The following is a 72,089-nucleotide window of genomic DNA, read 5'->3' on the forward strand; positions in this document are numbered from 1 at the left end:
TTACCTCAATCATGGATGAAGGGGGAATTGTCTCACATATATCTTCTATGGGAGGTAGATTCTTCACATTTTCGGATTTAATACCTTTCTCCTTGAGAGACTTCTTAGCTTCCCTCATATCTTCATCATTCAATTCAATTAAACCCCTCTTCTTCAATATTGGCGTTGGAGTTGGTTCAGGTATATTCCAATCATCATGATTCCGAATTATTCTAGCCAATAATTCTTCAGCTTCGTCTGGAGTTCTTTTCCTGAAAACACAACCAGCACAACTATCCAAATATGCTCTAGACTTAATGGTTAGTCCACTATAAAATATATCAAGTAGATCATTCTTTTCTAAATCATGTCCAGGTCGAGCTCTGATAAGAGAACAAAATCTTGTCCAAGCCTCAGGCAATTTCTCTTCATCTCCCTGGTCAAACCTATAAATTCTCTGTAAAGCAATATGTTGAGCACTAGCAGGAAAGTATTTTCGAAAGAAAACATCACGCAAATCAGTTGGACTTTTAATAGAACCAGGAGGCAAATTATTATACCAAGTTTTAGCATCATCCTTTAATGAGAAAGGAAAAAATTTAGCGACAAAGTAAGTACGCATCTTGTCATCATCAGAAAATAAGCTACTCATAGAAGAAAGCTCAATCATGTGTTCTACAGCACTTTCTTTTTCAGTACCACAAAAGGGTGTTTTCTCTACAATAGCTATATGAGATAGATCAAGAGAAAAATCATAATCTTTATCCTTAATGCATATAGGAGATGTGGCAAATTCAGGATCAGGAGATAACTTATGTCTAACAGTATATTGTGCTAGAAACTTTTTAATTTTTCTTGCATCAGCAGTAGCATTGCATCTATTAATAAAATCATTATTAAGCTCCACATAATCCTCATCAGGATCATCACTAGAATAATCAACAGACTCAGGTGAACTAACATGTGTAGTAGCATTAGGAGTTTCAGTATTTTCAATTTGTCTAGACCTAGCAATTGTAGCATCTAGAAAAGATCCCAATGAACCACTATCATCAAGCACAGCAGAAACATTATCAATATTATAAGAGTTTTCAGATTCAGCAGAAGTACCAGCAAGTGAAGCTTGCGGCGGTGAAACAAGTTGACTTATCACAGATGGTGAATCAAGTGTAGCAGAGGTACTCAGAGTTGTACCTTTTCTTGTAGTGGATGGTAATATGGCGACTTTAGGATCGCGAGGTTTACCCATGATGGAGAATTTGCAGCGAACAATATCAATCCAAGTGAACTTCCAAATAAAGCTATGCTCCCCGACAACGGCGCCAGAAAATAGTCTTGATAACCCACAAGTATAGGGGATCGCAGCAGTCTTCGTGGGTAGTAAAACCCAATTTATTGATTCGACACAAGGGGAGACAAAGGATACTTGAAAGCCTTAACAGCGGAGTTGTCAATTCAGCTGCACCTGGAAACAGACTTGCTCGCAAGAGTTTATTAGTAGTAACAGTTTTATAACAGTAGCAGTAGTAGAATAACAGCAGCAGAGTAACAAAGACAGCAGTAGTGATTATAGTAAACATCAGGATTAAAATACTGTAGGCACGGGGACGGATAACGGGCGTTGCATGCATGAGATAAACTCATGTAACAATCATAGCAGGGCATTTGCAGATAATAATAAAACAGTGTCGAAGTACAAAGCAATCAATAGGCATGTGTTCCAATTATAGTCGTACGTGCTCGCAATGAGAAACTTGCACAACATCTTTTGTCCTACCAGCCGGTGGCAGCCGGGGCTCAAGGGAATCTACTGGATATTAAGGTACTCCTTTTAATAGAGTACCGGAGCAAAGCATTAACACTCCGTGAACACATGTGATCCTCACATCACTACCATCCCCTCCGGTTGTCCCGATTTCTGTCACTTCGGGGCCATTGGTTCCGGACAACGACATGTGTATACAACTTGCAGGTAAGATCATAAACAATGAATATCATGATGAAACAATAACATGTTCAGATCTGAGATCATGGCACTCGGGCCCTAGTGACAAGCATTAAGCATAACAAGTTGCAACAATATCATCAAAGTACCAATTACGGACACTAGGCACTATGCCCTAACAATCTTATGCTATTACATGACCAATCTCATCCAATCCCTACCATCCCCTTCAGCCTACAGCGGGGGAATTACTCACACATGGATGGGGGGAAACATGGCTGGTCGATGGAGAGGCGTCGGTGGTGATGGCGGTGATGATCTCCTCCAATTCCCCGTCCCGGCGGAGTGCCAGAACGGAGACTTCTGGCTCCCGAGACGGAGTTTCGCGCTGTCGCGGCGTTCTGGAGGGTTTCTGGCGACTTCGACTTCTCTCTGTGCGTTTTTAGGTCGAAGGCAATAAGTAGTCCGAAGGAGGGCGTCGGGGGCCGACCGAGGGGGCCAGACGCTAGGGCGGCGCGCCCCCCTCCTGGGCCGCACCGGCCTAGTGTCTGGGGGCCCTGGGCCCCCCCAGGCTTGCCCTTCTGACTCCGCCAATATTCTGGGAAAATAGGACCTTGTGCATAAATTCCGAGGATTTTCCTGAAAGTTGGATTTCTGCACAAAAACGAGACACCAGAACAGTTCTGCTGAAAACAGCGTTAGTCCGTGTTAGTTGCATCCAAAATACACAAATTAGAGGCAAAACAATAGCAAAAGTGTTCGGGAAAGTAGATACGTTTTGGACGTATCAGTTACGAATGACTTCTTTAAAAGAGGATACTTCAAAATAGGGGATGGGACAAGTGTGAGGTTCTGGGAGGATATTTGGATGGGAGATTTGCCTCTCTCCCAACAATATCCCGCGCTATATAATATTGTGCAACATAAAAATGTTTTATTATCGACATTATTTGCAATGGTGCCTATAAATATTTCTTTTAGGAGAGGTTTGAATGACAATAAATGGTTTCAATGGATGCACCTCTGTCAATGGCTAATGGTAGTTACCCTATCAGCTGAATCTGATAAGTTTATTTGGAAACTTACTGATTCCGGAGTTTTTTCAGTCAAGTCTATGTATCTTAACTTAATGAATGGGCATACTGTCTTCCTCTGTAAATATTTAAGGAAATTAAAGACACCCCTAAAAATTAAGATATTTATGTGGTTTCTTAGTAATAAGGTGCTTTTTACGAAGGACAATTTAGCTAAACGGAAGTGGAATGGGTGCCAAAAATGTTGCTTTTGTGATTCTGCAGAGACCGTTAACCATTTGTTCATTGCCTTTCTATTTGCAAAAAACAATTGACGTATGATATACCTCTCTTATAACATTCCTACACCAGCTAATGTTACTAATATGTTGGTAAATGGCTGAATGGAGTACCAAATACTGATAAGCAAAAGATTCGCATTGGCGTTTCTGTGATTTGTTGGTCAATATGGACAAGCCGCAATGATATTATACTATTTAATAGGCATTCTGGTACTAAGTTTTTGCAGGTTATCCGGCGGGCTGCTCATTGGATTCAACAATGGGCTTTCCTTCTTTCACTGGAGTTGCGAGAGGACATGGTTACTGGATGCAACCGGATGCTAGCGGTTGCTCATGTTATCACCAGAATTTGACCGAGTCAGAGGTGGGCCGCGATCAAGATGGGCTTGAAGAATATACATGGAAGGAATACATGAATCGGCCTTATATGCAAAGTTTGGGCTAGTTCGCCCGTGTATCTGTAATATAGTAGGATACGTATCGATTAGATAGAGTTTGGCTCGTGCCCGGTTGGGATTATTCCCACGTTAGAAAGTCTACGAACTATAAATATGTATCTAGGGTTTATGAAATAAACAACAATCACGTTCACCACAAACCAATCTAGGCGCATCGCCAACTCCCTTGTCTCGAGGGTTTCTTCCGGGTAAGCATCATGCTGCCTAGATCGCATCTTGCGATCTAGGCAGTACATGTTTATTCGCTGTTCATGCGTTGCTCGTACTGAAGCCTTTTTGATGGCGAGCAACGTAGTTATCTCAGACGTGTTAGGGTTAGCATTGTTCATCGTATCATATGCTGTCGTCGTGCAACCCTGAGACGTCTAGTAGATCCGATCCGTTATGATTGCTCCTTATTCTCCAAGGATTAGTTTAATATCTGCATAGTTAGGCCTTACAAACGGGTTGAAGGATCCAGTGGCGCGTAGGGTGTAGTTTGCTAGCCCTAGACAGGATGTTCCAGGGATCAACCTCGTGTTGGTTTTTAGGCCTTGTCTAGGGTCGGTTTACGATCACCGTGCGAGGCCGCCAGGCTCAATCACGAGTAGGATGTTCCGATTATGTGGTGAAAACCCTAAATCGTAGTAGGTCGTTTTAGCTTTATTTTGATCAAGCAGGACCACCATATATTCGTACACCTCGTACGGATCATGGGTGGATCGGCTCTTTGAGCCGATTCACAGGACAACCTGAGAGCCGATCGAGGCTCGTATTTAATGTTTACGTGTATTCCATGCAGGAAACTAAGCGAGGCACATCCATCACCTTCCTGACCAGGTATAGGTCAGGTGGCACGCCCTTGCACCAGCATCGGACGTGCGTGCCGAGTCTTTGCGGGCCGTCGCTTGGAGGGACCAGGGCCAGCCGCAGTCCTGGGAGCCTCCCGGCTCTACTGTGTTGCCCGTCGCTGCTCGCCGGTGGGTTTCTGACCGCAACACATTCTGGCACGCCCGGTGGGACAATCTTCGACATCAACCGCATCGCCATCTACATCTGAGATGGCGGAAGGCACCCCAGTCACGTACGAGGATCTGACCGAGGAGCTCAAGAAGAAGTATGACGAGGTCAAAGCAATCCTCGAAGCCGACCTCATCCGCTCTTTTCACAGAACCCGCTCACATGGCATCAGGTGGAAAGGGTTCTCACCTGAAGGCGCGCTCGATGGAGTGGACCTGTCCGCCCCGTCAGAAGAACGCACCAGGTCCCTGCGTCAGGAGATTAACTTCATGGTAGCTCACTCGCTGCACCGCCATTCTGAGAGCCTGGTGAACACTTCGGGTGATCCAGGAAATCATGAGGCATCAGTACTCTCCGTCAGGACCAGCTCCCGGGACTTACCAAGGAGAAATGCCACTCCAGTCCCGTCCACCGCTGCCATTCGCGTTGGCAGCACCAGAAGTGCCGAATTGACCGGCATACGTCGTCTACAAGATCGGTGGTGACCCTAGTGACTACCAGTTCTTGCATGAGGCGCCTAAGGAGATCCCTCACGGATACACGTGCACATACGTGCCGCATCGCAAAGAATCGGGCACTCACAAACCAGACTGCAACAGCAGGGACTTCTGGAACAACAGGAGGAACTTCGGGAACAGATCTTGAGAAGCAGACGTGGCTAGCTAAGTATGCCACTCCGACAAACCTCCAGACCTCAGCTCCTGCAGTTGGCTCAGAGCTGGAAAAGCAAGCATGGCTGGCTAAGTATGCCACTCCGGCGAATCTTCAGAGTTCGACTCCTGCAGCCAGCACCGCGGATCAGATCAGTACCATCCTGAGAGACCAGTTTGGCATGGTGCCGAAAAGGAGGACAATCGGCTATTCCAAGCCGTACCCCAACGAGTACGAGTTGATCCCGCTACCACCCAAATATCGGCTCCCTGATTTCTCCAAGTTTAATGGATCAGATGGTTCCAGCTCCATCGAGCATGTGAGCCGATATTTGGCATAGCTGGGCACGATCTCAGCATCAGATGAGCTGCGTGTGAGGTTCTTCGCACAGTCCCTCACAGGATCGGCTTTCGGGTGGTACACATCGCTGCCACCAGACTCAATCCGGACTTGGAAGCAGTTGGAAGAGCAGTTCCACATGCAGTATCACTCAGAGGCTTCCGAGGCTGGCATTGCCGATTTAGCACAAGTACGTCAGAAGCGCGGAGAAACAGTGTCAGAATACGTCCAGCGCTTCAGGACCATTAGGAACCGATGCTATTCGGCTCGTGTGACTGAAAAAGAAGCAGTCGAGTTGGCGGTGGTGGGTCTCGCATCACCGATCAAGGACGTGGCCTCCCAAGCAGACTACCCTTCACTAGCGCACATGGTGCAGAAGCTGTCAGTATATGAACAGCGCCACCCAGATGTATACCAGGATAAATTCAAGCGTGCGGTGGTCCTGGTTGAGGCAGATGAAGACGAAGGCTCTGCGGGAGATCAAGAGGTAGCAGTGGCTGAATGGACTCGGGGGGCAAGCCCCGTGTCCTGTGAAAGATCGAGATGTCGCCTAGAGGGGGGGGGGGGTGAATAGGCAATTACAAACTCTTGCGGATTTGTCTTGTAAGAATGTGGAATTAAACTATCGTTTAGTTTACAAGCACAAACCCTAAATATGCTAAGCTCAACTAAGTGTAACAATAGCAACTAGAGCTAAGCAAGATAGGCACAAGATATATGTAGCACAAGTGATAGCAAGATATATGTACTTCAAGCACGATGGCTATCACAAGGAAAGAGAGCTCGGGTATAGAAATAACCGAGGCACGCAGAGACGAGGATGTATTCCCGTGTTCCCTTGCTTTGCAACAAGGTACGTCACGTTTGGAGGAGTGGAGGTCCCACGAAGGATTCCCCGCGCCACGAAGGCTCACCCTATTCTCCGAACCACACCCACGAAGGATAATGGCCCTTTCCTTATGGTTAGCTTTTCCTCCGCTCCGGAGATGGCAAGCTCCACAACCACTTCACAAGCTCCACGAAGGAGAAGCCCGGGTCTCTTCACAATCTTCTTGAAGAGATCACCGGAGCACCAACCACCAAGCCAACTAGGAGGTCTCCCTCCAAGAGTAACAAGCTCACGGTCTCTCACTCGAACTAATCGTGGTGGAGAGCTCAACACTATGCAATGATGCAAAGCAAGAACACTAGAGGTGTTCAAGTCCTTCACCCTCAAATCCCACCCAAGCAACAAATGCTAAGATGAGATTGGAGAGGAAGAACAATGGGGAAAGTCAACAAAAGACTCCAAGATCTAGATCCCAAGAGTTCCCCTCACATAGAGGAGAAATGGATTGGTGGAAGTGTAGATCTAGATCTCCTCTCTTAGATCCCTCAAGAATTAGCAAGAACTATGGGAGGAATCAAGAGAGAGAGCAAGTTCTTCAAATGCAACAATGGAGGAGAGAGAATGGGAAGAACTACTCAGCCCAAGGTGGAAGAAGGGTTATTTATAGCCCAAGAGCAAATATAACCGTTGGGAAAAAGTTGGGCTGAGTCAACCGTCGAGGAAGCCGGTCAACCGAGCCCGGGGCCGGGCCGTCCGGTCCAGGGCCCGGTCAGACCGGGCCACAGACCGGACCAGCCGGTCCAAACCGGTCGGTAGGCCGGACCCCGAGGACATCCGTTTGGCGCCCGGTTGCCGCCCGGTTGACCGGGCCGAGCGCCGGACTCCCCGGTCTGTAGGCCGGCTGACCGGTCGGCAACCGGATCTGCTGGCTCTTCGTTTGGAGCCCGGTTGCCGCCCGGTTGACCGGCCGGCACGCCGGGCAGGCCGGTTGGGAGGCCGGCTGACCGGGCGGCAGACCGGAACCGGCCGGCGCATGGGCCGGTCCGACCGGGTCCCTGACCGGGTGAGCAGGAAAACATGTTTATACAAAAACTATGATAACTAATGCTCCCGAACTCCGATTGACATGAAACCAATTTTGTTGGAAATATGGAGACTCCTCACAGAACATTTTAGATGATTTTTAGAGAGGGAGTCTCCCACCGTCAAGAAACGGTGAAGACGTCCAAACTCGAAAACGCAATAGAAGATGCATGCGGATTCCGTTTTCGATGAACTTGGGCTTGTTGTAAAGCTAGCAACAAGCTCAAGAACCTCACACAGAGAAACACCAAGAAGCAATAAGGATATGCAAAGTATGCAAAGGATTGAGCTCCCTAAGACGATGCGATCAAGTTACCCAACCGAAAGCCCCTCTTGATAGTGCGGCTATCTATCCTATAATCCGGTCTCCCAACATCCACCTTGAGACCGGTAAAAGAAAAACCTAGCAAGGCCATACCTTTGCCTTGCGCATCCCACTCGATCTTGATGATAACTCTTCAAGCTTCACTCAAGCCGGAATGCCTCATTTGATCAATGTTGCTTTGTGAAGACTCACAAATGCTCCCCCATACACCATGATGGGAAAGCTCTATTGATGCACATCTTCACATGTCCATCATCACCAAATGGACGGCAAGCTTCAAGTATGTGATCCACTCAAGATGCTCAACTTGAACTTGCCCAACTCAACCTTGTATCTTCTCATACTCCATCATACTATCTTGAGGTGTATAAATAATTCTTTACTTGGAATCAAGCTCTCAAGATCTTGATCATTCATTGCTTATCACATAGGATAGAGCATGGCTAATATTGAGTTCCACATAAGAACTCCATCTTCATTTCTTCTTCTTGATCATATCACATATGTATCTTCAAATCGATGATCTTGATGCCAATACACAAGGTATACCTTTATCTTCATGGCATACATACTTGAATCCAACACATGGAGTACAAGTAGAACCTATGGAATATTCCTTCATATAAACTCAATGAAAACATTAGTCCATAGGGGTTGTCATTGATTACCAAAACCACACATAGGGGCAATATACCCTTACATCCTGCAAGTGGGTTAAGCCACAAGGTCCTCCCAGAGGGTTTGACTTCGACGTTACCAAAGCTGAGCAGATTTTCGACCTCTTACTTAAGGAGAAGCAGCTAAAGGTACCCGAAGGCCACAAGATCCCCACGGCGCAGGAGCTGAATGGAAAGCCATACTGCAAGTGGCATAACACGTTCACCCATGCCACCAACGACTGCAGGGTGTGGCGGCAGCAGGTCCAAATGGCGATAGAACAAGGGCGTCTAATTTTCAGCCAGTACGCCATGAAAGTCGACACACACCCTTTCCCCACCGTTAACATGGTGGAGTGCACTTACCCTGGAGGGTGCCAGCCAGGATTCTCGTTCAATATCAACATGGTAGGACCTGGACACCACTCTGGTAAGGACGGAGACGAGGGCAGCTGCTCTCATAGCAAGGACACAGAGGAAGCCGTTTCACGTGATCGGCTCCGTCACGATGGCAAGCGCTACATCACAGAGGGAGAAGTGAGGAATGTGAGACATCAGCGACCTCTCTCTGATCACCTCCTCAACAAGTATGTGAGTCAATATGACCAACGCCGACGACCCAACGACGATGGTGAAAGAGATCGTCTGGCTGGGGACGCCAGGAGACATCGTCGGCATGATCGCGACGAGGAGAGATATGAGCGCCATGCCAAGGAAAAGTCAAGAGAGCAAGACGACGAGGATAGGCATTGGGACTGTCCCTTCTTCAGACACTGCTGGGATTCTGGAATGAGCCGATTGCCTACAATCGGCAACTGTCCAGAATGTAGACAGAAGAGGAAGGATGCAGCTAACGTGTCCGTGTTCAAACGTCTAGGGCCTCTCCCGCCTCGGAACAAGCACACTGAGTCCTCTCGGGTGGAAGACCTCGAGGAATTGGAAGACGATGAAGAAGAAGAAGATAAGTACCACCGGCCAAGGTGGTGCCCTGATGGACTCAGCCGTTCCCAAAAGCGTAGGGTTCAGCGACTACGTGGTTTGGAGGAAGCCGAAAGGTTATACCTGCACACGTTGAGGAAGGCGCGACCTGATCTGGCCGCTAAAATTCAGCGAACCCTGGACGAAGAAGGTCGGCCACAAAGGAAAGAGTGGCGCCCCAGACAAAAGAAAGCCGATGATGAAACATCGGCTGACACAAACATGGTGTTCATCCTTCCGACGGAGTTTAGTGCTCCAGGATTAGACGAAGCACCTGTGGCACAACTTGACTGCGGCCCACGGCCAGTTATCTTTGAGAAGCCACGAGAAAGAAGCTACAGACATCTGAAGGCCCTATACTTGCGAGGTTATATCGATGGGCAGCCTGTCAACAAGATGCTGGTGGACACCGGAGCGGCAGTCAACATTATGCCATACTCCATGCAAGAGCACCTATGCTGTCCTGCTAGGAAGAGATTGGATCCACGCCAACTGTTGCATTCCATCCACGATGCACCAATGCGTAATACAGTGGGATGGAGATGAAGTAGAGGTCGTCCATGCAGATGACTCAGCCGAGATTTCAACGGCTGGCATGAACGCTTGGGAGACAACAGGCCAAGAGCCACTCTCAGGCATCAATTTGGACGACTGCGAGCGCATCGACGTGACGAAGGACGGGGTTAGGCTGGTCTTATCCACCGGCCTGACCGTATAGCAAGAACAAACCTATGGACAAACGTGGCAAGGCCGATCCTTGGGATCGGCCCCAAAGATCTATGGAGGAACATTGCAAAACCTTCATTGAGCGATTCAATCAACGTGGAGGCCGATTCCAGCAATCGGCCAAAATTATCTTCACCACACGTTCTGCCTGTGTTCAACATCGATCTAATGAGCAGCGGTTTTACGTCGGCTGATGAGAGTCAACATTAGTCCTAACGGAGCCGACATTCAAATACAGTGCCTTGGCTAACTACAGAGCCGATATCCGCAGTTACCTGACAGATTCGGCTCGGGGGGGCACCTAATCAGATGAACATGTGCGATACATGTGCAGTGAAATATTGGGGGCCGATAGAAAAATCGGCCAGTAAAATTTTTTCTCATGGTATACAGCCGATGCACGGACATCGACTTTAGAGCTAAGAAACAAAGTCGATGCACAGCCGTCGACTCTAGTACAATTACACAGGATCTACCCGCTGCGTGTTCAAGACGCGGATTTTCACCAAGTCGGTCTTCAGTTCAGCTTCAAGGCCTTCTGCTTCCTTGAGGGAGTGAACAATGAGAGCTTCCTCAGCTGCAATGAGCCGATTTTGGTGCCCGAACTTTCTCTTCGAGGACTTCCAACCCTTTACGCCAGTTCAGCAGTACTGTCAGAAGCGTCAGTTTTGGCATGGAAGGGCAGCCTTTTGCTCATTAAGCCGTTGGTGTTTCGTCTACAATATCGGCTTTCAACGGAAGAAGAGGCGATCGATGGGGGCAAGTTTGGCTGGCTCGGCATGGTGGCTGTCTCAGAATTACCTGAGTTCAAAGCCCTTTGTCTGATCTGTGCATCCTCACCGCTATTCTCGCCTTGACTGAGGCTCGGGGGGCAGCTGGCCTGGTAGATGCTCTGTTTTAGAAGCCGATTGGGGTGTCATCGGCTGGTCCTTCGTCGCAACCTTCTTCAAAAATGGGAGTTCGCGCAGAAGAGGATCACTGGAGCTGGTGGGAGGAATTTAAGGGCTCTCTTGAAGGCAAGGGTCTTCCACATTATCCACCAGATCTCAAAGTCATCAGTTGAAGAGTTGAAGGATAGATTGTGAAGAACCGATGCGTTGCTATCGGCTCATTGAGCATTGGATAAGTGAACAATCGGCAAAGTCAGTATGAGGGGGAATCGGCTAAATTAGCTTAAAGGAAATCGGCAAAATCAAACTGGGGGAAATTCTTCATTGATAAATAGGATTTCTTACATAAAGAGCTGATTGCTCTCAAAAGGAAATACTAGGGGGTACATTACCCCATCTACTACTGCTGATCCTATGCTAAGGGTCCTATCTACGGGCCGTCGCTGCCCTCGTCGTCGCCGTCGTCGCCGCTGTCGGCGCTACTCCCGGCGGGCTCGTCGTCGCTGCTGCAGCGGCCGCTGGCCAGGCCCTCGTTGTCCTCGTCCTCCTCGTCAGCGTCGTCGTCGTCGCTGTCGAAGTCGCTGAGGTTCCCCGGCCAGGGGCAGAAGCGCTTGGCCGACGGTTCGTCGGAGGAGGTGTCGTCCTCCTCCTCCTTCTCCTCCTCCTCCTCCTCGGGGGAGGTGAAGTCATCACAGGAGAAGCGATCGTCATCGCTCTCCTCCTCCGTTTCCCCGTCGGCAAGGAAGCGGAGGTCACTTTCCCCGTCGGTCGAGGACTTGTCGTCCTCAGACCAGACGGAGAAATCGTGACTGGATTCCTCCCCGGCTTCGATGGCGCGGCGGATGTTGGCCGCATGGGCCTCCTCCGGGTTCCACTCCGGCGTCGGCTCGCGGGAGGAGGAGGATTGGGTGGAAAGACCCGATGAGGCAGAGGAGGAAGAAGACATGGTGGCGCAGGAGGGCTTTTGGAGTGCTAATGCGAAGGGGATGAAGAAGCAAACTGTTTGGAGCGGTTAAATAAAAGGGGATATAGTGGAAATTCAATGCCATAGCAGTTTCCGAGGAAGTGGTGCCCAACGAAAAAAATTGCTAGGGCACGCAGAAGTGGAAGAGGCAAGGCATCATGATGAAGGATACTGCGACGGTTCTGCCACGACATGACCCGACGAAGAAAAAGCAGAGTGATTTTGGAATTATCAATTCCAAAACCAGGGGGGCATGTGTTATCACCAGAATTTGACCGAGTCAGAGGTGGGCCGCGATCAAGATGGGCTTGAAGAATATACATGGAAGGAATACATGAATCGGCCTTATATGCAAAGTTTGGGCTAGTTCGCCAGTGTATTTGTAATATAGTAGGATACGTATCGATTAGATAGAGTTTGGCTCGTGCCCGGTTGGGATTATTCCCACGTTAGAAAGTCTACGGACTATAAATATGTAACTAGGGTTTATGAAATAAACAACAATCACGTTCACCACAAACCAATCTAGGCGCATCGCCAACTCCCTTGTCTCGAGGGTTTCTTCCGGGTAAGCATCATGCTGTCTAGATCGCATCTTGCGATCTAGGCAGTACATGTTTATTCGCTGTTCATGCATTGCTCGTACTGAAGCCTTTTTGATGGCGAGCAACGTAGTTATCTCAGACGTGTTAGGGTTAGCATTGTTCATCGTATCATATGCTGTCGTCGTGCAACCCTGAGACGTCTAGCCGCCCTTACACCTATCTTAGGTGTAAGGGCGGCACCCCGCTTGATCATTATTTAGTAGATCCGATCCGTTATGATTGCTCTTTGTTCTCCAAGGATTAGTTTAATATCTGCATAGTTAGGCCTTACAAACGGGTTGAAGGATCCAGTGGCGCGTAGGGTGTAGTTTGCTAGCCCTAGACAGGATGTTCCGGGGATCAATCTCGTGTTGGTTTTTAGGCCTTGTCTAGGGTCGGTTTACGATCACCGTGCGAGGCCGCCAGGCTCAATCACGAGTAGGATGTTCCGATTTTGTGGTGAAAACCCTAAATCGTAGTAGGTCGTTTTAGCTTTATTTTAATCAAGCAGGACCACCATATATTCGTACACCTCGTACGGATCATGGGTGGATCGGCTCTTTGAGCCGATTCACAGGACAACCTGAGAGCCGATCGAGGCTCGTATTTAATGTTTACGTGTATGCCATGCAGGAAACTAAGCGAGGCACATCCATCACCTTCCTGACCAGGTATAGGTCAGGTGGCACGCCCTTGCACCAGCATCGGACGTGCGTGCCGAGTCTTTGCGGGCCGTCGCTCGGAGGGACCAGGGCCAGCCGCAGTCCTGGGAGCCTCCCGGCTCTACTGTGTTGCCCGTCGCTGCTCGCCGGTGGGTTTCTGACCGCAACAGCTCAGGACTGCTTTTTCCAGGCTACTAGGTGGCTGCATCTTAATAGAATAGCAAATGGATAGCTTTTCTATAGGGCGTGTCTTCTTTTGGTTGATACTAGTATCGACTTTACCTTTTGCTTCATTGTAATGGTTGAATTGTGTTGAACTCGTACTTTTGTTTAATAAAACTAGTCGTGTGCATCTATTGATGCAGAGGTAGGGTCGATGCTCCCTTATCGAAAAGAAAAGTGGTGTATGGGATAGTAGGGCTCAATACTAGTTAACATCCATCTATAGGCTTATTCATACTAATGACTTATCTTTAATCAAAATTGGAAACTCTTATTGGAACTATGGCTTGGCATTGAAAGTTGAAACCTCTATGACAAAGATGGTCATATTATCATGAACTATGTCATGGAAATGGCCAAGCTGGAGGAAAATGTGTTTGTTGCTATTCCTCCTCCAAACACGGGACTCAACACTAAATGCCATCACATTCATGTTTTAAAAAATGCCATCACATTTAATGATACCCATATTTTCGTGAGGAGAAGTAGCATGATAGTTATCCGAACATCTGAATGTAGAGCAATATCAGTGGTTTGTCCGACCAAATGTGGGTGAAGGTGTTGCGGTCTAGAATGATGTCAATGGCCTGCCACACATGAAGAGCTAGCTTACAGGTGAACGAAAGATAATGAAAGTCTTAGGAGTGTCAGGAGCATTAATAGATGAGGGTACTGGCATGAGCTATACACGTTCACCATGAGGAGTAGTCAACCTTATCTTCAGCCTATCACTCAGGCATTCAGCGGTTAACTCTCCATTTGAGAGGAGAAGTTTTCATCTCCATTATTTCCAAGATGGCAAGATATTATCAAATGCCATAGAAGATCGGGTATGCCAAAGAAGGAATGCAGACCATGATCACGAAACATGCTATACCTATAGCTAATGCATTTTCCATCGTCTATGCCCCATTGAACACCGTTGCCGGCTCCACAACGTCTTCTTCCACAACCATGGATCCCACGCTGGGTTGCAATATTATCTTACTTTGTGGTGATGACCAATATGTTTGAGTAATTTACGATCTCTAGAAACCAGGTAGTTTGATTTTAGTTATCGTGTGTGAGGTTCAGATTAGTTTTATTCTCAGCCCCTGAAATAGATGCATACATTACTCTTTTAGGATTTGTACCCAGGACATGTGACGGGGCTAGTGGCGAGCATCTGTTTAGGTAGGATCCCATGGCTACCACCATGGTCCCACGAGTCGTCGAGGAGGCATGCCCACCAACTCTCATGCACTAAGTCACCATTGAAAAGCAGCTCATGGCTGAGGTAGAATTTGGAGAGATAATTTAGGTGACGCTTGGGAAGGCCAATGTTCTTCTCACAAACTTGTTGTCGGGCAAACACATACCAATAAGTCATGGAGGAGCACGATTTGCTAGGATGGGTTTCACCTCTGGCGGCTCCCATCACGGTTTAGGAAGCCGTAGAACATCCAAAGTCTCTAATGAGGAGTCACTGGCCTCCCTTACCAAGATGGTGACAAATTGTACACCACATAGTCGAACTAATGGATGATGTTTAACTCATGCTTGTTGTTTAGGAGGAGGTTCACATCGTTGACATTGAGCGGAAAGACTCGGGGAGTGGATTCGATAGGAGTAAGGATTTCGGATAGAAAGAAGATAAGCATGAGCTACTTCAGCTTGGATTGAGGGAGGTTGGCTTTTCACTCTTGTGGCTCCCAGCTTATGGCTAAATTGATCCACAAGAATTGCAAAAGAAAAAGTAGGCTTATGTTCTAGATGTTGCTCTAAGTTTAAAGAATTAATAATAATCATTATAAATTTCATTAGTGCCATACTAAGCCTAATATCCAATGTTTTAGTAGATGATGGTTTATTAATGTATAAAATAAACAATAACATTATTCAATAGATAATTTACTAAGTAGTCTAACAATAAATTATTGTACATTTTTTCACTCTAACATTAAATACTCCTTCTATAAAAAAGTATTTATTGTTCGAATATATGCATGCACATGACACTATGCTATTAAGAAAATGATTTTATTTATTATTCTGAATATTTTCACTTGTTTATAACTCATTCGATCATATACAACTTGAACTAATATGTATTTATATTACTTAACCATCTTATCAATATAAAAGTATTCCAGAATATAATTTTATTCTTATACAATTTTGATCTCTCACTAGAAACTCATTGTAGTAATTTGAACCATGGTCTGCAATGAACATTATATTAGTTTTTTCCGTTTAAAACTTGAATTTTAAAATCTATCATTAAAATGAATCTCTCTAAATCCAAGAAAAATGAAATCACATGTCTCTATGGACCAATTTAGTCATACTTAGATATATTGTACTGTATATGTATGTGTCCTTAACTACTTTGTTATTCTAAAGTATTTTTTACAACGTTCTTAAACACATGGTTTAATAAATATCTTGGCATAGTCTTGTTTTCAGTGCTAGTTCTGGAATTTCTAGAGTATGTTTTTTGAGATAAAAGGCCAAAAGAGCCCAACTTTAAATTAATAAAGACCTCAACCGGCTAGGATACAACGGTGTTGCTAGCACAAACTTGAACAAGTTTAAAAGAAAAGCAAAGCCCTCTAAGAACTACAGGCACAACACCAAGTCCTATTGTGCCCCTGCAGTAATTAACCTGCGTCCCTAGATGGTGCAACCTGTGTTGTTTAGGAAACTACAAAGAGGCACGCAGAGCCGAACTCCACCAAGCAGCGCCATCAAAAGACCACCTTGGACAAGCCACCAAGAACTGCCGCGAATGGAAGGAGATAGAGATCAAGCGACGAGGAGAAGCGCCAACACCAAAGGGATGAAGAGCCGGCTCGAAGACCACCACGCCAAACTTCTGTCGGAGGAGGGACCCTTCTCTCCTCAACCAGGCTCGAGGGTGTCCGCCCACCAGGACTTGCTGGATTGCGCCTCCAACCTCGCCCGAACCGCAGAACCAACATTGACCAGGATGCGGAACGGGTAGTCCGAGGACTATCTGAGCCAGATCTGGCGCATAGAGGAAGAACAGTGGGGACGCCAACATGACAGGCGCACAGAGCGCCGGAGCACCACTACGCCGCAGCAAGACTTCTGCCGATTCCTTGCCGTCCACATGGCCAAGGAGACCGACCAACACCAACGAGCTCCACCACCTTCCGATCGACGTCGCCACCGACCGTCCAGAGCTGCCGCCCTAGGAGCCAAGCAGAGCGCACCAACAAACTAAGAAGCAGCACCAGAAGTGACCGCCTTGAGGTCCCCAGAGACCGGATAGACACCGGAGAAGGTATCCCCTTCCAGATCGGCGTCGAGCAACCCCCATGGCTGCCCACGCCATAGATCTGGGGCGGAGGCAGAAGGGCAAGAAGCAGGGACTAGGGCCCCTGCCCTAGCCCAGATCACGGTGGAGACGGCTGCACTACCTTGCCCCGCCAGGATCCCAGCCCGGCGACGCTGCATCGCCGCATGGCCGCGGTCACCCCGTGACAGATCAGGATCGGCATGCCTCGGTCCGAGCAGGGCACCTGCGTGCGTCGCCTGCCGCCAGCCACAGTGGAGCGCCGCCACCACCGCGGGCACGCCTTGTACATGGAGCATCAATACCGCCATTGAGCAGCCGCACCGCCGCACCCCCTGACCCGCATCCCCCCCCAGCGAATGCATCGGCCCGCGCCGCTACCGCAGCACGAGGGCAAAGAAGAGGCCTCGCCGCCGCCAGCGCCCTGGGGCTTTGCCCGACATCCATCGGCGCTAGCGAGGGAGGAGGGTGGGGATGGAGGACGGGGTCAGCGATGCTTAGCTAGCGTTTCTCCCTGCCGCTAGTGGGAGCGGGCAGGACGAAACGTTTTCGTCCCCGAATAAGATTCGACTCTGCTAGAGTATGTGGAGTGTTTACCATAGGTGTTTACACTTGAATCATTTGCATTGCTACTCTTCTTAATTGTTTCATGATCATGTTGAATAATACGCAAGGCTACTCTATACTTTAATAAAATAATTTTAATAGTAGTGGACAAAACAAAAATTCATTTATTCTTTCTTTTTTGTGATGAGAAATCTACCTAAAGCAAAGAGCTTCAACCCCGGACATGGAAATGTATGCACACTGCTCCCTCTAACTCTCAAGACTAACCTTAATAGTAACGATGTATATATGCATTGATGTGCTTGGTGGTCCTAAAAATCTATATCTATATCTATCTATACCAAATAATAAAAGCAAAAGCGTTTCCGTGGTTCGGTCCGTCCGTCCGTCTCCTTGGTTTTCGTCCGTCAGTGTTGCTGGTATTTGTGGTTTCCTATGTCGTGATTTCTCCCAAGTATCCGGACGACCGGATCAGACACGAGTCGTTCTTATCACAAAGCTGGTATTCCTGGTTTCCTACGTCGTGATTTCTCGTAAAGTACCGGGGCGTGACACGTTCTTCTCACAAAGGAACCGGAGCTGACACGTTCTCTTTGTTTTGCCTTTCTGAGTCTTTATATGAGAGTCATAGATTGACCTACATCAGATCAAGCCTTCCAAGATGCTAGGAACGTGAGATAGCCAGGGCTATAACGCGGTCAAGCCGGAAACGCCAACACGGCGAGGACGACTGGCCAGCCTTACGAGATGTCAGGCACGCGAGCTAGCACGGTGACGCCGGAAACTCCAGCACGGCGAGGACGACTAGCGAGCCTACAAAGATGCCAGGCACGCGAGGCTACAGCGCGGTCACGCCGCAAAACCCAGCTCAGCGAGGACGACCGGCCGGCGGCCAAATGCCATGGAGAACCAGCGACGCAGCCATCATGCCAATGGCTCGGCAGATACCGTTGACCAGATTCATGTTTCCGTGATCGGCGGCTGACTTTCCATCCGCCGTATGCACCACCGGCATCCTTCTGAGCTCATCGATGAGAGAGTGGATAGGTAGGAGAGTGATTGGGATCACAGCTGACTACTGCAGAAGATTTATCTGGTGGAGCGAGCCTAGAGGCGCTGTTGCGCGGTGTCTGGTCGATGGGCGTGGGCGGCTCCGCTTTCCATGGGCCATGGCTGGATGGTGGTCTACGCTCAGTGCCATGCGGTTCGATTACAATGGGTGACTGCTCTAGATCTGTTGTCTTAAGCGATCACCTCGCATCTGGCCGGCGAGGGAGCCGCGGTTTAGAGACGTTTTGCATCCAGATAGATTGCTACGCTGGATCCAGGCCGGCTGATGCCCAGGCCGCAGGATACCCTCGGTAATAAGCAGTGAAACCTGGCCTGATTGCTTGGACAATAACGAGAATATGGATGATATATTTTCCAATCACACCATTGTCTTCGGTGAGTAACATTTTACTAGCTATTTCAGAGTTTGATGTCTAAGGTTTAGCCTACTATGATATATGTCCTTGATATAGACAACCAAACTCAACAAAACCTGGTCAGGTAATTAAACGAGCCTTCTTTGCTCTTTTTAAACTTTATAAGTTACAGATTTGACTGAGTAAAACGGTTTAATGACTGAGCTCAACTCAGACCCTACTAATGGTTTGGTCCACCAAATAGGTGTGGTATCTGGCCAGAAGTATCATAACCGTTTCCTCACATGGCTAGGTAGAATTAATTAAGGACACTATGAAGCAAATCAGATACAAAATCTTCAATGCATTGATTTACATGATGCGGCAACAGTGTGCACCATTTCTTTACATGTAGTTGGAGTGTTCGTCATTTTATTTACATGTTGGATTACTTTTCTCCTTGCATGATGCTATAAATTATGTTCCCGCGTATAGGATTGATTCTGGCTTCTTGTCGGGGCTCCCGCTAGGTCTCATTGTTCGGAGACGAGACAGGAGAGGGTGGCGACTCACCAAGGTCTCGGGTATGGCCATCACGCAGATTGCGGCTTTACCTAGAACTTAGTACTTTGGACGTTTATTTCATTGCAACGCACGAGCAAAGACTTCTTGTTCGTCCGTTTTTTATTGACCATGTTTTTTAATCGAAATTACATATCATGCCATCCAAAGTGAACGAAACAGTAAGTACGCACGCCCTCCCACGGGTGAGTCGCCATACCACGCGTCGCTGTGCAACAAATCAATATGGTCGTTGACTTTGGCACATTAATCTTTTCATTGCCTACAAAATATTCACCGTAGTGAAGCACGGGCAAATGTCCTAGTACCTAATAATAAAAGCAAAAGCGTTTCCGTGGTTCGGTCCGTCCGTCCGTCTCCTTGGTTTTCGTCCGTCGGTGTTGCTGGTATTTGTGGTTTCCTATGTCGTGATTTCTCCCAAGTATCCGGACGACCGGATCAGACACGAAGTCGTTCTTATCACAAAGCTGGTATTCCTGGTTTCCTATGTCGTGATTTCTCGTAAAGTACCGGGCGTGACACGTTCTTCTCACAAAGGAACCGGAGCTGACACGTTCTCTTTGTTTTGCCTTTCTGAGTCTTTATATGAGAGTCATAGATTGACCTACATCAGATCAAGCCTTCCAAGATGCTAGGAACGTGAGATAGCCAGGGCTATAACGCGGTCAAGCCGGAAACGCCAACACGGCGAGGACGACTGGCCAGCCTTACGAGATGTCAGGCACGCGAGCTAGCACGGTGACGCCGGAAACTCCAGCACGGCGAGGACGACTAGCGAGCCTACAAAGATGCCAGGCACGCGAGGCTACAGCGCGGTCACGCCGCAAAACCCAGCTCAGCGAGGACGACCGGCCGGCGGCCAAATGCCATGGAGAACCAGCGACGCAGCCATCATGCCAATGGCTCGGCAGATACCGTTGACCAGATTCATGTTTCCGTGATCGGCGGCTGACTTTCCATCCGCCGTATGCACCACCGGCATCCTTCTGAGCTCATCGATGAGAGAGTGGATAGGTAGGAGAGTGATTGGGATCACAGCTGACTACTGCAGAAGATTTATCTGGTGGAGCGAGCCTAGAGGCGCTGTTGCGCGGTGTCTGGTCGATGGGCGTGGGCGGCTCCGCTTTCCATGGGCCATGGCTGGATGGTGGTCTACGCTCAGTGCCATGCGGTTCGATTACAATGGGTGACTGCTCTAGATCTGTTGTCTTAAGCGATCACCTCGCATCTGGCCGGCGAGGGAGCCGCGGTTTAGAGACGTTTTGCATCCAGATAGATTGCTACGCTGGATCCAGGCCGGCTGATGCCCAGGCCGCCGGATACCCTCGGTAATAAGCAGTGAAACCTGGCCTGATTGCTTGGACAATAACGAGAATATGGATGATATATTTTCCAATCACACCATTGTCTTCGGTGAGTAACATTTTACTAGCTATTTCAGAGTTTGATGTCTAAGGTTTAGCCTACTATGATATATGTCCTTGATATAGACAACCAAACTCAACAAAACCTGGTCAGGTAATTAAACGAGCCTTCTTTGCTCTTTTTAAACTTTATAAGTTACAGATTTGACTGAGTAAAACGGTTTAATGACTGAGCTCAACTCAGACCCTACTAATGGTTTGGTCCACCAAATAGGTGTGGTATCTGGCCAGAAGTATCATAACCGTTTCCTCACATGGCTAGGTAGAATTAATTAAGGACACTATGAAGCAAATCAGATACAAAATCTTCAATGCATTGATTTACATGATGCGGCAACAGTGTGCACCATTTCTTTACATGTAGTTGGAGTGTTCGTCATTTTATTTACATGTTGGATTACTTTTCTCCTTGCATGATGCTATAAATTATGTTCCCGCGTATAGGATTGATTCTGGCTTCTTGTCGGGGGCTCCCGCTAGGTCTCATTGTTCGGAGACGAGACAGGAGAGGGTGGCGACTCACCAAGGTCTCGGGTATGGCCATCACGCAGATTGCGGCTTTACCTAGAACTTAGTACTTTGGACGTTTATTTCATTGCAACGCACGAGCAAAGACTTCTTGTTCGTCCGTTTTTTATTGACCATGTTTTTTAATCGAAATTACATATCATGCCATCCAAAGTGAACGAAACAGTAAGTACGCACGCCCTCCCACGGGTGAGTCGCCATACCACGCGTCGCTGTGCAACAAATCAATATGGTCGTTGACTTTGGCACATTAATCTTTTCATTGCCTACAAAATATTCACCGTAGTGAAGCACGGGCAAATGTCCTAGTACCTAATAATAAAAGCAAAAGCGTTTCCGTGGTTCGGTCCGTCCGTCCGTCTCCTTGGTTTTCGTCCGTCAGTGTTGCTGGTATTTGTGGTTTCCTATGTCGTGATTTCTCCCAAGTATCCGGACGACCGGATCAGACACGAGTCGTTCTTATCACAAAGCTGGTATTCCTGGTTTCCTATGTCGTGATTTCTCGTAAAGTACCGGGCGTGACACGTTCTTCTCACAAAGGAACCGGAGCTGACACGTTCTCTTTGTTTTGCCTTTCTGAGTCTTTATATGAGAGTCATAGATTGACCTACATCAGATCAAGCCTTCCAAGATGCTAGGAACGTGAGATAGCCAGGGCTATAACGCGGTCAAGCCGGAAACGCCAACACGGCGAGGACGACTGGCCAGCCTTACGAGATGTCAGGCACGCGAGCTAGCACGGTGACGCCGGAAACTCCAGCACGGCGAGGACGACTAGCGAGCCTACAAAGATGCCAGGCACGCGAGGCTACAGCGCGGTCACGCCGCAAAACCCAGCTCAGCGAGGACGACCGGCCGGCGGCCAAATGCCATGGAGAACCAGCGACGCAGCCATCATGCCAATGGCTCGGCAGATACCGTTGACCAGATTCATGTTTCCGTGATCGGCGGCTGACTTTCCATCCGCCGTATGCACCACCGGCATCCTTCTGAGCTCATCGATGAGAGAGTGGATAGGTAGGAGAGTGATTGGGATCACAGCTGACTACTGCAGAAGATTTATCTGGTGGAGCGAGCCTAGAGGCGCTGTTGCGCGGTGTCTGGTCGATGGGCGTGGGCGGCTCCGCTTTCCATGGGCCATGGCTGGATGGTGGTCTACGCTCAGTGCCATGCGGTTCGATTACAATGGGTGACTGCTCTAGATCTGTTGTCTTAAGCGATCACCTCGCATCTGGCCGGCGAGGGAGCCGCGGTTTAGAGACGTTTTGCATCCAGATAGATTGCTACGCTGGATCCAGGCCGGCTGATGCCCAGGCCGCCGGATACCCTCGGTAATAAGCAGTGAAACCTGGCCTGATTGCTTGGACAATAACGAGAATATGGATGATATATTTTCCAATCACACCATTGTCTTCGGTGAGTAACATTTTACTAGCTATTTCAGAGTTTGATGTCTAAGGTTTAGCCTACTATGATATATGTCCTTGATATAGACAACCAAACTCAACAAAACCTGGTCAGGTAATTAAACGAGCCTTCTTTGCTCTTTTTAAACTTTATAAGTTACAGATTTGACTGAGTAAAACGGTTTAATGACTGAGCTCAACTCAGACCCTACTAATGGTTTGGTCCACCAAATAGGTGTGGTATCTGGCCAGAAGTATCATAACCGTTTCCTCACATGGCTAGGTAGAATTAATTAAGGACACTATGAAGCAAATCAGATACAAAATCTTCAATGCATTGATTTACATGATGCGGCAACAGTGTGCACCATTTCTTTACATGTAGTTGGAGTGTTCGTCATTTTATTTACATGTTGGATTACTTTTCTCCTTGCATGATGCTATAAATTATGTTCCCGCGTATAGGATTGATTCTGGCTTCTTGTCGGGGGCTCCCGCTAGGTCTCATTGTTCGGAGACGAGACAGGAGAGGGTGGCGACTCACCAAGGTCTCGGGTATGGCCATCACGCAGATTGCGGCTTTACCTAGAACTTAGTACTTTGGACGTTTATTTCATTGCAACGCACGAGCAAAGACTTCTTGTTCGTCCGTTTTTTATTGACCATGTTTTTTAATCGAAATTACATATCATGCCATCCAAAGTGAACGAAACAGTAAGTACGCACGCCCTCCCACGGGTGAGTCGCCATACCACGCGTCGCTGTGCAACAAATCAATATGGTCGTTGACTTTGGCACATTAATCTTTTCATTGCCTACAAAATATTCACCGTAGTGAAGCACGGGCAAATGTCCTAGTACCTAATAATAAAAGCAAAAGCGTTTCCGTGGTTCGGTCCGTCCGTCCGTCTCCTTGGTTTTCGTCCGTCAGTGTTGCTGGTATTTGTGGTTTCCTATGTCGTGATTTCTCCCAAGTATCCGGACGACCGGATCAGACACGAGTCGTTCTTATCACAAAGCTGGTATTCCTGGTTTCCTATGTCGTGATTTCTCGTAAAGTACCGGGGCGTGACACGTTCTTCTCACAAAGGAACCGGAGCTGACACGTTCTCTTTGTTTTGCCTTTACGAGTCTTTATATGAGAGTCATAGATTGACCTACATCAGATCAAGCCTTCCAAGATGCTAGGAACGTGAGATAGCCAGGGCTATAACGCGGTCAAGCCGGAAACGCCAACACGGCGAGGACGACTGGCCAGCCTTACGAGATGTCAGGCACGCGAGCTAGCACGGTGACGCCGGAAACTCCAGCACGGCGAGGACGACTAGCGAGCCTACAAAGATGCCAGGCACGCGAGGCTACAGCGCGGTCACGCCGCAAAACCCAGCTCAGCGAGGACGACCGGCCGGCGGCCAAATGCCATGGAGAACCAGCGACGCAGCCATCATGCCAATGGCTCGGCAGATACCGTTGACCAGATTCATGTTTCCGTGATCGGCGGCTGACTTTCCATCCGCCGTATGCACCACCGGCATCCTTCTGAGCTCATCGATGAGAGAGTGGATAGGTAGGAGAGTGATTGGGATCACAGCTGACTACTGCAGAAGATTTATCTGGTGGAGCGAGCCTAGAGGCGCTGTTGCGCGGTGTCTGGTCGATGGGCGTGGGCGGCTCCGCTTTCCATGGGCCATGGCTGGATGGTGGTCTACGCTCAGTGCCATGCGGTTCGATTACAATGGGTGACTGCTCTAGATCTGTTGTCTTAAGCGATCACCTCGCATCTGGCCGGCGAGGGAGCCGCGGTTTAGAGACGTTTTGCATCCAGATAGATTGCTACGCTGGATCCAGGCCGGCTGATGCCCAGGCCGCCGGATACCCTCGGTAATAAGCAGTGAAACCTGGCCTGATTGCTTGGACAATAACGAGAATATGGATGATATATTTTCCAATCACACCATTGTCTTCGGTGAGTAACATTTTACTAGCTATTTCAGAGTTTGATGTCTAAGGTTTAGCCTACTATGATATATGTCCTTGATATAGACAACCAAACTCAACAAAACCTGGTCAGGTAATTAAACGAGCCTTCTTTGCTCTTTTTAAACTTTATAAGTTACAGATTTGACTGAGTAAAACGGTTTAATGACTGAGCTCAACTCAGACCCTACTAATGGTTTGGTCCACCAAATAGGTGTGGTATCTGGCCAGAAGTATCATAACCGTTTCCTCACATGGCTAGGTAGAATTAATTAAGGACACTATGAAGCAAATCAGATACAAAATCTTCAATGCATTGATTTACATGATGCGGCAACAGTGTGCACCATTTCTTTACATGTAGTTGGAGTGTTCGTCATTTTATTTACATGTTGGATTACTTTTCTCCTTGCATGATGCTATAAATTATGTTCCCGCGTATAGGATTGATTCTGGCTTCTTGTCGGGGGCTCCCGCTAGGTCTCATTGTTCGGAGACGAGACAGGAGAGGGTGGCGACTCACCAAGGTCTCGGGTATGGCCATCACGCAGATTGCGGCTTTACCTAGAACTTAGTACTTTGGACGTTTATTTCATTGCAACGCACGAGCAAAGACTTCTTGTTCGTCCGTTTTTTATTGACCATGTTTTTTAATCGAAATTACATATCATGCCATCCAAAGTGAACGAAACAGTAAGTACGCACGCCCTCCCACGGGTGAGTCGCCATACCACGCGTCGCTGTGCAACAAATCAATATGGTCGTTGACTTTGGCACATTAATCTTTTCATTGCCTACAAAATATTCACCGTAGTGAAGCACGGGCAAATGTCCTAGTATCTAATAATAAAAGCAAAAGCGTTTCCGTGGTTCGGTCCGTCCGTCCGTCTCCTTGGTTTTCGTCCGTCAGTGTTGCTGGTATTTGTGGTTTCCTATGTCATGATTTCTCCCAAGTATCCGGACGACCGGATCAGATCGACACGAGTCGTTCTTATCACAAAGCTGGTATTCCTGGTTTCCTACGTCGTGATTTCTCGTAAAGTACCGGGCGTGACACGTTCTTCTCACAAAGGAACCGGAGCTGACACGTTCTCTTTGTTTTGCCTTTCTGAGTCTTTATATGAGAGTCATAGATTGACCTACATCAGATCAAGCCTTCCAAGATGCTAGGAACGTGAGATAGCCAGGGCTATAACGCGGTCAAGCCGGAAACGCCAACACGGCGAGGACGACTGGCCAGCCTTACGAGATGTCAGGCACGCGAGCTAGCACGGTGACGCCGGAAACTCCAGCACGGCGAGGACGACTAGCGAGCCTACAAAGATGCCAGGCACGCGAGGCTACAGCGCGGTCACGCCGCAAAACCCAGCTCAGCGAGGACGACCGGCCGGCGGCCAAATGCCATGGAGAACCAGCGACGCAGCCATCATGCCAATGGCTCGGCAGATACCGTTGACCAGATTCATGTTTCCGTGATCGGCGGCTGACTTTCCATCCGCCGTATGCACCACCGGCATCCTTCTGAGCTCATCGATGAGAGAGTGGATAGGTAGGAGAGTGATTGGGATCACAGCTGACTACTGCAGAAGATTTATCTGGTGGAGCGAGCCTAGAGGCGCTGTTGCGCGGTGTCTGGTCGATGGGCGTGGGCGGCTCCGCTTTCCATGGGCCATGGCTGGATGGTGGTCTACGCTCAGTGCCATGCGGTTCGATTACAATGGGTGACTGCTCTAGATCTGTTGTCTTAAGCGATCACCTCGCATCTGGCCGGCGAGGGAGCCGCGGTTTAGAGACGTTTTGCATCCAGATAGATTGCTACGCTGGATCCAGGCCGGCTGATGCCCAGGCCGCAGGATACCCTCGGTAATAAGCAGTGAAACCTGGCCTGATTGCTTGGACAATAACGAGAATATGGATGATATATTTTCCAATCACACCATTGTCTTCGGTGAGTAACATTTTACTAGCTATTTCAGAGTTTGATGTCTAAGGTTTAGCCTACTATGATATATGTCCTTGATATAGACAACCAAACTCAACAAAACCTGGTCAGGTAATTAAACGAGCCTTCTTTGCTCTTTTTAAACTTTATAAGTTACAGATTTGACTGAGTAAAACGGTTTAATGACTGAGCTCAACTCAGACCCTACTAATGGTTTGGTCCACCAAATAGGTGTGGTATCTGGCCAGAAGTATCATAACCGTTTCCTCACATGGCTAGGTAGAATTAATTAAGGACACTATGAAGCAAATCAGATACAAAATCTTCAATGCATTGATTTACATGATGCGGCAACAGTGTGCACCATTTCTTTACATGTAGTTGGAGTGTTCGTCATTTTATTTACATGTTGGATTACTTTTCTCCTTGCATGATGCTATAAATTATGTTCCCGCGTATAGGATTGATTCTGGCTTCTTGTCGGGGGCTCCCGCTAGGTCTCATTGTTCGGAGACGAGACAGGAGAGGGTGGCGACTCACCAAGGTCTCGGGTATGGCCATCACGCAGATTGCGGCTTTACCTAGAACTTAGTACTTTGGACGTTTATTTCATTGCAACGCACGAGCAAAGACTTCTTGTTCGTCCGTTTTTTATTGACCATGTTTTTTAATCGAAATTACATATCATGCCATCCAAAGTGAACGAAACAGTAAGTACGCACGCCCTCCCACGGGTGAGTCGCCATACCACGCGTCGCTGTGCAACAAATCAATATGGTCGTTGACTTTGGCACATTAATCTTTTCATTGCCTACAAAATATTCACCGTAGTGAAGCACGGGCAAATGTCCTAGTACCTAATAATAAAAGCAAAAGCGTTTCCGTGGTTCGGTCCGTCCGTCCGTCTCCTTGGTTTTCGTCCGTCAGTGTTGCTGGTATTTGTGGTTTCCTATGTCGTGATTTCTCCCAAGTATCCGGACGACCGGATCAGACACGAGTCGTTCTTATCACAAAGCTGGTATTCCTGGTTTCCTATGTCGTGATTTCTCGTAAAGTACCGGGGCGTGACACGTTCTTCTCACAAAGGAACCGGAGCTGACACGTTCTCTTTGTTTTGCCTTTCTGAGTCTTTATATGAGAGTCATAGATTGACCTACATCAGATCAAGCCTTCCAAGATGCTAGGAACGTGAGATAGCCAGGGCTATAACGCGGTCAAGCCGGAAACGCCAACACGGCGAGGACGACTGGCCAGCCTTACGAGATGTCAGGCACGCGAGCTAGCACGGTGACGCCGGAAACTCCAGCACGGCGAGGACGACTAGCGAGCCTACAAAGATGCCAGGCACGCGAGGCTACAGCGCGGTCACGCCGCAAAACCCAGCTCAGCGAGGACGACCGGCCGGCGGCCAAATGCCATGGAGAACCAGCGACGCAGCCATCATGCCAATGGCTCGGCAGATACCGTTGACCAGATTCATGTTTCCGTGATCGGCGGCTGACTTTCCATCCGCCGTATGCACCACCGGCATCCTTCTGAGCTCATCGATGAGAGAGTGGATAGGTAGGAGAGTGATTGGGATCACAGCTGACTACTGCAGAAGATTTATCTGGTGGAGCGAGCCTAGAGGCGCTGTTGCGCGGTGTCTGGTCGATGGGCGTGGGCGGCTCCGCTTTCCATGGGCCATGGCTGGATGGTGGTCTACGCTCAGTGCCATGCGGTTCGATTACAATGGGTGACTGCTCTAGATCTGTTGTCTTAAGCGATCACCTCGCATCTGGCCGGCGAGGGAGCCGCGGTTTAGAGACGTTTTGCATCCAGATAGATTGCTACGCTGGATCCAGGCCGGCTGATGCCCAGGCCGCCGGATACCCTCGGTAATAAGCAGTGAAACCTGGCCTGATTGCTTGGACAATAACGAGAATATGGATGATATATTTTCCAATCACACCATTGTCTTCGGTGAGTAACATTTTACTAGCTATTTCAGAGTTTGATGTCTAAGGTTTAGCCTACTATGATATATGTCCTTGATATAGACAACCAAACTCAACAAAACCTGGTCAGGTAATTAAACGAGCCTTCTTTGCTCTTTTTAAACTTTATAAGTTACAGATTTGACTGAGTAAAACGGTTTAATGACTGAGCTCAACTCAGACCCTACTAATGGTTTGGTCCACCAAATAGGTGTGGTATCTGGCCAGAAGTATCATAACCGTTTCCTCACATGGCTAGGTAGAATTAATTAAGGACACTATGAAGCAAATCAGATACAAAATCTTCAATGCATTGATTTACATGATGCGGCAACAGTGTGCACCATTTCTTTACATGTAGTTGGAGTGTTCGTCATTTTATTTACATGTTGGATTACTTTTCTCCTTGCATGATGCTATAAATTATGTTCCCGCGTATAGGATTGATTCTGGCTTCTTGTCGGGGGCTCCCGCTAGGTCTCATTGTTCGGAGACGAGACAGGAGAGGGTGGCGACTCACCAAGGTCTCGGGTATGGCCATCACGCAGATTGCGGCTTTACCTAGAACTTAGTACTTTGGACGTTTATTTCATTGCAACGCACGAGCAAAGACTTCTTGTTCGTCCGTTTTTTATTGACCATGTTTTTTAATCGAAATTACATATCATGCCATCCAAAGTGAACGAAACAGTAAGTACGCACGCCCTCCCACGGGTGAGTCGCCATACCACGCGTCGCTGTGCAACAAATCAATATGGTCGTTGACTTTGGCACATTAATCTTTTCATTGCCTACAAAATATTCACCGTAGTGAAGCACGGGCAAATGTCCTAGTACCTAATAATAAAAGCAAAAGCGTTTCCGTGGTTCGGTCCGTCCGTCCGTCTCCTTGGTTTTCGTCCGTCAGTGTTGCTGGTATTTGTGGTTTCCTATGTCGTGATTTCTCCCAAGTATCCGGACGACCGGATCAGACACGAGTCGTTCTTATCACAAAGCTGGTATTCCTGGTTTCCTATGTCGTGATTTCTCGTAAAGTACCGGGGCGTGACACGTTCTTCTCACAAAGGAACCGGAGCTGACACGTTCTCTTTGTTTTGCCTTTACGAGTCTTTATATGAGAGTCATAGATTGACCTACATCAGATCAAGCCTTCCAAGATGCTAGGAACGTGAGATAGCCAGGGCTATAACGCGGTCAAGCCGGAAACGCCAACACGGCGAGGACGACTGGCCAGCCTTACGAGATGTCAGGCACGCGAGCTAGCACGGTGACGCCGGAAACTCCAGCACGGCGAGGACGACTAGCGAGCCTACAAAGATGCCAGGCACGCGAGGCTACAGCGCGGTCACGCCGCAAAACCCAGCTCAGCGAGGACGACCGGCCGGCGGCCAAATGCCATGGAGAACCAGCGACGCAGCCATCATGCCAATGGCTCGGCAGATACCGTTGACCAGATTCATGTTTCCGTGATCGGCGGCTGACTTTCCATCCGCCGTATGCACCACCGGCATCCTTCTGAGCTCATCGATGAGAGAGTGGATAGGTAGGAGAGTGATTGGGATCACAGCTGACTACTGCAGAAGATTTATCTGGTGGAGCGAGCCTAGAGGCGCTGTTGCGCGGTGTCTGGTCGATGGGCGTGGGCGGCTCCGCTTTCCATGGGCCATGGCTGGATGGTGGTCTACGCTCAGTGCCATGCGGTTCGATTACAATGGGTGACTGCTCTAGATCTGTTGTCTTAAGCGATCACCTCGCATCTGGCCGGCGAGGGAGCCGCGGTTTAGAGACGTTTTGCATCCAGATAGATTGCTACGCTGGATCCAGGCCGGCTGATGCCCAGGCCGCCGGATACCCTCGGTAATAAGCAGTGAAACCTGGCCTGATTGCTTGGACAATAACGAGAATATGGATGATATATTTTCCAATCACACCATTGTCTTCGGTGAGTAACATTTTACTAGCTATTTCAGAGTTTGATGTCTAAGGTTTAGCCTACTATGATATATGTCCTTGATATAGACAACCAAACTCAACAAAACCTGGTCAGGTAATTAAACGAGCCTTCTTTGCTCTTTTTAAACTTTATAAGTTACAGATTTGACTGAGTAAAACGGTTTAATGACTGAGCTCAACTCAGACCCTACTAATGGTTTGGTCCACCAAATAGGTGTGGTATCTGGCCAGAAGTATCATAACCGTTTCCTCACATGGCTAGGTAGAATTAATTAAGGACACTATGAAGCAAATCAGATACAAAATCTTCAATGCATTGATTTACATGATGCGGCAACAGTGTGCACCATTTCTTTACATGTAGTTGGAGTGTTCGTCATTTTATTTACATGTTGGATTACTTTTCTCCTTGCATGATGCTATAAATTATGTTCCCGCGTATAGGATTGATTCTGGCTTCTTGTCGGGGGCTCCCGCTAGGTCTCATTGTTCGGAGACGAGACAGGAGAGGGTGGCGACTCACCAAGGTCTCGGGTATGGCCATCACGCAGATTGCGGCTTTACCTAGAACTTAGTACTTTGGACGTTTATTTCATTGCAACGCACGAGCAAAGACTTCTTGTTCGTCCGTTTTTTATTGACCATGTTTTTTAATCGAAATTACATATCATGCCATCCAAAGTGAACGAAACAGTAAGTACGCACGCCCTCCCACGGGTGAGTCGCCATACCACGCGTCGCTGTGCAACAAATCAATATGGTCGTTGACTTTGGCACATTAATCTTTTCATTGCCTACAAAATATTCACCGTAGTGAAGCACGGGCAAATGTCCTAGTATCTAATAATAAAAGCAAAAGCGTTTCCGTGGTTCGGTCCGTCCGTCCGTCTCCTTGGTTTTCGTCCGTCAGTGTTGCTGGTATTTGTGGTTTCCTATGTCATGATTTCTCCCAAGTATCCGGACGACCGGATCAGATCGACACGAGTCGTTCTTATCACAAAGCTGGTATTCCTGGTTTCCTACGTCGTGATTTCTCGTAAAGTACCGGGGCGTGACACGTTCTTCTCACAAAGGAACCGGAGCTGACACGTTCTCTTTGTTTTGCCTTTCTGAGTCTTTATATGAGAGTCATAGATTGACCTACATCAGATCAAGCCTTCCAAGATGCTAGGAACGTGAGATAGCCAGGGCTATAACGCGGTCAAGCCGGAAACGCCAACACGGCGAGGACGACTGGCCAGCCTTACGAGATGTCAGGCACGCGAGCTAGCACGGTGACGCCGGAAACTCCAGCACGGCGAGGACGACTAGCGAGCCTACAAAGATGCCAGGCACGCGAGGCTACAGCGCGGTCACGCCGCAAAACCCAGCTCAGCGAGGACGACCGGCCGGCGGCCAAATGCCATGGAGAACCAGCGACGCAGCCATCATGCCAATGGCTCGGCAGATACCGTCGACCAGATTCATGTTTCCGTGATCGGCGGCTGACTTTCCATCCGCCGTATGCACCACCGGCATCCTTCTGAGCTCATCGATGAGAGAGTGGATAGGTAGGAGAGTGATTGGGATCACAGCTGACTACTGCAGAAGATTTATCTGGTGGAGCGAGCCTAGAGGCGCTGTTGCGCGGTGTCTGGTCGATGGGCGTGGGCGGCTCCGCTTTCCATGGGCCATGGCTGGATGGTGGTCTACGCTCAGTGCCATGCGGTTCGATTACAATGGGTGACTGCTCTAGATCTGTTGTCTTAAGCGATCACCTCGCATCTGGCCGGCGAGGGAGCCGCGGTTTAGAGACGTTTTGCATCCAGATAGATTGCTACGCTGGATCCAGGCCGGCTGATGCCCAGGCCGCCGGATACCCTCGGTAATAAGCAGTGAAACCTGGCCTGATTGCTTGGACAATAACGAGAATATGGATGATATATTTTCCAATCACACCATTGTCTTCGGTGAGTAACATTTTACTAGCTATTTCAGAGTTTGATGTCTAAGGTTTAGCCTACTATGATATATGTCCTTGATATAGACAACCAAACTCAACAAAACCTGGTCAGGTAATTAAACGAGCCTTCTTTGCTCTTTTTAAACTTTATAAGTTACAGATTTGACTGAGTAAAACGGTTTAATGACTGAGCTCAACTCAGACCCTACTAATGGTTTGGTCAACCAAATAGGTGTGGTATCTGGCCAGAAGTATCATAACCGTTTCCTCACATGGCTAGGTAGAATTAATTAAGGACACTATGAAGCAAATCAGATACAAAATCTTCAATGCATTGATTTACATGATGCGGCAACAGTGTGCACCATTTCTTTACATGTAGTTGGAGTGTTCGTCATTTTATTTACATGTTGGATTACTTTTCTCCTTGCATGATGCTATAAATTATGTTCCCGCGTATAGGATTGATTCTGGCTTCTTGTCGGGGGCTCCCGCTAGGTCTCATTGTTCGGAGACGAGACAGGAGAGGGTGGCGACTCACCAAGGTCTCGGGTATGGCCATCACGCAGATTGCGGCTTTACCTAGAACTTAGTACTTTGGACGTTTATTTCATTGCAACGCACGAGCAAAGACTTCTTGTTCGTCCGTTTTTTATTGACCATGTTTTTTAATCGAAATTACATATCATGCCATCCAAAGTGAACGAAACAGTAAGTACGCACGCCCTCCCACGGGTGAGTCGCCATACCACGCGTCGCTGTGCAACAAATCAATATGGTCGTTGACTTTGGCACATTAATCTTTTCATTGCCTACAAAATATTCACCGTAGTGAAGCACGGGCAAATGTCCTAGTAACTATAATATGAGAAACCATACCTTGGCTCGGTAGTCATGAACCGGCTGCCATAGGTCTCTTACTTAGGTTCGCGTTTACGTGAGATTTCCGTACGAAAAGTACACATTATAGCGTGCAAGTCACATTATGTAAACAAAAGGGAAATGCAGATATACCGATATGTCATTAATTAGAACAGTCAAATTTGTGTCATTAGTTTACTGACAAAGTACTCAGATGTACAGTTGTATGCGTACGTGCTAGCTAGTTTGCTTGGATAATACGATAACGATTTGGTCCGATGCTTAACGTGAAGCGACACTGATCGCTGACGCTACGGAGTACCTCTAAAAATACAGGACTGTCGCGCCTCTTACGGACATTAGGCCAACTAGCTACGGAGTACCTCTAAAAAACAGTACTTACGGAGTAGCTAGCTAGCTCTAACAACCCAATCGATCAAGCTGACGATACATTTTCCTCTTGCACCTAATTGGTTTAACCGGATCACGTCGTCATCTATAAATACAGCCTCCCAAACTTTCCTCTTCTTCAAAACGAATGTTCCTAAGACCCTAATTAGCCACCTACAGTTTGCTCACGCAGCAAAAGAAGCTCCAAATACCAAACCTGATTAACTAGAAATCATGGCCAGTCTTCCCACTGTCCTCCTCGCCGCCTGCACAGCCCTCCTGGCCCTCGCCGCGCCATTGCTCGCCGGTGACCCTGACATGCTCCAGGACTTCTGCGTCGCCGAATACAAGTCCCTCGAAGGCCGTAAGTGTGACGATCTTCTGTGAATACTCGTCTCGCAATGGATACATGCATATATAGATCGTGCATGATCAGAGAATGTTACCGGTGCAGCACTGCGTGTGAACGGTTTCCCGTGCAAGAGGCCGGAGAATGTGATGGCGAACGACTTCTTCTCCGACGTGTTATCCCTCCCAGGCAACACCGGCAATCCGGTCGGTTCTGCGGTGACGGCGGTGAACGTGGACAAGCTCCCAGGACTCAACACCCAAGGCATGTCCATTTCTCGCGTTGACTACGCGCCTTGGGGCGTGAACCCGGCACACACTCACCCTCGAGCCACCGAGATCCTCTTCATGGTCGAGGGCTCACTCACTGTGGGCTTCGTCACCACCGCCGGCAATCTCTTCACCCGGACTGTCTGCAAGGGCGAGCTCTTCGTCTTCCCTCACGGCCTCGTCCACTTCCAGCGGAACAACGGCGGCACACCAGCCATGGCGATCTCGGCGTTCAACAGCCAGCTTCCCGGTATTCAGTCCGTCGCCGTGTCACTGTCAAGGGTGTCGCCGTCGATGCCCACCGATGTGCTGGCCAGGGCGTTCCAGATCAACGCCGGCATGGTGGACGCCGTCAATTCCAACTCCGCGCCTATGTACTAGGCGTGCATGATGCATGCAGTTGGATGGATCGTACGATCCCTGTCTACGTACCGCGCCAATAAATCATCCGCCGTTCCTGGAGCCATTTCGATATGGGCACCTGAACAAACCCCGTGCTATTAATTTTTTTTTTGATAGTATGTAACATTGATCTCCAGAATTTTCTCTAATCTGTCAAAGTCGCAAAATTATGGTGCAAAACATTTCCCCAATGATGCAAAATAATTCCAAATATGTAACATTTTCTCTGCGCGCGCACATAACATTTTATAAAATGCGACATCATTTTGCAACATTTCTCTGCAATACGTTCAACATTATACCCTATATAAAGTTCAATCAATTTAACACCCCTGTTAGCAATTGGAGCATTGTAGATGGTCTATTTTTCCTACATTTACGTTGCCCGTTACTTGACACGTATCCCTCTTTTACTCGGTTAGCTATATCGGTTTTACATCTCTTTTTTTCTTTTGCCGGGCATGCGACCGGCTACCGGCTGTGTTTATGATTTGCCCACTTTTCTTGAAAGTGTCTATTATTTGCCACATGACCACCACCTGTCAGTGACACATAAAATGGCAAATGATAGAAGTGCAAAGAAAAGTGTGGCAAATTATAAAATCCCCCCATTGCCTTTCCCAGTTAATGTGTGGTGATTTGCCACGTCCTGCCATCATATTTTTTTTCTTACCATCAGCGTCGAACAATCCAGGAACTACACGCGGCCACACCTCAAAACCAGGAGTGTCCTTCCTCTCCTCCCTATGGCGACCCTCACCATCACAACCGCCTCCTCGCGAACGGTCCTGCCACCCGCCTCCAACGTCGCCGCCACGCCGCCGTCTGTCTCGCTCGCCGCCGCCCCCGAGTGGCTGCACCTCGCCGGCGACGACGCGCCCTTGCCTGTCGCTGTGACCGGTTCCACCGGAATGCACCCCATCCCTGCATCCACCACGTACCCGTTCTCCTGGTCGCCTAAGGAGACTCATCTGCGAAGGTATGTACAGGTTCTCATTCGGTTTAATTTTCTTTGGTCCAGTGGTCAGCTGGGACGGATGCCTGATTTTGATCCCCTCTGCAGCATTCGGATCCAATAGGGGTTGGACTCCTCATGGAAGCTGCCAGGAAGTTGCTGGGCAGCAGTTCATTTACCCGGTCAGTAGGCGCCTCTGCCGCTAATGGGAATAATGGTACAGAACTACAGATCTATTTTCCTCTATTTCACATCATGATTTCATAGATCCACTCAATTCCGCGCCATGATTTTATCGTTTCGTACAATTATTGTGCATCATGATTTGACGATCCTGTTCAGTTCTACAAAATGATTGGATGCTTCAGCTTGCTCCCCTCTCCTGGTTCCATGGCTTGGTCTTTGGTGCTTGTGGTTGATCATTGATTATCATTAATTGTTTGCTTTTCACTTTACTCCCCTCTCCTTCTTTTCTTTCTAATGATGTTGCGGTTTTGCAGATCCCTGACCTTTGCCGGTGTCATAGTCTCTATGTGTGGCGGTTGGTTTCTGCTTTGCTGGGTCATGTTGCTGGTGTTTTCATTCTTCAGTTTCTTGGGTTCGCCTCTGCTCTCTCTTGATGGGACTAGACCTTCTTTCTGCTTTGCTTTACAGATCTAAATTCCTGTAATAAAGACAATATATAACTGACATGCAGGCTAGAAGAACAATGCAATCCGTCCTTCTAAAAATATGTATGACCTGATTTTGGACTCCTCTGCCATCTGGTGTTTGGGTTTTCATTACCTGATTGGACTCCTCTGCCATCTGGTCTTTGGGTTTTGGTTATTCTGATCCATCTACTTCTGTTGGTGGTTTGTCTCAGCTGTTTTCTGTTGGTCACGGTGGTTCAGTAAATGGTTTATGTGTCTTTCAAGTGGGGTCTTCTTCATCTGCTGTCGTGGATGGTGCCTGATGTTATGACAGCTGCTCCAGCTGATCATTTGCTCACCGGTATGAGACTGCATTATGGAACCCATTTTTTCTGTCCGCAGTAGATAGTCATGATTATTCAGGAAATTTTAAAGATAGGGATTAGGGCTTAGTGGAAAAACAGCTCTAAATGTTCATTTGTGATCCTACATGCCTTGCACTATGGTTTCTGTCTTCTAGACAATATATTTTGTTAGTCAAATGCAATTTTTTAGTAGCCATTTTCTGTTTTTTTAGTCCAACTTTAGGTATACATCAGCACACACTGGGTAGGAACATGTACTGCATTGATTTCTTGCTTCTCTGTTCAATTCATTTTTTAGTATGCCACTTCATTTTTTCTGAATAATCATGATGCTGAGTTCGTTGTTCGTATTAATATTCATGACTGATCTAGCACATCCTTGCTATTTTTGTAAGGCTTTAAGGCAATCTAAAAAAACTGAACAGACCACTTGCCAAATTGTTTGGCTACTGAGAAAAAAATAAGAATACACAATCTTTATAATGCACTAAGGATAGCTACAAATTTCAGAGCAACAAGACATACTTTAGGAGAGATAAACCATTAGAGGTGGAATTCTCTACCCAATTCAGTTTTTAGTACCCCAGCTTCATGAACAATGCATGTATTTTCTATGTATAACATCATGTATCTTTACATCTATATCTTATTTTTGGTTAGTGAGAAAGCCATTTATGGTCCTCTAAATCTGATTGCACTCATACATGACATAAACCTTCAGTTTTGCTCTGTGTGTCCTCTACTGCGTTTTGTCCTGATCGCACCGTGTTCTCGGCATCTACATTTGCATCTGCTGGAGGAGACTGTCATCGACAGGGCCACACTGATTCTGCGTCGGCTTCTAGGGCTCCACGTCGGCGTCGTGAGCTGGAGGACGTTACCCTTCTTTGTTGTCTGTTTCCTCTGACTGGGTTAGTTCTTATGTAATTGCGCATGATCACCAGGCTGCTTGCCTGCTGCCTGTGGGCGTGGCCGCCACGTAATTGGCAATGGTATTGTTGCTCATCCCGTGTCTCCGGGTATTGCACAGTCTGGGCTTCGCTTTCCCTTGGATGGGTCTTGAAGCTGATGTGCGGAGGAGATGGGTTATTTGTTTAGGCAAGCGGTCTGTCCATCCTATCATTGATGATAGTATTAGAGGTGGCAGTACTTTGGTTCCCCTGCTTTTGCTGGTTCATCATTGCAACCATTCTTTGGAGCCGGTTCGTCAAACCTTGGTGCCTTCCAAATCCTGTTTTATTTGCTGTATATACTTCGGACTTCCGTGTAATGTCAAAACGTGTCGTTTAGTATGTATCTTAAGGTTTAAAAAATGAATGGACTCTGCATTTCTTTTTAGATATTATCCTGTGACATAGAGAATTGCTACCAAATTTGTATCTTAATGTTTAAAAATGCATGCCGCTTATTTTATGTTCATATGAAGAGTTTGGTAGGCCAATAGTGTGACTTCAGGAGAAAATATACACGAGTAGAAACAGGGCCTTTTGCACCGGTTTAAAAAGGCCATATTGTAACATCCCAACCTTGTTTATCTAAATAAATGAGTGTTCATGAGCATTGCATGCATATAGTTTGCATTTGAGTAAAATTTGCATCAAAGTTGAATTGTCTTTAATTATGCAAACCCTTCTCTATTTCTTTCTCATTCAAATCTTGCAAGTTTTTTCAAAATAGACAACATGGTTTTGTTGTCATTCAACAAGTCCATGTGTGTTTAATACATTCTCTGGAAATTTGAGTTTCAAACAAAATTCAAACAGTTTTCAAATTTGAATTGATTTTAGAGAAACAAAAATCAGAAAAAAAGAAAGAAGAAGAAAAAAAGGGAGAAACCCTTCTCTCTCCCTAACCTGGGCGCAGCCCATCTCCTTCCATCTCTTTCTCTCTCCCTTTCTCTCTGGCATGGCCCAGTCGGCCCAGCCAACAACCCACCGCAGCCCAACACCCCGCAGGGGGTTTTGTGCAAAATTGCACATCGTCCCCGCCGACCAAAGCTGGTTGCTGGCGGCACGCCGGCCACCCGATGGCTCCGGCGGCCCCGATCATCCCCGCCGGCCCCCGGTGACCTATATAGCCGTGCTGCCGCCGCCCCGAGCCCTATCTTCCCATTTCTCCCCTTCCTGGCGCTCTCCCGCGGCAAGCCACACGAAACCCTAACCTACTGCGACCGGCCTCCCGTCGATTAGCCGCCGGCGAGCTTCCCTGGCCGTCGTCATCGACTCCATCAGCGTCAGGGTGAGATTCCGCACCTCCCTGTGCCCTCCGTTTCCCTTCTCTCGCCCTCTAGCCCGCGCGCGTCGAGCACCCTGCCCCGGCCACCGCAGCACCTCGTCGGAGGCCTTGCTCCGGCGGGCAATCCACGGCCGCGACGCCTCCTTTAGGTCGCCTGCGTCCGCGTTCCCCACATCAGCAGAGCTCACAGTGAGCAATGGCACCGCTGACGTCAGCATGATGTCAGTGTGACGTCATTATTCCTTTTCTATTTTCTGTATTAATTTTCAGTAATTCATATCTAATTTATTTTAATTCAGAAAAATATAAAATTATATATCAAAATGTTCAGAAAAGCAAATCCTATTTAGTTATACATGTTTCATACATGCTTGAACCAATTAAACATCAAGCCCTTAATGAAACCCTAAATCGACCCCCCCTTACGTCGGGATCGATGCCGAAACCCCCCTTATTTTTCCGTCGATGCACCTAGGGTTACCCAATCCCCTTAATATGACATGTCATCATATTGTATGTGCATTGCATTGTACCCTATCTTGATTGTGCTCTTCCTTTCCGGTATTTTGTTCTTCTCGATAGGGACCGAACGCGAGCTTGAGATCAACGCCACCGAAGAGCAGCATCAGAACAACGAGGGACAAGGCAAGCCCTAACCTGGTTCATATATGGTTTCGAAATGCTTTACTTTTGGTTCTTACATATTGCATTCGCTTCAAATATGTTTTATCGGCACTTGTAGATATCCTATGTGTGCATATTCCATCCTTGTAGCCCAGAGTTACTGATCCACCGCTCCTAGCAAAACTAGGTCTGAGCTTGTTCACATCGCTAGAGCCGTATATGTGTTATGCTTAGCCATGCTTAGCTGTTGAAGTCTGATCCATCCGGTTGATGAATCAGAGCTACGAATGAACCTAGTTTGACAGGATGACGTGGAAAGATCAGTGATGATGTTATAAACATGCTAAAGGCTTGGATGGGCCGCCACATGGGGATGTGGTGATTTGACTCGTTCTCGCCGATACTAGGACCTGAGTTCTCGCCTTCGGAACCAAGACTAAGCGTACAGCCACATGGGGCCCATGGGAACCCCTTGGCCCGAACTTACCTAGCTTACCCATGAGTCAATTAGTTTGCGAGTTCCATTTGCCATACGCATGGGGGAAGAGGTGGAAAAGGTTTTCAAAGTGCATCATATAGGGTGTGACCGGGGTGAAGGATGCTGGAGGCATTGAACTAGATCCCCTGCACACAATGACCGGGACCGCCTCGGAGAATGGCTACCTACGATGACGGAGCTCCCCAGTTAGTTTGACTCATGGAATAGGTGAAGTAAGGGAAAGGTTTTGGTCGACCACCCTCTGCCAGCACACCAAGGAAGTGTGTTAATCTATAGTGGCATTAAGAGTCGGTCGGCGCGTGTAGGTAAATTTGTACACCCCTGCAGGGTAAATCTTTTCAAAAAGCCGTGTCCACGGTTATGGACGACTTGGTGATGGATTCTGTGATCATAGACAACTTGAACCTAATCGTAAAACTTGATGTCAATATGTGATAAGGATCCCTTCTTAGGTTGTCGAGGGGGTGATCCTAGGTGATAGGTTCAGGTGATGATGAAGATTCGGTGGATTCAACATGATGATCTTAGAGCTAGAGTTGTTATCGCTCTCTTACCCCTTTTGAAAATGGTCTAAATAGACGAGCTTCTGCTCCCTCCTGTTTACAAAGGAAAATTGGCTTTCCGCAAAATAAGCTCCACATAAAGCCTCGCATACCCGCTTTGCTAACATGTTGTACTAAGTCTTGCTGAGTCCATGTACTCAGCCTTGCATGCTTTGTTTCAGACGAAGTTCTTCCAACTGATGGTGGCTTCTACCTTGACGTCGACGAGTAGTTCGGAGTTCCTCAGGCGACAGCCTGAGACTTATGGGATGGGACGTCGCCTTATGTTATGGCCTCTTAGGCCCTTTGCAGTCTTGTTATCTAGATAACATAATTTGCTTTCAGTTGCTTGTTGGACTGTGGTCAGTGACCTCTGCGTGTAATAAATTTGGATCTTAACTCTGCTAAGAGTTGTAATATATTTGCTTTGAGTCGTAGAGTCACTGTTGTGTTACCGATTCTCACCCTGTAGGCCCTAGAGATCTAGGTTAGGCTTATGCCAGATGTGATATCTGGGTTTGTCTAGCCCCGACCTCCGGGAGTCTTGTGTGTTTTGGTATCAGAGCAGGACTGCCTATAGGAAACCCTTTCGACTGGTCGATGTTGAGTCTAGTAGTTGTGAAAACTATTTGAGAGCTAAAAGTATTTGCAAAAGCATCTGAATAGGATTCTTTTTACTCCTTATCTGGTGTCATTCTAATGCTGAGTCATCTTACCTTGTTTTGATTGAAAAAGGTTTTACATATACCCTGTTATTTCCAAACTTAGAGGATATACGGGTTTGGGTTGTTTTCTCTAAAAAGTACTCCGTACTTGGTTGCTTAGCTCAGTGTTCCTAAAGCTACATCAGTTGATCTGAATATTGTTCCTTCTATTCAGTGAATGTTATCATTCCGTTGAACTCTTACCAAGGAATTTGTTTCTCATGGTCTTTGTCTTTCTCTTCAGGATGGCTGGTCGTGGTCGTGGTCATAACCGACGTGGACAAAACAATGTTGAACAGGAACTGCCGCCACCTCCCACAATGGTGCAGGTTCTTAACAACATTGAGACCAACCGCCTGAGGAATGAACAACTCCTGGAGCGTGTAGCTCAAAACACAGAGCGTCGTCCCGACAACTGTGTCACACTTGGGGACTTCATCCGTGCACTGCCTCCTGTCTTCACCCACCCCAAGGAGCCTCTTGATGCTGATGATTGGCTTCGCACCATCGAGCGCAAGTTCAACGCTCTACATGTTCCACCAGGTGAACGCGTGAACTTCACCACCTACCAGTTAGAAGGTGCAGCTGGTTCTTGGTGGGAAGGTTTTCTGGCTCTTCAAGCGCCAGGACATGATGTTACCTGGGAGGAGTTTGTCACAGCTTTCCGTGCAGCCTATATCCCCAAGACTGTCATGGACATCAAAAGGAGGGAATTCCTGGACTTCAGTCAAGGGAAGCTGGATGTGGAGACATATGGACATGAGTTCACTCAGCTGTCTCGCTATGCACCACATGATGTGGTTGATGATGCTGACAAGCAAGATCTGTTCCGCAAGGGACTTAACCCCGAGCTTCGCTATGAGATGCTGCCTTTCACCTTCCAGTCATTCCAAGACCTGCATAACCGTGCTCTTCTGATGGAGAACGGAAGGAAGGATATGGAAAAATCCAAGAAGCGTGAAGAAGGTGATTCTCGTGCGTCTTCCTCTCACAACAAGAACCGCCGAGTCTGGATCCCTTACAGTGTTGTACCTCGTGCTCCCTATGCACCAAGGTCTTCTGGCAATAACTCTAAGCCACTGTGACGCCCCGGAACCGGTACCATGAGGATTCCAGCGAACCCGCCGAAATCCGCACGATATCGATCCAGAGACGCCCTCCGACACGACGTGCGCGACGAATCCCACACGTGATGCCAGAGGAATTAACACGAGCGGTAACATTACAACAGGATTACAATAGAGCCCACAAGATACATATATTACAACAACGACTCCAACGAGTCAAGATACAGATATACAATACAAAGATCCAAATCATACAGAAGATCAAATACGTCCGAGTACGGACAAGATACAAATTGGACTAAGAGTCCTGAAGATAACCAGCGGCGTCCATAACCCTGCCCAGGCCAAGCCGGAAGGGAAACCTTGCTAACGTCATCATCTCGTACCTGTCAAAGTCGGGCCATCGGTTGCCGACAGGAGGGGGAGGAGACAAAAAGAAAGGAAGGCGAGGGTAAGTACCATTGGCACGTACTTGCGAGACAAGACCAGCTATGCTCGCTGGTGGGCGGTATAAACTTCACCCGGCTATATGTGGAGTTTAGCGGCAGCAAAGCTACTATCCAATAGAGACACGCTACAACATCCGTCTACTCAGAGAAGATAAGAGAGCGCACAAGGTAACAGATAAATACTACACAAACATAACCCAGCCGATTACACATATCCCCTTCAACAAAGCGAAGAGGCAATGTAAAAGGCACTCAACGGTGGACAAATTTTATTAGGTATCGGTTGTGGTAATGCTATATTACTACACAAGTTATTATCAGATTATTAACAACAAGTATAAGGTGTAAGTTGTCCTATGATCAAGCCATACAATTCCAAGTCGTCCATAACCGCGGACACGGCTTATCGATAAGATGTACACCCTGCAGGGGTTGCCCAAATGTAACCATACGCATGCTCGAACCCACTTACTACAGGTGGAGTCTCACATCAAGACCGTTCCCAATGCAAGAGAAAGTTTAAGGGGAGCCACCCCACTAAGCTACCCGTGACGAAGTTCGGCCGTACTCCGATACGGACCCAGAGGTTTGTGCCAACGGCTAAGCTAAGTGTGAACAACCTGCTTTCGCTAATCGTTCCACGATATGAGTACAGAACAGAATATAAACACCCGAAGGCAACAGAAGTAAATCGTGCATCGTGCATATGAGCAAATAAAACCAGGGTTGTGGCTCCCAATAAACAGACTCGAGGAAAGGTAGTGGGTGATGGGGGTCCCACTCCCCCACGTACGGGTAGAGCGCTCAATCTCGGAACAGATAACAAGAACTCGGGTCCTAGGGGACATTAGCGAGTCAAAGTTCCGATGCTTTCGCAAAGGGGCTCACAGATGCCTCTGCTTACAATTTTAGTTGTTAACAATAAAATAAAGTGTGATTATCTCCAACAAAAGATATAGCATGTGATAACCTCCCAACAAGATATCCCGAACATCTCGAGATATCAACAAGACCCTAAACTCGCCTACGACTCGCAAAGCTGGCAAACAACAAACAATAGGTAGGGCGAGGAGGTGTATCTCGGACATATAGGTAACAATTGGATAGGACACGTGACACAACAGAATCGCAACACAAGGATAGCAATAGATCAAAAGAGCATGTAAAAGTAAAATAGGTGAAGGGGTGGGCTCGCCTGTGAAAAGCTGCAGAAGAACTTGTCGAAGAACTCGTCGTATCTCACATCATCACTTCGTGATCCTATCCGAGAAGAAGCAAATGCTGGAACACACAACGCATGCAAGTCTTACTACTACGGATATAAGGATCAGCATGATCATGATATGATATGCATGGCAAACATGATGCGGCGGTGCAACTTATCCATATTAATCGGAGTCGGAACCCCGGACAAACAAATTAGGTTGGAGTTGCATTTCTACCGACAAAGTTCAGTGTTGATTAGCATGGCATACATGGCAGGGGTGGGCTACTTCAATATTAAACGGAGCGGGGAAATCCATAGTCGGTATCCGAAATACTCCGCATATATATTAGGTGAACATGCATAACTATCAACGCGCGACATGATGCGAGATGCAAACAAGCATATGAATGGCATATTCATGTTCCTCACGTTTTTCTGATCAATTTTCATATATAACACATTTTATTTCGAGTTACGGTTTGAGAGATACGATTTTAGCAAGATTTTGCAAAACAAAAATAAAAGAACAAGAAAACAGAGAAGGGAGAGGGCCGGACCAGCTCTGGCCCGCGTGAGGCGATGATTAGCGGGCTGCTGCGCGTGGGCGATGGCTACACCGGGAGAGAAATGGGCCAAGGTCCGGAGACGCGAGATCTGATGGAAAAGAACATAAAAAGGTTGGGTTAAAACACACCAATGGGATTTGAACTCGGGATCTCTGGTATGGAACCAGGGCCGAACCAGTGGGCTGGTAGAGGGTTGATGAACAGTACCAGGCGTACAACAATATGAGGTAGCACAGGCCGGACTTCAGGATATGACCATGGCGGACGGAAAACAATACTTGTAGAGCATCGATCCGGCGATTCGGGGCGGGCCGGGATGCGAGAGATAGCGCGTTTGAAGCGGAATAACATGGGGAACTTTACGGTGGCGGTCATGGTGCCAGGGACCCACCGGAGCGCCGCCGGCGACGGGTACCTGCAGCGGCGGGCAGCAGCCAACGATGAGAGCACGCTAGGGAGAGAGAGGGAGGTCGTGGAGAAGCTCGGGAGGACGGGAAACTCACCAGGATCGTGAGGAGAAGGTCGAGAGATGGCGGGAGGTCGGAGACGGCCGGATTCGTCGAGTTTCTCGCCGAGCATCGGAGATGGAATTGGCGAATTTGGGGGTGATTGGAGATGCCCCGGCTCGATTCCTTTGGGGAAGATGGAGAGGACGATGGTGCGGTTCCTCCGGTCGTCTCAGCTCGGCGAGGAGCACTGTGGCGACGGCATGGTCGAGGTCACCTGTAAGGCCGGCCATGGTTTGTTTGTTCGTTTCTTCTCTGTATCCTTGCGTGAAGAAGAAGAAGAAGGTGGAGGGGGAGACAGAGGAAGTGGCGGCGGCAGGAGGGGAGAGGGGCTAGGGTTTGGCACATGGATTAAAAAGGGGAGGGCAACGCAGGAGCGGTGGTGGTTGAGAGGGAGAGGACCACAGGCTCTCCACGCCATCTTCGTGAGGAGGTAGACGACAACGGAGGGAGATACTTTTCTCATCGAAAGGGTAAGCAGGCCGGGCTGGGCCAAGGAAAAAGAGGGGAGGTGGTCGCGGAAAAAAAAAGGGAGAGGCAGGCCTCCGGGGTGGAACTAGATGGGCTCTTTGGGCTGCTCCGGTAGGTTAGGTTAGATTAGGGTTTTTTCAAACCTTTTTCTTTCTTTGTTTTAAAACCAGATTTGGAAAACCATTTCAAACCAAACCAAAGCAGTACAAATATTTATTTTGAATTTTGAACATTTAAAAATAATTTTATTGGTTAGGTAGGTTTGGTGTTAGAGTGTTATTAAAAGAAAAGATGAGGAAAAGTTTTACATAGAAACCATATGAGAGGAAACAAAACAAAATAATATAGGATTTATAAAATAATTTTATTTGTAAGAACAAACATGGATGATATGATGCATGATGCATGATGATGCATAAAAGAAAAATAACAAACAAAATCTATAGGGGTACTACCCTGGACCGTTACAATCGACACCACTAACAAGGAACCTCGCCCCGAGGTTCCACGTCAAGGTACGGGGGAGAGAGGTGGACTATCGGATCTTCTGGCGACGTGTCGATCTCCTCGACACCACTAACAAGAGTTCTTGCTCCACGTAGATCGGCGACACCACTAACAAGAAGTCGTGGTTCTGATGTTGATGATGCATTTGCGTCGGGACCTCCGAAGATCAGAACTAATAGGTGAAAGGTAAAGATCGTCCAACCCACGTAGAGACCTAAGACTCGGAGAAACAGATAAGAGGAGATTCAAAACTCGCAAGGATAAGAGGAGCAAGAATGGCACAAGGAGAAAAATAGAGCTAATCAGATCTATCCAACGAATTTTCAGAAAATAGTTTTGACACTAGACACAACAACGTCCGTTGGCAAGGTTATCCTACAGGCTGGACTAGTGGGGTACCGTCAACCTGAGCTCTGATACCAACTTGTGACGCCCCGGAACCGGTACCATGAGGATTCCAGCGAACCCGCCGAAATCCGCACGATATCGATCCAGAGACGCCCTCCGACACGACGTGCGCGACGAATCCCACACGTGATGCCAGAGGAATTAACACGAGCGGTAACATTACAACAGGATTACAATAGATCCCACAAGATACATATATTACAACAACGACTCCAACGAGTCAAGATACAGATATACAATACAAAGATCCAAATCATACAGAAGATCAAATACGTCCGAGTACGGACAAGATACAAATTGGACTAAGAGTCCTGAAGATAACCAGCGGCGTCCATAACCCTGCCCAGGCCAAGCCGGAAGGGTAACCTTGCTAACGTCATCATCTCGTACCTGTCAAAGTCGGGCCATCGGTTGCCGACAGGAGGGGGAGGAGACAAAAAGAAAGGAAGGCGAGGGTAAGTACCATTGGCACGTACTTGCGAGACAAGACCAGCTATGCTCGCTGGTGGGCGGTATAAACTTCACCCGGCTATATGTGGAGTTTAGCGGCAGCAAAGCTACTATCCAATAGAGACACGCTACAACATCCGTCTACTCAGAGAAGATAAGAGAGCGCACAAGGTAACAGATAAATACTACACAAACATAACCCAGCCGATTACACATATCCCCTTCAACAAAGCGAAGAGGCAATGTAAAAGGCACTCAACGGTGGACAAATTTTATTAGGTATCGGTTGTGGTAATGCTATATTACTACACAAGTTATTATCAGATTATTAACAACAAGTATAAGGTGTAAGTTGTCCTATGATCAAGCCATACAATTCCAAGTCGTCCATAACCGCGGACACGGCTTATCGATAAGATGTACACCCTGCAGGGGTTGCCCAAATGTAACCATACGCATGCTCGAACCCACTTACTACAGGTGGAGTCTCACATCAAGACCGTTCCCAATGCAAGAGAAAGTTTAAGGGGAGCCACCCCACTAAGCTACCCGTGACGAAGTTCGGCCGTACTCCGATACGGACCCAGAGGTTTGTGCCAACGGCTAAGCTAAGTGTGAACAACCTGCTTTCGCTAATCGTTCCACGATATGAGTACAGAACAGAATATAAACACCCGAAGGCAACAGAAGTAAATCGTGCATCGTGCATATGAGCAAATAAAACCAGGGTTGTGGCTCCCAATAAACAGACTCGAGGAAAGGTAGTGGGTGATGGGGGTCCCACTCCCCCACGTACGGGTAGAGCGCTCAATCTCGGAGCAGGATAACAAGAACTCGGGTCCTAGGGGACATTAGCGAGTCAAAGTTCCGATGCTTTCGCAAAGGGGCTCACAGATGCCTCTGCTTACAATTTTAGTTGTTAACAATAAAATAAAGTGTGATTATCTCCAACAAAAGATATAGCATGTGATAACCTCCCAACAAGATATCCCGAACATCTCGAGATATCAACAAGACCCTAAACTCGCCTACGACTCGCAAAGCTGGCAAACAACAAACAATAGGTAGGGCGAGGAGGTGTATCTCGGACATATAGGTAACAGGTGGATAGGACACGTGACACAACAGAATCGCAACACAAGGATAGCAATAGATCAAAAGAGCATGTAAAAGTAAAATAGGTGAAGGGGTGGGCTCGCCTGTGAAAAGCTGCAGAAGAACTTGTCGAAGAACTCGTCGTATCTCACATCATCACTTCGTGATCCTATCCGAGAAGAAGCAAATGCTGGAACACACAACGCATGCAAGTCTTACTACTACGGATATAAGGATCAGCATGATCATGATATGATATGCATGGCAAACATGATGCGGCGGTGCAACTTATCCATATTAATCGGAGTCGGAACCCCGGACAAACAAATTAGGTTGGAGTTGCATTTCTACCGACAAAGTTCAGTGTTGATTAGCATGGCATACATGGCAGGGGTGGGCTACTTCAATATTAAACGGAGCGGGGAAATCCATAGTCGGTATCCGAAATACTCCGCATATATATTAGGTGAACATGCATAACTATCAACGCGCGACATGATGCGAGATGCAAACAAGCATATGAATGGCATATTCATGTTCCTCACGTTTTTCTGATCAATTTTCATATATAACACATTTTATTTCGAGTTACGGTTTGAGAGATACGATTTTAGCAAGATTTTGCAAAACAAAAATAAAAGAACAAGAAAACAGAGAAGGGAGAGGGCCGGACCAGCTCTGGCCCGCGTGAGGCGATGATTAGCGGGCTGCTGCGCGTGGGCGATGGCTACACCGGGAGAGAAATGGGCCAAGGTCCAGTAGACGCCAGATCTGATGGAAAAGAACATAAAAAGGTTGGGTTAAAACACACCAATGGGATTTGAACTCGGGATCTGCTGGTATGGAACCAGGGCCGAACCAGCTGGGCTGGTAGAGGGTTGATGAACAGTACCAGGCGTACAACAATATGAGGTAGCACAGGCCGGACTTCCAGGATATGACCATGGCGGACGGAAAACAATACTGTAGAGCATCGATCCGGCGATTCGGGGCGGGCCAGGATGCGAGAGATAGCGCGTTTGAAGCGGAAGAACATGGGGAACTTTCTGGTGGCGGTCATGGTGCCAGGGACCCACCGGAGCGCCGCCGGCGACGGGTACCTGCAGCGGCGGGCAGCAGCCAACGATGAGAGCACGCTAGGGAGAGAGAGGGAGGTCGTGGAGAAGCTCGGGAGGACGGGAAACTCACCAGGATCGTGAGGAGAAGGTCAGAGATGGCGGGGGAGGTCGGAGACGGCCGGATTCGTCGAGTTTCTCGCCGACATCGGAGATGGAATTGGCGAATTTGGGGGTGATTGGAGATGCCGCGGCTCGATTGCTTTGTGGAGGATGGAGATGACGATGTTGCGGTTCCTGCGGTCGTCTCAGCTCGGCGAGGGAGCACCTGTGGCGACGGCATGGTCGAGGTCACTGTAAGGCCGGCCATGGTTTGTTTGTTCGTTTCTTCTCTGTATCCTTGCGTGAAGAAGAAGAAGAAGGTGGAGGGGGAGACAGAGGAAGTGGCGGCGGCAGGAGGGGAGAGGGGCTAGGGTTTGGCACATGGATTAAAAAGGGGAGGGCAACGCAGGAGCGGTGGTGGTTGAGAGGGAGAGGACCACAGGCTCTCCACGCCATCTTCGTGAGGAGGTAGACGACAACGGAGGGAGATACTTTTCTCATCGAAAGGGTAAGCAGGCCGGGCTGGGCCAAGGAAAAAGAGGGGAGGTGGTCGCGGAAAAAAAAAGGGAGAGGCAGGCCTCCGGGGTGGAACTAGATGGGCTGCTGGGCTGCTCCGGTAGGTTAGGTTAGATTAGGGTTTTTTCAAACCTTTTTCTTTCTTTGTTTTAAAACCAGATTTGGAAAACCATTTCAAACCAAACCAAAGCAGTACAAATATTTATTTTGAATTTTGAACATTTAAAAATAATTTTATTGGTTAGGTAGGTTTGGTGTTAGAGTGTTATTAAAAGAAAAGATGAGGAAAAGTTTTACATAGAAACCATATGAGAGGAAACAAAACAAAATAATATAGGATTTATAAAATAATTTTATTTGTAAGAACAAACATGGATGATATGATGCATGATGCATGATGATGCATAAAAGAAAAATAACAAACAAAATCTATAGGGGTACTACCCTGGACCGTTACAGCCACCCTCTGGTGGTTCAAGCTATCGTCCTGCTATGGGTACTGTGCCTAGTGGTGCTTGCTACTCTTCTAGTCAGCCTGGCCACTACTCAAAGGAGTGCCCCCAGAAGTCTGCTGGTCGTGGATATTCTCAGTCCAAGAAGGATGACAAATATTCCTCTGGTCGTGCTCGTCTGACCCATGTCTCTGCTGATGAGGCCGAAGAGGATCCAAGCGTCCTAATGGGTATGCTCTATATAAACTCAATCCTAGCTACAGTTCTGTTTGATTCCGGAGCATCGCATACATTCATATCTCAAGAGTTTGCACAAAAGCATGATATACCCTTCGAGACAATGCCCTCACCTCTAGAGATTACAACTCCCGGGTCTCGTTGGCAAACCATCTGGATTACCCGTGAGGTCATAATCAGTATAGGGCCAGTGTGGTTCCCCACCTCTCTCATTGCCCTCAAGTCAACTGACATTGATGTCATCTTGGGCATGGACTGGCTAGTAAAGCATAAGGCTGTCATTGATTGCGCAGCTAGGTCTGTTGTACTAACCAATCTTTCCGGCAAAAGTGTTCTATACTGGGCTCCATCCGCAAAACCTCCGTCGGCAAGGTTTACCCCTGAAGCCGAGTTGTATGACATTGAAGCCCTGCCTAAACCAGAAATCTCCGATGTCTGGGTGGTCCGTGACTTTCCAGATGTCTTCCCTGAAGAGTTACCTGGCATGCCACCTGATCGAAGTGTGGACTTTGTCATTGAGTTGGTTCCCGGAACTGCCCCTGTTTCCCGGAGACCATATCGTATGCCTCCGGAAGAGTTGGTTGAATTGAAGAAGAAGTTAGAGGAGTTAGAAGAGAAGAACTTCATCCAACCTCGTACTTCCTCCTGGGGTTGCCCTGCCCTCTTTGTCAAGAAGAGAGATACCAACATTCCGCGGCTGGTTGTTGATTACCGTCCACTCAACGCAGTGATAATCAAGAACAAATACCCTCTTCCTATAATCAATGATCTTTTTGATCAGTTGTCCGGTGCCACAGTTTTCTCCAAGATGGATTTGAGATCAGGGTACCATCAAATCAAAATCCGCAAGGAGGACATTCCAAAGACAACATTCACAACTCGTTATCGTCTTTACGAGTACACTGTCATGTCCTTTGGCCTTACAAATGCTCCAGCCACTTTTATGCGGCTCATGAACTCTGTTTTCATGTAGTATCATGACAAGTTCATCGTGGTCTACATCGACGATATTCTGATCTACTCCCAAACCGAAGATGAACATGAGGAACATCTCCGTCTGGTGCTAACCAAACTTCGTGAGCACCGTCTCTACGCCAAGTTCTCCAAATGTGAGTTCTGGTTAAAAGAGCTCATATTCCTTGGTCATGTTATCTCTGAAAAAGGTGTTGCAGTCATTCCAGATAAAGTTCAAGCCGTTCTTGACTGGAAGACACCTAAGTCAGCTAAGGAGATTCGAAGTTTTCTCGGTCTGGCAGGTTATTACCGCCGATTCATTGAAAATTTCTCCAAGATTGCCAAGCCAATGACCGATCTTCTCAAGAAAGATAAGAAGTTCGAATTGTCAGAAAAGGCTGAAGAGAGTTTCCAGGTTTTGAAAACCAAGCTGACTATTGCTCCTGTGCTCGTCCTTCCGGACACAAGCAAAGACTTCGTTGTCTATTGTGATGCCTCTCTCCAAGGGCTCGGATGTGTTGATGCAAGATGGTCATGTGGTGGCCTATGCCTCCAGATAGTTGAAACCACATGAGCTAAATTATCCTACTCATGATCTCGAGCTTGCAGCTGTGATCCATGCTCTTAAGCAATGGCGACCTTACCTTTATGGTAATCGTTGCGAGTTGTACTCGGATCATCAAAGTCTGAAGTATCTTTTCACCCAGCCGGATCTAAATATCAGACAGAGAAGATGGCTGGAAGTCATCAAAGATTATGACTTGGGTCTCAACTATAAACCCGGCAAAGCCAATGTCGTTGCTGATGCGCTAAGTCGGAAGTCCTATTGCAACAATCTGATGGTTAAGCAAGCGCAACCTTCTCTCTATGAGGAACTTGCAAAACTCAACCTTGAGATTGTTCCTAGTGGATTCCTTGCTAATTTAGAGGTGAAGCCCTCTCTTGAAGACCACATCAATAAGGCTCAGAAGCAAGATTCTGGCATTACCGAGATCAAGAAGAACATTGCTAGCGGAGTTGCTAAGTGTTTCTCCATTGATGATCAAGGTACCGTTTATTTCGGTAAACATCTAGTCGTACCGGATAAATCGGATCTGAAAGAGCTAATCCTTAAAGAAGCTCATGAATCACCCCTCTCCATCCATCCTGGTAGTACCAAAATGTATCGGGATCTTCGCCAAAGATTCTGGTGGTCTGGGATGAAGCAAGAGATCGGTAAGTTTGTTGCTGAATGTGATGTTTGTCGTCGTGTGAAGGCTGAACATCAAAGACCTGCTGGCACTCTCCAACCTCTATCAATTCTAGAGTGGAAATGGGATGAAATTGGCATGGATTTCATTACCGGTCTCCCCAAGACCAAAAATGGAAGAGATGCTATATGGGTAGTCATTGACAGCCTATCCAAGGTTGCTCATTTCCTTCCTATCCGAGAAGACATAAAATCTAGTCAACTAGCAGATCTGTATATCTCACGGATAGTCACTCTTCACGGTGTTCCTAAGAAGATCGTCTCTGATCGTGGAAGTCTTTTTACCTCCACGTTCTGGGCTAGCTTTCAACAAGCTATGGGAACTCGTCTGTCCTTCAGCACAGCCTATCATCCTCAAACCGGTGGTCAAACCGAAAGAGTGAATCAAATTCTTGAAGACATGCTCAGGGCCTGTGTTATATCCTTCGGTAAAGATTGGGAAAAGTGCCTTCCATTTGCCGAGTTCACTCATAACAACAGCTTCCAATCTAGCCTGGGCATGGCACCTTTTGAAGCTTTGTATGGCAGAAGGTGTAGAACTCCTTTGAACTGGTCTGAAACTGGAGAAAGAAAGTTCTTTGGACCAGATATAATCAATGAAGCAGAAGATCAAGTTTGCATCATTTGCGAGCGTCTGAAAACTGCTCAGTCACGTCAAAAGAGCTACTATGATCGCCATCATCAAGAAGTGAAGTATCAAATTGGTGATCAAGCTTACCTTTGAGTCACTCCTCTCAAGGGTGTCCGTCGCTTCGGTATCAAAGGAAAACTACCACCTCGCTATGTTGGTCCTTTCCGCGTCCTTGCCAAGCGTGGTAATGTTTCTTACAAGTTGGAGTTACCTTCCAACTTTCCTGAAGTTCATGATGTCTTCCATGTGTCACAACTCAAGCGTTGCTTCAAAGATCCTATACGTGGTGTTGATCACGAGACTCTTGACCTCCAAGAGGATCTAACTTATCGAGAACATCTTGTTCGTATCCTTGATGAAGCCGAGCGTAAAACTCGACGTCAGAGCATCAAGTTCCTGAAAGTCCAGTGGTCTAATCATTCTGAGCAAGAAGCAACCTGGGAACGAGAAGATCATTTACGATATGATCTGAGTACCCTTCCTTCTTTTCTAAAATCTAGGAATCTCGAGGACGAGATTCTTGTAAGGGGGGTAGAGTTGTAACATCCCAACCTTGTTTATCTAAATAAATGAGTGTTCATGAGCATTGCATGCATATAGTTTGAATTTGAGTAAAATTTGCATCAAAGTTGAATTGTCTTCAATTATGCAAACCCTTCTCTATTTCTTTCTCATTCAAATCTTGCAAGTTTTTTCAAAATAGACAACATGGTTTTGTTGTCATTCAACAAGTCCATGTGTGTTTAATACATTCTCTGGAAATTTGAGTTTTAAAAAAAATTCAAACAGTTTTCAAATTTGAATTGATTTTAGAGAAACAAAAATCAGAAAAAAAAGAAAGAAGAAGAAAAAAAGGGAGAAACCCTTCTCTCTCCCTAACCTGGGCGCAGCCCATCTCCTTCCCTCTCTTTCTCTCTCTCTTTCTCTCTGGCATGGCCTAGTCGGCCCAGCCAACAACCCACCGCAGCCCAACACCCCGCAGGGGGTTTTGTGCAAAATTGCACATCGTCCCCGCCGACCAAAGCTGGTCACTGGCGGCACGCCGGCCACCCGATGGCTCCGGCGGCTCCGATCATCCCCGCCGCCCCCCGGCGACCTATATAGCCGTGCTGCCGCCGCCCCGAGCCCTATCTTCCCATTTATCCCCTTCCCGGCGCTCTCCCGCGGCAAGCCACACGAAACCCTAACCTACTGCGGCCGGCCTCCCGTCGATTAGCCGCCGGCGAGCTTCCCTGGCCGTCGCCGTCGACTCCATCGGCGTCAGGGTGAGATTCTGCACCTCCCTGTGCCCTCCGTTTCCCCTCTCTCGCCCTCTAGCCCGCCCGCGTCGAGCACCCCGCCCCGGCCACCGCAGCACCTCGTCGGAGGCCTTGCTCCGGCGGGCAATCCACGGCCGCGACGCCTTCTTTAGGTCGCCTGCATCCGCCCGAGTATTTTCCCCACTCGCACGCGCTCGATTGCTGGCCAAATCGTCCGATTGCAACATCAGCAGAGCTCACAGTGAGCAATGGCATCGCTGACGTCAGCATGATGTCAGCGTGACATCATTATTCCTTTTCTATTTTCTGTATTAATTTTCAGTAATTCATATCTAATTTATTTTAATTCAGAAAAATATAAAATTATATATCAAAATGTTCAGAAAAACAAATCCTATTTAGTTATACATGTTTCATACATGCTTGAACCAATTAAACATCAAGCCCTTAATGAAACCCTAAATCGACCCCTCCTTACGTCGGGATCGATGCCGAACCCCCCCTTATTTTTCCGTCGACACACCTAGGGTTACCCAATCCCCTTAATATGACACTTCATCATATTGTATGTGCATTGCATTGTACCCTATCTTGATTGTGCTCTTCCTTTCCTGTATTTGGCTCTTCTCGATAGGGACCGAACGCGAGCTTGAGATCAACGGCACCGAAGAGCAGCATCAGAACAATGAGGGACAAGGCAAGCCCTAACCTAGTTCATATATGGTTTCGAAATGCTTTACTTCTGGTTCTTACATATTGCATTCGCTTCAAATATGTTTTATCGGCACTTGTAGATATCCTATGTGTGCATATTCCATCCTTGTAGCCCAGAGTTACTGATCCACCACTCCGAGCAAAACTAGGTCTGAGCGTGTTCGCATCGCTAGAGCCATATATGTGCTATGCTTAGCCATGCTTAGCTGTTGAAGTCTGATCCATCCGGTTGATGAATCAGAGCTACGAATGAACCTAGTTTGACAGGATGACGTGGTAAGATTAGTGATGATGTTATAAACATGCTAAAGGCTTGGATGGGCCGCCACATGGGGATGTGGTGATTTGACTTGTTCTCGCTGATACTAGGACCTGAGTTCTCGCCTTCGGAACCAAGACTGAGCGTACATCCACACGGGGCCCATGGGAACCCCTTGGCCCGAACTTACCTAGCTTACCCATGAGTCAATTAGTTTGCGAGTTCCATTTGCCATACGCATGGGGGAAGAGGTGGAAAAGGTTTTCAAAGTGCATCATATAGGGTGTGACCGGGGTGAAGGATGCTGGAGGCATTGAACTAGATCCCCTGCACACAATGACCGGGACCGCCTCGGAGAATGGCTACCTACGATGACGGAGCTCCCCAGTTAGTTTGACTCATGGAATAGGTGAAGTAAGGGAAAGGTTTTGGTCGACCACCCTCTGCCAGCACACCAAGGAAGTGTGTTAATCTATAGTGGCATTAAGAGTCGGTCGGCGCGTGTGCGTAAAGTTGTACACCCCTGCAGGGTAAATCTTTTCGAAAAGCCGTGTCCACGGTTATGGACGACTTAATGATGGATTCTGTGATCATAGACAACTTGAACCTAATCGTAAAACTTGATGTCAATATGTGATAAGGATCCCTTCTCAGGTTGTCGAGGGGGTGATCCTAGGTGATAGGTTCAGGTGATGATGAAGATTCGGTGGATTCAACATGATGATCTTAGAGCTAGAGTTGTTATCGCTCTCTTACCCCTTTTGAAAATGGTCTGAATAGACGAGCTTCTGCTCCCTCCTGTTTACAAAGGAAAACTGGCTTTCCGCAAAATAAGCTCCACATAAAGCCTCGCATACCCGCTTTGCTAACAGGTTTGTACTAAGTCTTGCTGAGTCCCTGTACTCAGCCTTGCATGCTTTGTTTCGAACGAAGTTGTTCCAACTGATGGTGGCTTCTACCTTGACGTCGACGAGTAGTTCGGAGTTCCTCAGGCGGCAGCCTGAGACTTATGGGCTGGGACGTCGCCTTATGTTATGGCCTCTTAGGCCCTTTGCAGTATTGTTATCTAGATAACATAATTTGCTTTCCATTGCTTGTTGGATTGTGGTCAGTGACCTCTGCGTGTAATAAATTTGGATCTTAACTCTGCTAAGAGTTGTAATATATTTGCTTTGATTCATAGAGTCACTATTGTGTTACCGATTCTCACCCTGTAGGCCCTAGAGATCTAGGTTAGGCTTATGCCAGATGTGATATCTGGGTTTGTCTAGCCTACGACCCCCGGGGTTGCCACACATATGCACCGGATGGCCAACCGGTGCAAACCATCCGGTGCAAAAGCCCCCCCTTTTGCACCGGTTCAGTTACGGAGCGCCCATCGGGGGACCTTTAGCACCGGTTCGTAATACGAACCGGTGCAAAAGGGTTGTGCCGCGGCAGGGTTTTGGTGCCCTTCCCTGCCGCGGCAGACTCTGCCACGGCAGAGAATTGCACTGAAATGCTGCCGCGGAAGGAAATTTACACTAAAACGTTGCCGCGGCAGACTCTGCCTCCATTCGAAACACGTTATAATGCATACACATATATATAGGAAACCTTTATATTACATATATCGATCGAAGTGACACACATGTTCATGCATATATATATATATATATATATATGTCTACATCAACTTTGAAAATAATTTCTATTCAATATTGGATGGCGGGCACATAGTGTTCTCCGTTTGGAGCTATGACTTGCTCAAGTAAGAACCCCGCCAGTTTTTCTTGAATTGCTTGTACACGCTCGGTTGCTAGAAGACCGTCCCGCAATCGTTGGATCTAATAATTTCAAGAAGGTACGATGGTCATTATATATATGTGTGTATGTGAATGAAACACAAGGTGATAAAATAAATTCATGAATGTTGTTTACGTACATCAAGTTGTTCCAAAATTTTGGTCACATGGATGAACTCGCAAACGTAGAACCCGCATAATTTATTCCCGTCCTCTTGCCTCAAGCACTTTACGAGAACAAAGTTCAATCAAAATAATATATAATCAAGAATGATAATAATGGTATTGAAACTAGAATCAAAGAGATGCGCGGCCTAGCCACAGTAGTACTTACCGATACATGTTTTATTCGAAGCACTTTATTCTGTAAACCCGGAGACTTGTTGGAAAACCGTTTCCAAGCCTTGTGGAGGATATCAACCCTGTCCCCCCACGCCTCAAGGGGTTTACTCTTCGATTCCATGACTTCTACTACCCTGGTGTCGGGTTCAATGACTAGCAGGATATAGTGAAACCTGCAGACACATATGCATAACTCATCAATTACACTTAACACATGGATTGAGCGAAAAATATTTAATGTGTGAAGATAGTAACACTCACGCGAATTTGTAAGGAAATAGTATTGCCCTTTTGTATGAGTTTTTCCTTAAGGCATATACCAAGTTATTCTCCGTGTCCTTGGGAGAGTTGTCGACAGTATACCCATTCACGGTATATGGGTCAACGAACCCAAGATCATAGATTTGCCCCTTGCGGCATTCGCGGATCTTCATTCTGCATAATATAGATAGTTATATGCATGCAATGGACGAGCCGCGGTAGAGACTTAATTACATAAATAATACTTACATACAGTAGGCACTCAGCAGCGATTTGTCGAGGGTGTCTTGATTGAATAACTGAAATAATTCACAAAATTTGATGTTCATCACGTCAGTTCGCCCGTAGTGCTCATCTTTGATTGCCACCATGATCCAGTTCTGACCGTCCTTACATGCATCCAAGTACCAATTATGTAGTCTTCGCAGTTGTGTTGATAGATAAGGCAACTCCTCAGGTCTGACAAGAGGTTGCATGTACTTGTACTGGTATGCTATTTGGACATCACCCGTGATCATGAATTCGATGCGGCTTAAGTACTCAGGAATACTCATACCGGCCGCATCTGCCTCATCTTTGTATAGTTTTACCATCGTCGGATCAAGGCAGTGCAGGACATCGGGATACACTTGGAGCGGGGGGCACGAGTTTTTCTGGGTTCCAAGCTGGGGAACTGGTTTCCCTTCTTCCTTACTTTTTTGCCACCGCTCTCTTGCTACCACATTTGACTTGCGAATAGACCGGTCATAGTTCCATGAAAGACTTGGCTCAGGTTGATGAAGGTTCTTCAGCAGTTTCAACTTCTTTTCCTTGGATATAGCTGGCTCGGGCTCTGGCTCGGGCTTTTTCTTGCCAAACATGGATTTCATGTGTTGTTCCTTTGCGATCTTGGCATTCTCCTCATCTGTATAGTCATAAGGTATCTTGGGAGGAACCTTAGGCACTCTTGGGAGGGGCTCTTGTTTGCGTTTCGGTGGTCGGTTACGACTCATTGTCGTAGCGGTCCGCCTTTTGCTCTTAGACTGAGTGGTGGGCTGCGGCGGCGGAGAAGGCTCACACGCCGGCAGAGAAGGCTCACGCGGCGGCGGAGAAGGCTCACGCGCTGGCGGAGAAGGCTCACGCACTGGAGACGGTTGCATCGGTGGAGAATGCTGGCTCGGTGGAGACCTTGTTGGCGCCTTCCAACCCGGAATCACAATGAATTTCTTTCGCCATAGAATTGTAGTGTTCTTGGCTTCTCCCAGCTCTAGCAAATCCCCTTCACCAGCAGGGTGGTCAAGCCTCAGTGGCCCATACTCATCCATAACTTGATCCACCCCGGCAACAGCATAGCCATGTGGAACCGGATTGAAGTGGTATCTTTGATGAGGTACTGGTGGTAAGACATAGCCGATCGCCGCCTTGAGCATTAAGTAGCCCATCGTTTTAAAATGTAGCTCATAAGGTGTCGACTATGTGATATAAATCCACAGGGTAGAGAGGAGCCATCTGCGGATCCACAGGGGAGGGAGTAGCCATCTGCGGATCCACAGGGGAGGGAGGAGCCATCTGCGGATCCGCATCCGCATCATCACTCGGCAGCTCCGTGGAAGCCACGCTGCTTTTCCGCTGAGATCCCTGGCCGGTATTATCGAATGCAACTTCTTCTATCTGCTGATTAGCTTGAGGTTGGGTGACTGAGCCTGACATTATCATCCTCACTTGCTCCTCTAGCTTAGCAACACGTTCTTGAACCACATATTTTTTTCTCTGACAGCTTCTATCGGGATATTTCTTCGTTTCTGCAGGAAACCCATTACACCACGGCTTGCCACCTAGTATGGTTCGTGTTCGTCCTGGGTGCTCAGGATTCCCAAGGGTGCGTGTGAGCTGGTCCTTCTCTCTTTCGGGACGGAACTTCCCCTCTTCAACTTCCTTTGCAACAGTTCTAAAGGCTTCGATAGGAAGTGGGTTTTCCTGATGTCTTCGTGTATATATACAGTTCCCTTGTGCGTCCAACGTGCCCCCATGCGCGTAAAACCAATCCCTTGACCGCTGGTTCCATTTCAGTACCTCTGGCTGGATCCCCTTTGCAATTAGGTCCTTCTCCCATTTCTCCCACTTAAGCCTGCCAGCCTTGTAGCCTCCCCACCCCATGGTATGGAAGTACATCCTATTAGCAACATTTTTCGTATTGGTGACTGACCTTTTCTTTGCCCTCTCCGATGTCTTGTACTTCACAAATGCCTCCCAGTGGTCTTTTATCTTCTCATAGGGGTCGTTGAAATCCGGAGTCTTCTTTTTCTTGACAAAGAAGTTGTCCAATTTCTTCTTGTAGTCGTTGAACTGTAGTGCCATCTTCTTAAGAGCCCACTTCTTGACTCTTCGTTGTACGCTATTCAACTCGGGATCCTTAGGGTCTGGCCTGTCATTCTCACTATCAGAGTCAGCTGGCTCCGGTAATTTAGAATTTACCAGGAGTTTCCTAAACATCAAATTTTTGGATCTCGTGTCGACATAAGTAACTCCTTCGTCCGCCTTTGCAGGTTTCTTCCAATCTTGAGTGGTGATCGGGATGGTGTCCCTAACAATAACTCCGCATTGACTTACAAACTTTTTTGCGTGATGCTTGTGAGAAATCGGTTCGCCATCTAGAGCGATTTCCGTGATGGTGCACCTTTCATGGTCTTACATCTTTCTGGCCGCGCCTCGTTTAGTTCTGCCAGTAGAGTTTGTTGATCGGGAGGTCTAAAAGAAGAAACAACGTTAATATATGTATATGCACAGATATGGAGGCTTGGTTAATTAATAATATATACACCTCGGCGCCGTGAGCTTCTCCCTCGCATTCGTCACTTTCTCCCTCACCGGAGCCGTCTCCACGGTGGTCTTGCTCATCTTCCTCACTGGAGCCGTCTCCTCGGGTTCGCTTGTCTCCCTCGCCGGATTGGTTTAGGTAAATAGAGGTGATATCGTCATCATCACGGATAATCTCCTCGACGAGGTATTCTTTTTCTAGGTCTCGTTCCATAGTTTCTGTAAAGACTTACAAGTTATTCTAATGCTATAAACACAACGAAGCAGTAATTAAGAATAATGCTCAATACATGATCAAAATATTAGAGTTACACATATATATAGGTACTAATTAAGGATAATGCTCAATACATAATCAAAGATCAGAGTTACACATATAGCTCGATCGGTCCCTAATACATCACTAGAACCTCTCAACGGCGCCGACCGGGTCCTGAGCCGCGCCGGCTGAACCCCCAAAGCCACGGAACAATAACTGGATCATAGCTAATCTGAGATCCCTGCAAAACAGACATTCTGTCCGTATACCTGGTCTCTAACAAATACAGGTAACAGCGAACGTGCTCGTCCTCCTCTGTAATATGCTGAGCTACCACCTCCGGCAGCGCCGGCTCCCTCTGAAACGACAGTGGACCATGCGACCTCCACCAGAAAATATCCGGGTCGACGACGGGACCCGGATTCCGCACCAAGGTGCGCGCCCCGGAAGATAACACCTCCCAGTGCCACCCCGGCGGAGCCCAGTCCCAAACTTCCCCCATCTGCTGCATCTCCTCTAAAATTGTCCTAGCTCCAGGACGCGGAGGGCGCGACATCGCAAACTAACAAATATAATATTGAATTTTAATAAAGTACTTATGAATATATATATTAGTAAAAAATATTACTACTTTTGTCTAACACATACATTTTTATCTAACAAATATTTCTAACATATGTAACAAAAATTTATCTAACTAAAAACTTATCTAACTTAAATTTTTCTAACTTAAATTTCTATCTTAAATTTCTAACTTAAATTTATCTAACTAAAATTTCTAACTTAAATTTATCTAACTTAAATTTCTAACTTAAATTTCTAACTTAAATTTCTAACTTAAATTTATCTAACTAAAATTTCTAACTTAAATTTATCTAACTAAAAATTTATCTAATTTAAATTTCTAAATTTAACTACTAAATTTTCTAACTAATTAAAACAAAAAATTAAAACAAAAAAAAGGTGAAGAGGGGCGGCCGGGGGCTCACCTAGCCGGCTGCCGGCCGGAGAAGAAGGGCGCGGCGCGGGGCGGTGGCGCGGGCGGTGGCGGTCGGCGACTTCGCGGTGGCGGCGGAGGAGGCCGGCGCACGCGGCCGGCACGCGGGGTGTCTCAGCATCTCGTCTTTCTTACGGTCTTCTTTGTGCCATCGCAACAACCTGGCATGCTCTTTATTTCTGAACAGACGTTTCAACCGTGGTATTATAGGAGCATACCACATAACCTTGGCAGGAACCCTCTTCCTAGGGGGCTCGTCCTCAACATCACCAGGGTCATCTCGCCTGATCTTATACCGCAGTGCAGTGCATACCGAGCATTTTTCCAAATTTTCGTACTCAGCGCGGTAGAGGATGCAGTCATTAATGCATGCATGTATCTTCAGCACCTCTAATCCTAGAGGGCGGAGAACCTTCTTTGCTTCGTACGTACTGTCAGACAATTCGTTATCCTTTGGAAACCTCCTCTTTATTATTTTCAGTAACTTCTCAAATGGTTTGTCACATATACCAGCCTCTGCCTTCCATTGCAGCAACTCCAGTGTCGCACCGAGCTTTGTGTTGGCATCTTCGCAATTTGGGTATAACTTCTTTTTCTGATCATCTAACATGCCCTTTAACTTTCGCTTCTCGTTTTCAGTTTCTACTTCTCTGTGTGCATCAGCGATGGCCCGACGAAGATCATCATCAACGGGCTCATCTGATGCCTCTTCATCTTCACCTCCTCCTGCCTCTTCATCTTCATCATGCCCTGTTGCAGTATCACCGTAGTTAGGGTACATATCATCATCCTCTTCTTCTTCGTCGTCGTCTTCCATCATCACCCCTCTTTCTCCATGCTTGGTCCAACAATTATAGCTGTGCATGAAACCTTTCCAAAGCAGGTGGGAGTGAATGACTTGCCATTCAGGGTATTGATTTAAGTTCCGGCAATCAACACATGGACAACACATACCATCCGCCTGTGGGTTTTCCACAGCCACACGGATAAATTCTTTCAGGCCTGAAGTGAACTCGGGTAGATGTCGGTCAACGTACGTCCATTATCGCCGGTCATCTACATCAAATAATTAATTAAGTTTATCAAAAAACTATTACAAAACGTCATAATATATATAAATAGTGGAAATTAGCACCGTACAAATGAAAGGGTAAAGTTGCTTAACCTTGATCGAGGAGGAAAGAAAGAGGAGAAAGCTTAAGTGTCGCTCCGGCACCTCATATCATTTTTGTTTTTTGTAAAATCAAGCGGCATCATTCTCTAAGACATTTCATCGAGCACCTTATGTGCACGCCAAATAAAAGCAAGGTAGCACTCAACACACACACCTTTCTCCTAGAAAAAAATGAAGTGAGTTGGCTGTTTGGGGGTGAGCTGAATATATAGGGCAAAGGGACTTTTAGCACCGGTTCGTGTTACAGACCAGTGCAAATGAACTATCTTTTGCACCGGTTCGTAACACGAACCGGTGCTAAATGTTCTGCGGCTGGCACGTGCCTAGCGACGAACCTTTCAGAATTTCTGGCTTCAGAAGTAGGATCAAAGACCGGAAACAAGAACAAAGATAGAGCATCACTTCACAATTTCAGGCTTCAGACATGTGTTTCATTTTTTGTGTACTAATGATATGAATCATAGTATGAAACCAGAAAGATAAGCTAATTTTTACTGCAGGTTTGAACCCTACAGGCGCGGCGTGCCGCCGCGCCATTGCTTCCTAGTTATTTCCTAATTTAAGAACAATATAGAAACATGTATGTAACATTAGTGCAAATGTCTTTGTAGCATCCGTAAAAACTCATTGTAGCACTTTGTCCATATCGACTAACACGCCAAAAATATGCACAAATGTAGGGAAACGTAACACCACATGTGACATCATATCAGTGACCTTCTTTGTCATCACCATGGAGGAACACCGATGGCTGATTCGAGCTCTCACTAGTAGGAAAAGGCTCATCAGTGGCCAAAAAAGCATTATGTGGCGCATGGGCGGTGCGCCACAGAATTCTCGCCACAAAAATAAGCATTTTGTGGCGCATGGGCGGTGGTGCCCACAGAAATAGAAAGTCTTATTGATGTGGCGCGCTGGGCTGTGGTGCGCCACAAATTTTTTTTTGAAATTCAAAAAAAAATGGCGGCCAGATCTAGTAGATCTAGATCTAGATCTGGGGCCGCAATTTTTTTAACTTTTTGTTTGAAATTTCGCTGGGAAGGTCGCCGGAGGTGGGTGCGGTGGGTGGAGGAGGAGGAGGCCGGTCGGAGGAGGTGGTGGTGGTGGTGGTGGTGGTGGTGGAGGTGGTGAAGGTGGTGGTGGTGGTGTTGGTGGTGGTTGTGGAGGTGGTGGTGATGGTGGTGGTGGAGGTGGAGGTGGTGGTGGTGGTGGTGGTGGAGGAGGAGGAGGAGGAGGAGGAGGAGGAGGAGGAGGAGAAGGTGGTGGTCACCGTAGGAGGTCGGAGGAGGTGGTCGCCGGAGTAGGAGGAGGCTGGCCGGAGGAGGTGGTCGCCGGAGTAGGAGGAGGCCGGCCGGAGAAGGAGGTCACCTGAGTAGGAGGAGGAGGAGGAGGTCGGCCGGAGGAGGTGGTGGTGGTGGTGGAGGAGGAGAGGAGGAGGGGAAGTTGAGGAGGAGGGGAAGTGGAGGACGAGAAGTTTGCATCCAAGGAGAAGTGGAGGAGAGGAGAAGTGTGGAGAAGTGAGGGGAAGTGGAGGAAGGCGACAGGAAATTTAAATTTCGGAGCTTAATTCTGTGGCACATGGGCATTTGGTGCGCACGGAATTTTTTTTCGAATTTTCTATTTTGCAGCAAAAAAAATTTCGTGGGAACATTTTGATATATTGTGCGTTTTTTTTCGAGTTCGTATGCAACCAGAAATCCAGTTTGATGATTTTGCCACGCAATTTTGCAAAAAAAGGTCTAAATTCATTTTTGTTAATTTTCAGTGGTGCTAGATGACATAATACATGGGCACCCCGAAGGATTTTATTTTTTGAATTTTCTATCTATTTTATTTTATTTTTCACAGAGGTCAAAAAGGCGATCCACTCGGGGGGGGGGGGGGTGGAGTTGCGTGGGGACAAAAAAAAAATCTTCTGTGGCGCATGGAACTCATGTGCGCCACAGAAATGCGTAGTTTCTGTGTGGCACCATCCCACATGCACCACATAAAGCCTTAATTCTGTGGCGCACCAGGACAAGTGCGCCACAAAATAACTTATTTCTGTGGCGCACCGAGGCCAGTGCGCCACAGAATTAGCGAAACCAATGATTGAGGTCATATGTCACCTTTTTAATTTCTTCCTCACTTTGCACCTCTTTATCTCTTAATTCCTAAACCAGACTTGGTCAACTATGACCACCTCATCCAAGACCAAGTGAAGGTGAACAATGTTGGTGTTGACCATCAAGGCTAGAGTTGACTAGGTTGACCAGAAAAATGGTGACAAGATGGGACCCGAGAGTGAAACCTAGATCACCTCATTTTCAAAATTTTGCAAAACTTCTCCAATTTGAACCCCACCACCACCAAACCACTTCTTTATTTATATGTTGGAGATTCACCAAAAAGAAATCCAAAAATCAACAAAGAAGTTCATGCGGCCATAATGCCGAACACCTTGCAGGCAATTTTTGGATTGAGCAATACATGCTATTATTCGATGAATTTTAGCTTAAACCACTTTTAATTCGTGGTCATGAGCTCCTCCTGCATCCCCTGCATCAAGCTTAGTACTTGCCCTCTTCATTTAAAGTGGAAAAGTGGAGAGAACAGCACCATGCCGTGCACACCCGGCAACCTTTGGCCAATTCTTTTCTGGCCCTTCCCTCTCTCCAAAACCTTGTCTCAGAGCATCTATTCATCACAAGGATCATGCCAGTACACCGCCCTCGATCGCCAAGGCACGGCATTGGCCAGAACAGCCGCGTCCAAAACGTGCCAGTGCACGCCAGTACGCGCGGTGACCGCGCTCTGGACGCGCCAGGACGCCATGCGCTCGAGCGCCCTGCTCCTCCCCTGCAAAGCCTAACACTGGAACGAGCACCGCCACCATTACCTCTACCGCCTAGACACACTCAAACGACTGCAGCCGCCTCGTCACCATCGTCCTCGTCAGAATCATGCCGCCGGTACTGCCGCACTCATCGCACGCGCCTGATCGATCCCGTCACCTTTTCTCTGCGCTCGCTGCACCTTGAGCATCGCCAGGACGACGCCTACGCATAGCCGTCCTCGCCTTGCCCCTTCAAGCACCGTAGACGCCGCGCCATGGACGCTCCTTCGCAGCACCCGCCGGCCACCTCCCCCGCTATAAATAGAGACATCCCGAGCACCAGTTCTTCACACCAACTCGTTCTCCTCCCATCCTTGCTTCCTCTCCACCCATCAATTCGACACCACCTCGCCGGAGCACCACCAATTGCAAGACGAAGTCCGCCGGAGCCCGCAGATCGCCGCCGACGATTGACGCTTCCCCGAGCCTCGCCACTGCTACCAGGAGCTTCAGCACCATCGGCAACGTCGCCTCGCACCTAGCAGCACCCCGCGGGAACGCCGGTAAGGCCGTCGACCCCCTACCCTCGCCGCCAGTGAGCCCGTCGCTCGTCGGAGACGACGACGCTCCCGCGTCGTTGATCTCTGTTCTAATCCAACGGCGGTTATTTCGTGTACCGCTTCGGCGTTTAAGTAGTCGCTGACAGGCGGAGCCCACCCTATCAGGCGGCTCGCGTGTGCGAGTCACACTGCCGGGCCGGCCCAGCTCGTTTCGCCTGTGTAGCCCGTTTAGCTTTCCCGCCTAGCCCATGAATTCAAATAGAAATTAATAGTTTCAGTCAAATTCAAATCTGGTGCCCACTTCAAATTTGAATAACTTTCAAACCACTGCACCAAATTTAGCCAACTTTATATCTATGGAAAGCTAAGGAAATTATCTAGTCAATGCAACTAGTCCCACCTCCAAATTCGTAGTAGAATTAATCTGCCAAAAATAACAAGACAGAGATATTTGCAGATTCAAACTTCATTTAAAATTCAACCGAAATTGATTCTGGATTGTTTCCAACTCTCATAGGTCACAAATGAGATACTCTAATTGATTATGCAATAATCTAGCCAGGTTGTTTGCATGATCATGGACTAGATCAAAATAGTGGCTAGGGAGTCATTTCTAGTGTATTTAAACTTGGAATTCAAATTTTTGAAATAATATGAGAGCCTCTCTCTCATTTCAATATTGATCTTAAGTAATACAAGAAGAGGTAATGACCTTGGGTTACTAAACCTCTGATTGTTATTACTTAGAGATTTTAAATCATTTAAATGTTAGCCCTAAATTGCATAAGGTGTAGCACCTTATTTAAATTATACTCCCTCATAATAGATATGAAATGTTGACCTTGGTCAACCTATATTTCATACCTTATTATTATTGGTGGAGAGTAAATCTTGAAAAGATAGAATGAGAGGAAATTATTTTTCTCTTAAATAAGAATGAACCAAGTAATTCACCATGCCATGAATAGTGTGATGTTAGGATTACTTGAGTGAACTCTTTGGTGTGTTTTAGTATAGTATACAAGATTGGTTTGGTGTTTATACTTTGTATTCATATATAGACGCTAGTAACGAGGAATACCAAGAGGAGGAAGGCTACTCTCAAGAGGAGGAGGAAAACTTTGACTCTTATCCCCACCAAGGCAAGCTAACCCTTGCTAACCACTATGATGCCAAGCTCTACAAGAGCAAGGCACCATAACACTTTAATTTTAAGTTTTACCTATCCCATGTTTTTACCTTGCAATTCTTTTTGCTTATTTACTTTCACAGTACTTTTGATTTATGATTCACTTGGTCTAGAGTAGAACAAGATTTAAGGTTAGCTTAGAGCAAATCAAAGCTAGATAGCACCCCTCATGAAATAGTGGCTAGGGCTAATCAAATAAAATTTGACTACTCTAGATAGGAACATGGTGAAGTGAAATGATTTTTGAAAGAATGAGAATCAGAAGGTGACATGGTTGACTTGGTGAATTTCAAATAAAAACTGATGATTGGGTTTGAATGCGATACCCTTCCAATTATACAAGTACCCCCACAATATCTGATTATGGGTAGGGCTTAACTGGAAGCTTGTGTATTTTAGTATGGGTTCCCTCTAAACAAGCATCATAGGGCTTACGCCGAGGCTGCCTCCGTATATGAGAAATGATGTGAACATGAGGTGAATGTACGACCCAAGCCCTGTGCAGTTCCCGGGTTAACAGTTGGTTTTCACCGGGAGGCCAAGCTCATGGCGAGAGGTGCCTATACTAGTATATATAAGTGAAAGGTTATGGTTGATGATCCGCGTACTGAGTTACGATGATTCGGGTTATCCTCGACGGATGTAATCAAAAGTTGTGGCACAAGAGTACAACCTCTGCAGAGTGTTAAACCTATTCGAATAGCCGTGTCCACGGTTACGGACGATTGGAAAGGCCATACTGTTCCGTTATCAGAATTTTTGATCTTAAAAAGGAATGATGAATTGAAAGCTGATTTTTGAACTTGAATCACAAATGATGTGTGGGAATGACACTAATGTTCCCACTTGAGTTAGTCTAGCAAATGATAAGTCTTTACTAAATGTTTGATGAACTAAAACTTGGCTTTATGCAAATAAACCTAGAGCTTAGCATCCCTCACTACACTTAGTAAGTAAGTACTTTAGTTTTAGTTTGCGAGTACTTTAAAGTACTCATGGCTTTGCCCTGGCTATTCAAATGCCAGACTTTGAAGAGGAGCCACAGTATCAGGATGACGGACAACAGGACGTCTACGATAACTAGGATCGTCTTCTAACGTCAAGCGTTGCCTGTGGAATAGATAGTCCACAACTACTACGCTTCAGCTACTTATTTGTGATGTTGAACAATCTATTTGTGTAATATTGGGATCATGTGATCCGTGTTGTAAGACAAGTATGTGTTGTAATAAATAATGACTCTGAACTACTTACTATTATGTCTCGCAAAAACAATCTTCCTGGGATTGCGATGTATGATATAATAGGCATCTGGACTTAAAAATCCGGGTGTTGACAAGTTGGTATCAGAGCCATTGTTTGACCTTAGGAGACCGTAGTTAGAATGGACGTTTGACAAACTTAGTTTGAAATACAAGGAAGGAAATAGTTACGAAAACATATTCACGCTCTTATCTTTGAAGATCTTTTGTAAAATAATTCATGCTCTTCCTTTTAAGTCAATTAAAATTTGAACACTTGCACTTCTCTAACTTACTCATCTAATCCCTCTACAGATGGAGATGTTCACCCAGACAGAGTTCTATCAGCTTGGGAATGGTGGCAGTCTAGTCTTCGAAAGGGACCTCTTCGCCCTGACGGAGTTTCTCGGACGCGCACCCCCGGAATTCTTCGGGGGACAGTTTAATGACCAGCCCGGAGGGGAGCTCCAATGGGTCATCATGGCTGACCTCCGCGGGAAGTCCACCTCCCTCCTGACCAACAGGATCCAGTTCTCTTTCAGGGAGAACAACTGGGTCGATGGACTCGCTCGTGGGATGCAGGAAGCGCTCGCACGTCTGTGCGGGCAAAACATGCTGGACCTCGAGGGGGAATGCTTTGCGTCCTACGCAAGGCACAACTCCCTTGGAGTGCCCATGAATCTGCCGTCTCACTGATACGTCTCCGACGTATCGATAATTTCTTATGTTCCATGCCACATCATTGATGATATCTACATGTTTTATGCACACTTTATGTCATATTCGTGCATTTTTTGGAACTAACCTATTGATGAGATGCCGCAGTGCCAGTTCCTGTTTTCTTCTGTTTTTGGTTTCAGAAATCCTAGTAAGGAAATATTCTCAGAATTGGACGAAATCAACGCCCAGGGTCCTATTTTGCCCGGAAGCATCCAGAACACCCGAGAGTCGCCAGAGGGGGGCCACAGGGGCCCCAGATGATAGGTCGGCACGGCCCAGGCCCTGGCCGCGCCGCCTTATGGTGTCGTCGCCTCATTGACCTCCTGATGCCGCCTCTCCGCCTATTTAAAGCCTTCGTCGCGAAAACCCTAAGACGATCGACGAAACCCGCAAAAACCTTCCAGAGCCGCCGCCATCGCGAAGCCAAGATCTGGGGGACAGGAGTCTCTGTTCCGGCACACCGCCGGGACGGGGAAGTGCCCCCGGAAGGCTTCTCCATCGACGCCACCGCCATCTTCATCACCGCTGCTGTCTCCCATGAGGAGGGAGTAGTTCTCCATCGAGGCTCGGGGCTGTACCGGTAGCTATGTGGTTCATCTCTCTCCTATGTACTTCAATACAATAATCTCATGAGCTGCCTTACATGATTGAGATTCATATGATGATGCTTGTAATCTAGATGTCATTATGCTAGTCAAGTGGGTTTTACTTATGTGATCTCCGGAGACTCCTTGTCCCACGTGTGTAAAGGTGACAGTGTGTGCACCGTGTGGGTCTCTTAGGCTATATTTCACAGAATACTTATTCACTGTTATGAATGGCATAGTGAAGTGCTTATTTATATCTCTTTATGATTGCAATGTGTTTTGTATCACAATTTATCTGCATGCTACTCTAGTGATGTTATTAAAGTAGTTTTATTCCTCCTGCACGGTGTAATGGTGACAGTGTGTGCATCCGTGTTAGTACTTGGCGTAGGCTATGATTATGATCTCTTGTAGATTATGAAGTTAACTATTGCTATGATGGTATTGATGTGATCTATTCCTCCTACATAGTGTGAAGGTGACAGTGTGCATGCTATGTTAGTACTTGGTTTAGTCGTGTTGATCTTTCATGCACTCTAAGGTTATTTAAATATGAACATTGAATTGTGGAGCTTGTTAACTCCGGCATTGAGGGTTCGTGTAATCCTACGCAATGTGTTCATCATCCAACAAGAGAGTGTAGAGTATGCATTTATCTATTCTGTTATGTGATCAATGTTGAGAGTGTCCACTAGTGAAAGTATGATCCCTAGGCCTTGTTCCTAAATACTGCTATCGCTGCTTGTTTACTGTTTTACTGCGTTACTACTGCTGCGTTACTACTGCTTGTTTACTGTCCTGGGGAAAGCACTTTTCTGGTGCTGTTGCTACTGCTTATTTACACCACATGTATTTCACTATCTCTTCGCCGAACTAGTGCACCTATTAGGTGTGTTGGGGACACAAGAGACTTCTTGCTTTGTGGTTGCAGGGTTGCATGAGAGGGATATCTTTGACCTCTTCCTCCCTGAGTTCGATAAACCTTGGGTGATCCACTTAAGGGAAAACTTGCTGCTGTTCTACAAACCTCTGCTCTTGGAGGCCCAACACTGTCTACAGGAAAAGGAGGGGGCGTAGACATCAAGCCATTTTCTGGCGCCGTTGCCGGGGAGGAAAGGTAAACGGCACTCACACACTGGCAAGCCCGGCAACTAAGCACTTTTCCTCCCTCATCAACTACGCGCCAAGCCATTTTCTGGCGCCGTTGCCGGGGAGGAAAGGTAAAAGGCACTCATACTCCGGTTCCAGGTAACAGTACTTTTCTGGCGCCATTGTGTGTGTGCTCGAAGCTATTTCCTTTAGATCCTGCAATTGCATCTTTTTGTTTCTTGTTTACACTAGTAAGGCATAATGGAAAACGACAAAAATATGAGAGATCTTTATGAACTTTATCTTGAATTAGGACATGATGTGTTTGAAGAGAGAATTAAAAAACCCATGGAACTTTATATGCATGCTAATGGGAATGTTATTACTATGAATGCTTTGAACACCATTGTTGCTAATGCTATGGAAAATTCTAAGCTTGGGGAAGCTGATTTTGATGAGCATGATATTTTTAGTCCCCCAAGCATTGAGGAGAAAATTTACTTTGATGATACTTTGCCTCCTATTTATGATGATTATAATGATAGTAGCCTTTTGGTTCCACCTACTATGGAGGATAAATTTGATTATGATTACAATATGCCTCCTATATTTGATGATAGCTACTTTGTTGAATTTGCTCCCACTATTACTAATAAAATTTATTATGCTTATGTGGAGAGTAATAATT

The 72,089-nt window shown here is 47.1% G+C and overlaps 1 protein-coding gene and 2 long non-coding RNA genes across 6 annotated transcripts; 1 reads left to right on the forward strand and 2 right to left on the reverse strand.

Moving 5' to 3' along the window:
- Window positions 1-2,000: 2,000 nt before the first annotated feature.
- On the reverse strand, window positions 2,001-44,800 carry LOC139838646 (uncharacterized). 2 transcript variants are annotated; one of them, XR_011756328.1, is made up of 4 exons: window positions 44,714-44,800; window positions 44,145-44,230; window positions 42,514-42,886; window positions 2,001-2,287 (listed from the first exon to the last, which is right to left on the reverse strand). It is a non-coding gene; the product is annotated as an uncharacterized lncRNA (long non-coding RNA). The 2 variants fall into 2 exon arrangements; XR_011756327.1 differs by having other exon boundaries at window positions 2,171-2,287; window positions 42,514-44,230.
- On the forward strand, window positions 34,014-35,118 carry LOC127345784 (germin-like protein 1-3). Of its 2 annotated transcripts, none has more exons than XM_051372308.2 (2): window positions 34,014-34,221; window positions 34,294-35,118. In XM_051372308.2, exons 1-2 carry the CDS (start codon window positions 34,092-34,094, stop codon window positions 34,854-34,856), a joined length of 693 nt encoding a protein of 230 aa, XP_051228268.1. In that variant the 5' UTR covers window positions 34,014-34,091; the 3' UTR covers window positions 34,857-35,118. The 2 variants fall into 2 exon arrangements, with proteins under 2 accessions (XP_051228268.1, XP_051228269.1); XM_051372309.2 differs by having other exon boundaries at window positions 34,312-35,107.
- Window positions 44,801-46,488: 1,688 nt separating the features above from the next.
- On the reverse strand, window positions 46,489-49,472 carry LOC127345785 (uncharacterized). Of its 2 annotated transcripts, XR_011756325.1 has the most exons (5): window positions 49,348-49,472; window positions 49,052-49,259; window positions 48,833-48,930; window positions 48,264-48,349; window positions 46,489-47,004 (listed from the first exon to the last, which is right to left on the reverse strand). It is a non-coding gene; the product is annotated as an uncharacterized lncRNA (long non-coding RNA). The 2 variants fall into 2 exon arrangements; XR_011756324.1 differs by lacking the exon at window positions 46,489-47,004 and having other exon boundaries at window positions 48,006-48,349.
- Window positions 49,473-72,089: the final 22,617 nt, after the last annotated feature.

The sequence above is a fragment of the Lolium perenne genome, chromosome 3, assembly GCF_019359855.2.
Source record: "Lolium perenne isolate Kyuss_39 chromosome 3, Kyuss_2.0, whole genome shotgun sequence".
NCBI classification, from domain to species: domain Eukaryota; kingdom Viridiplantae; phylum Streptophyta; class Magnoliopsida; order Poales; family Poaceae; genus Lolium; species Lolium perenne.

Bases quoted from the DNA above. Each gene is read 5' to 3' on its own strand.
- LOC127345784 (XM_051372308.2), top strand. From the start codon at position 34,092: ATGGCCAGTCTTCCCACTGTCCTCCTCGCCGCCTGCACAGCCCTCCTG. The intron at 34,222-34,293 runs GTAAGTGTGACG...GTGCATGATCAG, and splicing joins ATACAAGTCCCTCGAAGGCC to AGAATGTTACCGGTGCAGCA.